Source organism: Pseudonaja textilis, chromosome 3 (assembly GCF_049901715.1).
Source record: "Pseudonaja textilis isolate UNSWEBS1 chromosome 3, rPseTex1.2, whole genome shotgun sequence".
In the NCBI taxonomy this organism is placed as follows: Eukaryota; Metazoa; Chordata; class Lepidosauria; order Squamata; family Elapidae; genus Pseudonaja; species Pseudonaja textilis.
This window is the reverse complement of record NC_141992.1, coordinates 179966228-180038316: the sequence shown is the minus strand read 5'-3', so window position 1 is coordinate 180038316 and position 72089 is coordinate 179966228. Positions and strand designations below refer to the sequence as shown.

General features: G+C 34.6%; 1 protein-coding gene across 1 annotated transcript; it reads right to left on the bottom strand.

The window, feature by feature from the left end:
- Positions 1 to 24964: 24964 nt before the first annotated feature.
- EMC2 (ER membrane protein complex subunit 2) lies at positions 24965 to 61075 on the bottom strand. The gene is made up of 11 exons (XM_026703563.2): positions 61023 to 61075; positions 53577 to 53690; positions 51314 to 51378; positions 48493 to 48578; positions 46612 to 46669; positions 37722 to 37807; positions 37510 to 37569; positions 34891 to 34972; positions 34118 to 34228; positions 33007 to 33111; positions 24965 to 25905 (listed from the first exon to the last, which is right to left on the bottom strand). The coding sequence occupies exons 1-11, from the start codon at positions 61060 to 61062 to the stop codon at positions 25819 to 25821; spliced, it is 894 nt and encodes a 297-aa protein (XP_026559348.1). The 5' UTR covers positions 61063 to 61075; the 3' UTR covers positions 24965 to 25818.
- Between the last annotated feature and the right edge of the window lie 11014 nt (positions 61076 to 72089).

Sequence of the window (72089 nt, the reverse complement as noted above, 5' to 3'; positions counted from 1 at the left end):
ATATTATGCAGTTTTGTAAAGCACTGGATTGTTGAATTATTGTTATCAATTTAAATCCTTTCTCACGTAGCCCAAGGAATAAACAAGGAGTTTGGTAGCCAAACTCTACAGAAGAAAATGAGGAAGAAAAGAAAGTGAAAGGACAACTTGTGTGATCCAAATGCCATGTAATCAACACAGTGGGTTAAAAAGATGGTATCTGAATAGCTTCTGATTCCTAACAAATACGTAGCTATGATTGCATTGTATATTGTATATGAGAATGGGAACTGGGTTTAAATAGTTAGAGTAAAATATGTTTGACTTCTCTATGACTGAGTATATTATGTGAACACAATCAGTGTGGTTACTTTATGGCAGGGGTCCCCAATGTGTTGGCTGAGAATTCTGGGAGTTGAAGTCCACAAGTCTTAAAGTTGCAAAGTTTGGGGACCTCTGCTTTATGGTTAAGTATGATAGATTGATTGTATCAACGAGCTTCCTAGTTTTGTCATGCATTAACTACTGTCTCTCATTTGAAATGTTTGATTTGCTGTTTGGCTACCTATGAAATTGCATACACCTAAAATGATTTTATTGTTTCATAAATTAGGATTTTTTAATGAGACTGTTGTGCTCAAAAATTACACAACAGTTAATTTTGTAGTCTATATTTTTTTAATTATCATTTGAATTGATTGGTGGTTATTATAGACTATCCGAAGAACAAGACTGTTTATTTCTGGATCACAATTATAATAACTATATGTTGTTGTCTTATAAATTCTTGTTGTTTTTCCTTTCTTGATTATGAGACTAAGAATTGTCAGGTCAGAAACCCAGAGTAGCCAAACCAATCATTCCTGTCTTTTTTATTAAATCTTAGTGAACATTTGCTTTTACTAAAATTTTTATTTTCTCGTGCATACTTTGAAACCAACGGAGTCATATAGGCTTGACTAGAAAGAACGTAAGCTGCTTTTTCTAAAACTATCCAGAAGAGGGTGATATTGAAACATTTCTCTATCACAAGAAAAAAAAAATCTCTTTCCTCTCCCATCTGAAATAAGAAATGTCCTGAATCAATTAAATTGTTTTCCACATTAATCAACTAGCTGTACAATACTATTCTACCAGCTGGCGTGGAAATAATAATTCTGCCCTACTGTTTGCTAAAAGCATTGCCATATCTTGTGCCCTAAACTTCTTATACTGTTCCAAAAAACATACCATTCTGTTTCCAAGTTAAAATATTATAATACCCAGATAGGAAGTAATTTTCCATCTTATTTTTCAATTTCATTTTCAGAACCATTATTTGATGGAAACATTTCAAAGAAGGGATTTAATAAAGCAAAACAGAATGACATTATCCATCTGGGAAAGGACTACTTGTGCCAACTTTATTTTTGTTTCTTTGCATCATCTTGACCATTTCTGAATTTCCTCCATGTTATTTCTTCAGTTTTTATCCCTGTTGAACATTGGATTTTCAATTTAGAAAAATGTAAAGGTTTCCTGTCAGTCATATCTGAGTTTAGGGCACTGTGCTCATCTCCATCTCATGGCTGAGGAAGCCAACGTTGTCCAAAGAGATTTTTTTGTGGTCATGTGACATGGCTGTATCCCAAAGGTGCATAGAAAGCTGTTACCTTCCCACCAAAGTGGTACTTATTAATCTACTTATATTTGCATGCTTTCGAATTGCTAGGCGGGCAGGAGTTGAGGCAAGTAATGGGAGCTCACCCTGTTGCAAGGAACTTGGGTCTCATATCCAGACTATCAGCTCTCTATCTGACAAGCTCAGCATCTCTCACCACTGAGCCATCATACCCCATTTTCAATAAGTTAACCTTCAAACTAACATCACAAACTGAGGAAATTCCATCAAGAAGAAAACTGCTTTCCTTAAGTTTGACAAATTGCTTTCTTTTTTTAATTTTGTAAATCAGTGTGGGAAATGTTCATTCGTTGTAACTGAGAGATTCTAATCTTCACACCCGTTAACAGCCATCTGCTGATTTCAATTGGAAACAAAACTAGAATCCATTGCATGAATGTTCACCATTTCTCAGCTACATTTCTCAGCCCAATCTGCCACATAAAGTTGTGTTTTTATAGAAGATAGCATTGACCTCACCCCTTTCCTAAGAGGTCTGTTGGGGGCATGCATAAGCCCACCAATGTGCCTACTATTCCTGTCCTATTGTTTCTTTTTTTATTCGTATCTATTTCATGTATTCATAACCATGTTTATACTTATACCTGTTATCTAATACTTGCTTGACAAATAAATAAATAAATATAAATAAACAAACAAATAAATAATATAATAAATAAGTAAATAAATAAATAAAAAAATAGAACAGATTTCAGTGTATCCTGCTGTAAAAAGGTATGGTTTAAAAAGCAACTATTGTAGTTGACCGGAATTTTCAGAATGCTTTGAATTACATCAAGTAGACCCATCCACTTTTTAAAAACCAGTACAGAGTATGTCAGGTTTCTTCAGCCTGTGCTAATCCAGATGTGTTCACCTACAACTCTCCAAATTCCAAGTCAATCTTTAAATTGGATTCATATGGGCTCACTACGGTTGATGAACACATAATAAAGCAGATCAATGCTATGCGTACCCCAAAAAACTAATTCATCTTTATTGAAAGCATCCAAATTGTGGATTTCTCCAGACTTAGATTCTCTGAAGTATTGCTGAAATGCATTCTGATTAATGTGAGTGTTGGATTTTCCTGTTGACATTTTTATTTGCATTTTAGGGGACAATGGGAGAAAGTGATAATAACCATAGCTTTATAGGCCTGAATCATGCGGGCTGTATGATGTACTGAGTTGATAATTTGTACTGGCAGATGGTTTCTGAATTTGCTTTTGCTGTATGCTGATGGATGATATGACCAAGACAGAATAAATCAGCTGCAGCCACATGAGCGTGATCCTTATCCTTGTTAGCTATGTAATGTTGGTTTCCATATTAATTGACAGAGCAATGGGTGAGGAACGTTTTAACTGATATGTTTTATTCACATCTGGTTTTATTCATGTTGTAGTCTTATTTACTCACAATCTCTCACTGTCTGAATCCCATAAAGTCATGCAAAGCATGTGGGATTGAGACTTTTTAAAGGTTGTTTTTCCCCATCTTTTTTTTGGGGGGGGGGGGAATAACTGGCATTTCTTTTTTGCTGAAATTATTTCATTTTGTACTGAATTTATTTTAGGCCATATGCAACAGTTTTCCCCTGTGTTTTCGTTCAAAATGGCAGGATAACAACTACAGTTTAGCAATAGCACTTAGATTTATATACTGCTTCTCAGTGCTTTGCAGACCTCTCTTAGTCGTTTACAGAGTCAGCATATTGTCCCCAACAATCTGGGTCTTCATTTTACTGACCTCGGAAGGATGGAAGGCTGAGTCTACCTTGAGTCAGTGAGGATTGAACTGCTGAACTGCTGGAAGCCAGCCGTCAGCAGAAGTAGCCTGCAGTACTGCATTCTAACCACCGTGGCTCTTACCACTTCATAATGCCATAGTAAGACCCCACTTGGAATACTGCATCCACTTTTGGTCACCATGATGTAAAAAAGATGTTGAGACTCTGGAAATAATGCAGAGAAGAGCAAAAGAGGGTTAGGGGACTGGACGCTAAAACATATGAAGAACAATTCCTGGAATTGGGTATGTCTAGTTTAATGAAAAGAACTGGGGTGACATGATAACAGTGCTCCAACATTATAAATTTTAAAAGAAGAGATTGGACAACTGTTTGTCTGAAAGGGAATAATGTTTCCTGCCTGAGAAGGGGACTAGAAAACTTCCAAGGTCCCTGCCAACTGTGTTACTCTATTCTATTCTAATTAGCTTTTGCTGCTTATAATTCCATAGATTTACTTTGCTTTTTTCTTTTTAAAAAAATCTCTATTATAAAATGCAGAAAGAAAATAAAGAAATGTGCACATCACTGGTTAAAAATTAAAATGATCAGGAAAAAAAAAATTAATTGTGCAGAGTTTGTTCAATGACCATTAAGCAACCATTTATGGGTTGGTTCAGGTGTTGACTGATACTAATGGGTTTGAGAATTCCTCAGGGGTCAAAGGAAGAAAAAGAAGGACGTGGTGACAAAAAATGGATTAGGTGACTCATGGACAGATTGTATATAAAACAGTTGTAAAATAAAATACTGGACATTCATTATTCAGCACTGCTATTTAAAAAAAGGAAGGAAGGAAGGAAGGAAAGTTTTCATGTTGCTTTCATACTTAGAATATCACAGTTCATCTCATTGTTCATTTTCAACATTTTTGTTCTGTGCATATTGCCTTCAATTATTATTGTAAGACACTCCATGAGGATTATAACCAAAAGGAGAGATACAAATATGTAATAACTAAAATAATAAACAGGCAAATGGGGTGACCGGGGACATGCCTCAGTACTTGACCCCCAGGTGAGGAAGAAGTCATCAAGGGCATCCTGTTCCCACAAGAATTTGTGCCTTATTTCATCATTATCATTATTAACAATAGCAACATTATCTAATGTTTCTTTCTGAATGTTCCTGTTTCCAAGAGAATTAAAACATGGATAATATAAAAGAAAAGATGTTTCCTACAACGGTATCCAGGATCTAGGCCAAATACTATTCAAACCATTGCTGCTGGTTTTCTGATGACAATAACAAAAAAAAAATACTTCATTTCTTTAGGAATTCTGTTTATTGTTAATTGCTTGAAGAGGCTTTCAGTTGAAATGTGCTTACTTTAATAAAGGATATCTCAACTTTCTTCCCTTCCTATCTCCTGTGGGTCTATCCTCATCTACCTCGTTTTTTATTCTTTCAAAACAAGCCAAAAAACATCAGGTGCATGACTGGATTTTAATAAGCAGCAAAGTTGAATTTTCATTTGAATGCTTAATATTGTGGACCCCCCCCCCCTTTTTTTTTTGCTTTGTTGATGCTTTCCCTTTTTTAAATGAGAGAAGTGGTGAGATAGGTAGTTTCAGGTCTCTCTGTTACCCCAATATTGTTTTCTTTCAAAATACCGAACTTGAAAGCAGAAATAAAGTTGAAAGGGTTCTATCTGCATTGATAATCTTGAAGGTGCATGCCCTGTTTTCACAGATTTTGAGATCAAACCCCTTTTTGAAATATGGAATTATGAAGCTTATAAATCAGGTTCACTTCATTTTTTATATATGTTGCGGCTGCCATCAACTTGACATTTCTGGTGTTAATGGTTTTGCGGGAATGTTGAGAGTTCTTCAGAAGGTCTAGAGGAGCAATAGTGAAGCCTTGAAAAGATTCTTATCTTTAAGGGGTGATGGTTTGCCACTTTATAAATAAAATATTTCAGCTCTACCTTTTAATTGAGTCCAATTCAAGGGGTGGCCAAGCCAAACATGTCATATCTGAATAAATTTTGGCATAGTCTTGACTTCTTTATTTATAAATCACATACATGTCACATATCTATATAGGTTTGCATCTTTATTAAAATACTTTTACTCCAGTATGAGCATAAATTGTAAAAAAACAGATATTCATGGCATAGTAGCCAGTAAAAGAAACACACCAAAGCAAGCTAATAGAATGGAAATCCAACAGAATTAAATAAAATTAACAATGACAGAGACACAGACAAACACATATTTTATTGAGTGGCAAGTGCAGAAGAGTTTTGAACTTTAAAAGAAATATAATAGAAAGCAACTTAAATACCAGGGAAAATGGTGGTCTTCAGAAGTATCACCACCAAAACATTTCTGGGACATCTGAGATAGCAATCAGAAGGACATATTCTCTACAATTGTAGTCGCTTTCATATGCAATGATAGATTATTTTAATCTTGGTTTTCTGAATGAACCCAATCACAACACTTTGAAACATAATCTAACCAATCTCTGACCTCCCCAAAAATCTAACTAGATTAAAGATTTAATCTAGATTAAATTTTAAAGATCAGATTCAAGAAAGAAGAATTTAGAAATGTGACTAAATGTTTTTTTTTAAATTATACAGTCCCTTCATTAAGGAAGACTGAAAAAAAATTCCAGCTATCTGATGCATCTAATAAAAATACTATTACATTTTACATGAATTTTATTTAAGGAACAAGGGCAAATAAGGATAAGCACCATCATTGAAACTGCGGTGGACAGAAATTAACATATTATTCTAAACTCCCTTTCTCACACAAAATTTTAGGTGCATATAAAAAGAGCTGCATTAGGAAATGTGGCAAGTCTAACTGTTTATTGATATTGTTCTAAGATCATATATAACATTTAAACCTGCCCTCTGAAATAGCAGATCTATTGAGAGATCTAAACATCGGAAGTATCAGTTTTCCACACAGGAAAATTGTGAACATATGGTCTTCTACTGCATTTCTAGGGTAACCATGTGTGCACCTTTATAGAAGTCAAACCTTGGTTTGAAGGAATCTTCTCTTGATGTTTGAAGCTCAAGAACAATATTGTTGGCAGGCAGAACATGGGAGGTACTGTGAATCAACAATAGATGGTCAGTGGAAGAAAAGAAGAGTACAGTGAAGTACATGGGACCCCAACAGTAATCTTTACCATCTCACCGAGACATGTTAGATTTCTATTTAGGCCATAGTTGTTATTTCCAAATTCATATTCGAAGACAGTGCAGAAACTGCAGCTGGTAAAAAATATGGCTGCCAGTTTGGGAAGTGGGAAAACTCCATGTACATTGATGCAACTTGAATTGCCAAGGTTTTGCATATTTCAGAGAGTATTGGTCCAAATATCAACCTATGCTGAGAACATCTTGTGGATGCAACCTAAAGAGCCCTTAATTAAGTGGGGCCTTAGAGGTCTAAAGTGAGTACCCCAACTCCTCCTACTCCTCCTCCTCCCCCCTCTCCTTCTCCTTCTTCTTCTCTTTTTTGTTGTAATGGCAACTTAAATCATATTTCAAGATATTTCCTTAGGGTCAAAATTAAAATTGACTCTATGTGCGTGAAAAGAGAGGACAGAATGAGTTTTAACTGTTCTAAAGTTAAGTCTGATATACTTTACTTCCTGTGTTATTTCTACATTTTTTCATTTTTATTGTTTTATGTATGATGCCAGACTTTTTTTTAGAAAAATGAGTGTTATGACAAGAGCAACAATAAGTATACTGAGTTATTGTTTATTTAATGATTATGTATTGAATAAACTACAATTAGCTGAGCTTGTAGAATTAGCTTAAGTGTAAGGCAACGTTTATACCCCACAGTAGCTGAGATTATGCAACATTACATCAAACCCAAACAAATTGTGTTCCTCTGGCACAAAATGTGAGCTTGTGTTTAGTGAATCAAGTTGATTAAATCAGTCAATTATCTGTTAACAAAGAAAAATAAATAAATTTCTTTTACACACATACTCATACACACACCCATATCACATATATAACATGCAAGATAAAAAAAATATTATTGTGCTTTTAAACCAATGAAAATTTTCAATATAAAAAAGTCATATTTCATCACTAAAAAAAGTAAAATGTAATGTGTGTACAATTTCTTCTTTCAAAATTAATCTGATTTGTTGACTAAAGGAAAGCAACTGAAAGTCAGTTTAAAATGCTTAGGCTATTTTCTTTAGAGAAAATATAGAACTTCCTTAAGAAAAGTAAGATCAAACAAGCTATTGCATCAAATCCTAATTCAGGGAAAGGAAAAGGGGGAAAAAATAGTTCCAGGAACAAAGGAATGTCCAGGCAAAATATCCAGACTTTGAAGACTTAATTATTTTTGACAACTGTTGCTGCAATGAAAGCTCCAAATGTTCATAAGCATAAACAGAACTTGTCATCAGATTAAATACAAAGAGAACCCAAGTAAGAAACCACCATAAAAACCAGGAACACAAATAAAAATGTGTCCTTATAATTGTAAAGGGTTCAAGGGAACCTGGAGTTTTTATAAAGATACAATCAACAAGAGAGGATTGTGTTACTTACAGAAGCTGTAGATAACATAAAATATGGCAGTAATATTGCTAACCAACATGTGATATTAGACCATGTTAGAAACATCTATAGTGTTTGCTGGTTTATTTTTAGATACAATATAAAGTATTGATTTGAACCTCTAACAATGTTGCTATAAAGGCTTTGCTTCATTTCCATTGGTTGAAGCTCTTATGGATATAGAGGACATACAGGATATATAGAAAAGTTCATTCCTTGAATGAAAAGCATCTCTGCATCCAATTCGCTACCGTATAAATATCTAGAATGGGGAAAAAGCTATACTTGCAATAAGAAAATGGATTAAGTTTCATGGCACATTCCTATGTACTAATAGCTCAATATGTGTTAACAACTGCCGTAAGATGTAATCAGTGGGGTCCTTTAAAATAGTCCTTGATGATGGATGTTTGACACAACTGTAATTCACACATAAGGAGAGAATGAATCTTGATGGGTAGCTTATTATTCAGCATGCACCCAGAATTTATAATGCAGAATGCTAGACCAGAAAATAATGAAATTTAATTTGCTTCTACATCATATAAGAACTCTTCAATTTAATATGATTCAGAGGGAGTAATAGTCCAATAAGCACAGGTGAATTGAATAAGTCAAAAGAAAGGCTTGTAAGACTGGAAGAACATGGTGATTTTGCTCCTGAAAATAAGACAGGATCTTTTTTTTTGGACCAAAAGACCCCATTAGGTCTTATTTTGGGGAGATGTCTTATTTTGCAGCCACTTGCCCACTCCCTCACACCATCTGCTTGTCCACGACCCCAACAGCTTACAGGGCTTTCCAGGGCAGACACACTTTTTGCCTGGATGGAAAAATGACAGAGATTGGAAGCTGCATCTGCTTGCAAATGGGGCACTTTGAAATGGAGTGATTAGCTCCCCATTGTCAAGCAGACAAAACTTCATCACCCTTTGGGTAAAAAGTGTTTGGACACCTATGGGGTACATGGAATTGAAGCTCGCTGCCTCCTGTGTTGGCCACACCCATCCCCCCAGCTTTTGTTTGGGTTAGGGCTTATATTAGGTCCACCCCCAAAAACTCAGAATAGGGCTTATTTGGGGGGATGGGTCTTATTTGGGGGAAAACACGGCATCTACAAATCATCTTCAATGTATTGAAATGGTTTAACAAGTCCAGATTTCCATTATATATTTTTACCATGCAAATATATATATCCTTAGAACAAATGAATTGCATTTGCAGAAACAGATGGACTTAAATCAGAGGCTGAGCAGGATCTTGTCAGAAAACTCAAAATATTGAACAATGGAGCTTGGAACGTCTTGTAGGCAGGAAGAGGGCTAAGTTGCTTCCCACCACCTCAACAGTTCACAGAGTACAGTGGAACGTCAAGTTGCAAACTATTTGCAACCAAATAGGGTGGCGAACAAAAAATCCACCCAATTTTTGAATCGGGTCACAAGTCAAAAATCGGGTGGCAAACAAAATCACTACGGAAAGATTCCTTTTCCGCGCTGATTTCCCCTTCGGCACCTTTTTTAAAAATGTGCGTATGCTCAGTCAGTCGTGCTTCTGGATACAACCATATTGGGTCGCGACCAGATTACGGTCATGACTCAAGGCTCCACTGTATATCTATAATTATGCAGATCGTTGCTTCAGTCTGTCTCTATTAGTAGGTTATTTACTATTATTTACTACTCAGAAATAACTCAGATTAACAGATTTGAAAGGGACCTTGTAAATCATCTAATCCAATCCCCCACCCCACCCAAGCAGGAGACCTTAACCATTTCTGACAGATGGCAGCCCAGTCTCTTCTTGAAAGCTTCCAGTGATGAAGCTCCCACAACTTCTGAAGGCAAGCTATTCAATTGATTGATTGTTCCACATATCATTCTTAATTCTTGGGGCCTGACACATAGTATCCATTTGAATGATTAGGACTGACTGGGAATACTGGTAAATATATTTTAAATCTTCTTGAAGACTGCCAGGTTGAATAAAAACTGAGTGAAGGATCCCATCATCTCATTCCATAGAATATGTAGAATTAGATTTAAAAAAAAAAATAGTTTAAAGATTTCAGCCAGCCACACAAATGTTGAAATGTTCATCTACTATCCAAATGAAAATGTTTCTCTCCGTGACACATTGCACCATCCTATGTACTATAAATTCAGACATCTTCCTGAACTCATGTTTGAATCAAGGAAAGATATTTTAGCTTGTTTCAGATTGGAATCGGACCAAAAATGAGGGTCAAAATGTATCATTATCAGGAGGCCTAAAACCAAAGTATATAATTATGCCAATGTTTTAAAGGCTTAAAAAAAAAAAAGCTGGCCCACTTCCAGCTAGCACATATCACTGTCAGTTCCCTTCCACCGTTTACCTTTTCGCAAAGAGATTTTCTTCTTTATCATCTTGGCAGATCTAACATGCAAGCTCTCCAGTTACTGATCTTAAGTACAAGCCACATTACATACACTTTACACCTCATTTTTATCTCCCATTTGGGGATGTGAAATGAAGCAAACCTGTCCTTTCTTTCTTTCTTTTTTTAATAGCGAAGGAGAAATTGGCTCAAGAGCAGCGATCAAATTCCAAATAGCTTTCGATCAGACCGGGATTTCCTAAGGAGTCTTGACCCAACCCATCTGACAGAAGATTTTTAAGTTTCAAAACTAAACTAAAGCAAAGATCCTGATGTTTAACAATCCTATAACAATTCCTTACAGAGCCATGGTGACAAGACAAAGACTTGGGTTCAAGACACCGGTCAGGATGAAATTAACATATTTCAGTTTAGCCAACCATATAAAATTGTAGAAAGATTTTTTTTTTAAAGCCCAGAACATATAGTCCTCAACATCTTGAAATGAAGAAAGGCAGAATATTGACTATTTGTTTCTTTTAGAACATACATATTTTCTTTCTGTGTTTGTTGAAGTAGGGTACTAGGACCTTGTAAGTTGGAAGTAAATAAATAACAGAGTATTGTTCATATTTATTTATTCATTTATATCATGCCATTATTTTTATATGTGTAAGTAACTTAAGGCAGAGAACTTACCTAATACTCCTTCCTGTTCTTGTTTCTCCACAGCAACCATACTAGATGGGTTGAGCTGAGAGTGATTAGCTTCACCTAGCAACCAACACATTTTTGTCCTAATGTGCATTTAAGGAGTGTCAGTACATATGTGAAAGTGTGCAGGTTGTTTATTCATAATTAATAGGATTTATTCAATTAACCCATTGCTTAGATTCACACAGCATTTTGAACCGTACACTAATTCCACAGACTAGACTTTTTAAAAGTCTTTGAGTCAGTTTTTGACTCCTGCGGATTGCCTGGATTAGTCTCTTTTCTTGTTGAGATTGTTCAAACATGTTTTGCCAATGTCTGTTTCCTAGGACTGGAAAAAAAAGTGACTGGCCCAAGGTCACCCAGCTTTATGGAAAGGAGTATAATTCAGTCTCCCAGTTGCTAGCTTGATCCCTTAACAACCACAGCAAACTGACTCTCTTGTACAACTTAGTGAACCATAAACCGGGCAACCAATTTTAAATTTAATATGAGACAAATAAGTAGAGCATACAGTTAGTTCCATTTGTTAGTTTAAAAAAAAGCTTCTCTATATAGATATTCCATGTGGTAGTTGTTACTAGGAAACAGCAAATAACTCTTCACAGAGTTGCAGCCAGCCACTTCTCCCAGATACTCTATTCCACCATCACCACTAAATTTTTAGTAAGACTCTGCTTACTTCAAGATTCCACCATGCTCTCCTCCCAGTCAGTGAGTCCATTGTTACTTCATTTCCTCCAGAGTTCAGTACTACAACATTCTTGAATAGACTTCTATCTCTTGGACTTCCTGATAAGGAAATACTTTAGATCATTCCCAATTATTTATGGAACAGTTCTCATAACCTGTTATGCATTTATAGGAGAAAGAAAGAGAAATGTATTCACACGAGCTTCATTTGCAATAAGCTCTGGAGCTCCATTGGCTTCAGGCAAACTTACAAAATTCATTCATTTTAAGGGTTGTGGCTACCACTAAATCCCACCCAAAACAATATTTCAGGCAAACTTGACAGTTCCTACTTTGTCAAAATACCCAAGGCATTTCTAGGGGAGCCAAGAACATTTTGACTAAACTAGCCAAAATTCTCAAAGAAATATGCAAATATCTAAGTTTTACTTTATGTGAATATTTTAAATACATTTGGAGATTTCTATGGGAAAAAGGACTATAGCTATCTCTACACAGATTGAAAATATATGTCAAGAAAGTGTGTACATTTTTTAGAGCCTCATCCCATAAGCACTATCTAATAAAGGGCAGATGACCTGATGATATCCAGATATGGGATTTTAAAAGGCCCCAAAGTAAGAGATTATGAATGCTTTCATACAAACTATCTGAAATACATCTCAATACATCAGTCTCAAATGATGATTTGCAGAAGTTGAGTAACCTTCACTACCAATTATTTCAACCTCTCCTCTTACAGTTGTTTTTCATTTAGATCTACTAAACATCTAATTCCCACAGCACTGTCAAACTACCTAGTAGGGCTGTATTACTATTATCCTTCTTATCTTTCCTATTACCTACTTCCTTATCTTCTTATGACTATAACTTTGTTCTTGTATCTTATGATTTATATTGTTTTATTTAGCATCTTAATATGATTTATGTTGATTGCTTATTTAGTATCCTATGCAGTGGTGGGATTCAAATATTGTTGTCACTGGTTCAGTGGGCGTGGCTTGGGTGAGCTTTGCATGCATGCACACACTTTGCGTGCATGTGTGCACCAAATGCGCACTTTGCATAGGCTCAGAGGCGTTTGTACAGGCGCAGAGGCATTCTGACTCACCTCCTGCAAGCCTGCATGATCCCGGTCGCTTCAGTAGCTGCCGTGTGGCACTATTCTGTGCCATGCAAAGCAGCTACGCTTCAAATTCAGTGGATAAAAGTGACTATGGGAGCCTGGGCAGGTGGGTGCACCCAACAGCAGAATGGCGGAGAGAACCGATTCCGTCTCTGCTGCTCATCGCTGCTACTGGCTCACCAGAACCAGGCCGAACCGGTAGAATACCACCTCTGATCCTATGGCTATCACTGAGTGTTGTATCTTACGTTTTATGATTAATGTATTTTATGATTATTATGATCATGATTTAACACTTGTTGCTTGTATGTACACTGAGAACTTATGCACCTTGTGTGTCCAATCACACTTGACCAATAAAGAATTCTATTCTATTCTATTCTATTCTATTCTATTCTATTCTATTCTATTCTATTCTATTCTATTCTATTCCATTCCATTCCATTCCATTCCATTCTATTCCATTCTCAACCCAGGAATCATAGCAATCACTGGCTCAATTGCACAGTGAAATAGCATTTTTTTTTCATTTTTTAAAGACTGGTTAACTTGCTTTCCTTACTCTTCTCCATCAAACAAAGATACAGATTCATGGTGGAGTTCTTTCCAGCAAGGTTACAAAGGTCATGGCCTTTTGTGGGAAATTTGCCGAAAGGTTATGTTTTGCATCACCCAAGTCACAACTAGACTGAGAGAACCCTTGTTCATGGATTCCTTCCATCCTCTCATTGAAGTGCCTTTACAGAACAATCTTTAGCTTGTAACGTTAATCACTGATTGGAAGTTTACATCAATTTTAGAAGCAGTAATCTAAAACCTACCCTAAATTAGAAAAATGTGACAGGGAAGTAATTAAGGTGAAATCAGATTTTTCCCCTCCTGATTACCCTATTTATGAGGTAAAATTTCAAACCATTCAGCAGAACTGTGAGAAGACTCAGCAGACAAGACGGTGGCTGAGTTTGGTTTAGTACTACATCTCAAAGTAGGACTTTAAAGCCCACATCTGCAAGAAGATTAACAGTGAGACAAAGAGGATCATACTTGACCAGTGAGACATTTTGAGAAAGAAGTCTAATTTGAAATGTGTCTTGGTAACTTTGAAATGAAAATGATACATATCTGACCAAGGGTCATGGTAAGCATTAGCAGAAAGTTAACTCCACATTAATTGGATAGACAGGGACTTTATATCAGATGTAGAAAAAGCTTTTCTGGAAATTGTTCAAAGCTCTTGGCTGCACTTACAATCATTTCTTTTATATCGGGTACGTTTTAGTAACACTGAAGAATAAATACAGAGATGTAAATTTGGATAGCAGTTTCTTAGGGCTGCCAGCCATCAAGCATTGTCCACTTGCATCCATATCAGTATTTACCATTTACCATTGCACAATTCTCTGCTAACTTCAGTGGCAAATAAATATGGGATCATAAAACTCATTATCGTTTTGGATTCTTTTTTTGACCTCAGTTTAATAAGAACTTGAGTAGGAGGGACTACAGTTTAATAATAGAAAGCTTCTCAATTTGAAGGATATTAAGTAGATGGGAGGATAGATATTAAAATTGGGGAATAAGTAAAGTATCAACAATCAGTGGAGAACAAAAACAGAATCCTGACCTAAAACTCTGCAATGAAAGGCTGATGATGGAATATTTTACCCCATTGCATTTAATTGGCTAGGTCTGTGATGGCGAAGCTATGGCACATGTGCCAGAAGTGTCACACAGAGCCATTTCTGCCGGCACATGGGCTGTCGCCTGTAATAGATCCACTGAGCATGCACGTGCACTTTCCGCCAGCCAGCTTATTGTCAAATATCTGCCATGCATGTGGAGGGGCAGGGGTGTACAGGAGATGCGTGTACATGTGCAGGGGGTGGGGGTGCATGGGGGGGTTGTGCATGTATGCACAGAGGCATGCAGTGCATGGGGGGGCATGCATGCACGCACAGAGATGCATGTCATGGGGTGGTCTCACACACATGTACAGGGGGCAGGGATTGTCATGCATGCATTGTATTATGGGTGCAGGCAGGCATGCACTTTCGGCACGCAACAACAAAAGGTTAGCCATCACTGGGCTAGGTCAATTAATATATATTTGGTGTTTCCATGATATCCTAATTTCCACATCTCACCCAATTGATTTTTTAAAAAATTATTTACGGAAACGGAGCTGTTATTTTAGATGAAAAATTTATTAACTAGATTAAGCAATGTGATATAATTTGGGTGATATAAATTATAGCATGAAAACAAACAATGAACATATGAGCAAAACTACTTCAAATTACATAACACTAAAACATGTAGGATATATAAAATCCAAAATATAACATGAAGAAACAAACAGGTAACTCCACTCATCTGACCCCCTATTATTATTCAGCATATGATGAGAACATGATAGAAGAAAGGTAAATAGATACACACAACCCACATAATTTTATACAAAAAGTTTTACAGGGTATAGCAGTGGTCTCATAACTCATAATTCAGCTATCCAAACAATTTCCTCTGGTGTTGCTTTGTGCTGATCTTCTAGGGAACCAGAGAATTGTGGGCAATCTTGCACAATATAGTTTGCATAGCAGGTTCACAATCACATGGGGAATCTTTCCACCCAATGGTGGGATTCTACTCCCGGTTCTGTGAGTGTGGCTTGGTGGGTGTGGTGTGGATTGGTAGGGGTGACAGGGGAAGGATACTGTAAAATCTCCATTCCCTCCCCACCCCACTAACCTGGTTTCCAGCTCCGTTCTCCTGTGTAGGGCAAAAGAAGACCCAGCTGATCAGCTGGGACTTGGGATGCAGAGAATAGATGGGGGTGGGACCAGTCAGAGGTGGCATTTGCTGGTTCTCTGAACTACTCCAAATTTTTGCTACCGATTCTCCAGAACTGGTCAAAACCTGCTGAATACCTGTTTCCATCCCCACTGATAGAGCACAGGCACTTTTTCCAGCATCACACCTAATTCTGTTCAGTTTTGATCAAAGTGAGGCAGTTTAATAAATACCAGGTGACTTGGTACAGGGCTCACTAATGGTCAGGCCACAGGAAGGTACCTTGGACCACTGCTCTCTCCAAGCATTTTTGGGTTAAAGTTAGTAGATGTTAAGTCAATAGCTGTTCTCCATGCTGGCCGGCAGGATTTGTGATAGACTGTGCATTATCCTGGTGAATAGGGTGGGCCTTGTTATTTAGCATCCTTGACCATACTGGATGAGAGCTTGTTGTCTTCTAACGTGGGGCGATATGATATTGCTAAGTACTAGTAACCAGTGCACAGAATTGTGGGATGTAATGTGCCAGTGGTGTTATGCACTGTCTGGTGGACCTGGACATCGACCATTTGGTGCTGTTAAGTCACACAATGGCACAATATTCTGATCCCTAATGCTATGAAAAAAGCCAGATCTTAATGGCTTTTAATCTCTATGTCAATAATAGTCTTTATTTCAGTAACCAGGTCATACATAGTTACCATACCATATAGATTTCTATGACTTAGGTTGCCTACTCCAGTCTTCAAAGGAAGAAATTTTTACTGATTGCTGAAATCAATTTGAACTTTTAAAGGCTGCAAAATAGGCTGAAATATTCTCAGAAAATACAAAGTGCCTAGAGGGGCAACTAACATTATAAAACTGTTTTTATTCCTTCACTGCAAACATTTCTAGATAGAAAAATAAGGAGGTGTGTGCCCCCAGCAAGAGACAGAATCTTTAATGTCTTGTTTTAATGTCTTGTTTTATGGATATATATTGTTGTTGCTCTTGGTGGTTACATTAAAACTAACAGAAATCTAACTCTGTGGTTATGTTGTTACTCCCCCCCTCCCATTTTCCTATAGGGTGGGAATATGAGACAGAAATTGACTGAAGAGTCAGACTCCAGATGAGAGTGGCTGATCTCACTCTTAAGAGCTCTTGAAAAATCCTTTTAAAAATGGGCATTGAAAGTGGAAACAACATATCCCTTGTGAGGAATGCATGACAGACAGTTAACTTATTTATTTCTAGTTAACACACTTCAGGCTTTCTGATTTTACAGCATTACATGTACTGAACCTCTTTAGTAAAATGGGGGTTTCTCATTTCAGCCTAACTGCTGTTAATTTGTTCCAAATGTTAACATTGCAAATAAGGGTCTGGTTACCATCTCAACATCAAGTCGATAATAAGGACAGAACTGATCAGCATCTGGTTTAGTTCAGAGTTAAAACATACTGCCGAACACTACAAAATTTGGACTGGAAGAACCTGGCCATTTCAGGGCCACCAAGCTCTCCCCCGAAGAACAGATCTCTCCCTAAACAGCATGTGTCATTATTTATTGCTTGATATGTTCACTAAAAATGGACTATCACATTACTAATTTTGCCAAATTCCAAACTATGTAAACAGGCCAAAACCTCTTAGCATAAAATATGGAAGAGCGGCCTTAATGATAATTTTAAGAAATTCATGGCTCTTGTTCTCTGGATTTGGAAAACCATTTTTTTTAAAAAAAAAGCACCATGAGAGAAAAATTTGAAGTTTATAATTTCATCTCTGCAGGCAGCTCCTACCATAAATATTACATAGCATGCTGGACACTTGCCCCTTTGTGAATGACCTTGAAAATAAGTTTAATATATGAATCCAAATTTAACCCCAAGATGAGATTGCTGACCCTCCAAAGAGGAAAAGGGAAAGGGGGAGGAGACAGAAAAAGAGAGATGCTAAGGTTTAATCAAAGTGGTAACAATGTTTAAAGTGGCTAAGTATAAAGCTTTTCAAGTGTTCCTGCATTAAAATTTTATTTCTGGTAGATTTATATTTTAGAGATTTCCTTGAGATTTCCTTGCTTGGTGAATTGCTCTATTCATTACATGAGTAATAGCAAGGAAGAAGAGAATGAAAGTGTGATAAATCTAAATAATATAAGCTGGAGAATTTCAATGAGAGCGAGATATTAACGATGCTCACTTATCTGAAGACAACTGCAAGATGTGCCATTCTTTGCAAGCCCCCTTGGATAGATGTCACTTTACTTACAAGATATATTTTTGTTTGATCAGAATCATGACATTTGATTTGTGAAGAAAGAAGAGCCCTACTTTATCCTTATATTGTACATAATGATTTAGGAACATATTGCAAATCCTGATTTACTTACCTGGAATTATTGAGTTGCTGAGCTTCACACAACAATTAAGAACCAACCAACCAACCAACCAACCAACCAACCAGCCAACCAACCAACCAACCATGCTTCACAATGGAAAAACTTAGCTGCAGTTGTAAAGTACTTTAGCTGGAAGGGTCATTCTATTCAATCTGCTACAAATCGGGATACATTTCCCTTTTTGAGTAAGTGGCAAAAAATTCACCACCACACAAAGACACAGACCTTGCAATAGAAAGTTTCTTCATAGAAGTAATCTCTCTATATAAAAGCGAAATACCACTCACGCATCGTCATGTAATCTCCAGAACTGTAAAGCCTACAAACTTGAAATTTGGCACGTTATGTTCCTCTTGGCATCTAGGTGCTCACTAAGAAAGGATTTTTTTGAAATGACCATCACAGAATTAGTATTTCATATATTATTATTAACACGCTCTGATGCTAAGGAGTTCTACTTCTCCCCATCTGAAAAGAAATCTGTTCCAAATGCAAAACACAAGCAGAGGAGTTTGTTTTACTTTCACAGTACTGAACAGCTTTAGTACAGAACAGTTGAGCAAAGCCATGCCCTTGCTCACACAGCGAATACTTTCAATTTCCAAACAGCCCTCAACTCTCTCACACACTGACAGCCAGATGACTACCGAGGTATGCTGGTAGGCAGAAGCAGAAATTTTCCTTTTTTTCTTCCCAAAAACTAAACCAGACCATATAGTTTCGTAGTATGTGGGTATCCAGCTAGTATTCTTATAAATGATGGCAATTGGGCTTTAATAATACCTGGATATTCATTTATTGCCAACTCCACATTCGGTGGTTAATGAGTGCATTCAGCACTGTGTTATTTTAGTTGGAAGGAAATATTAAAAGGCCAGGACTGATAGGAGATGGAGCTAAACAATAATTGGATGAATTGCTGCTGAATTCTGTGACTTCACAAACTGCAGGACTGGGGAGACCTGGCTTGGCAGTAAGATGTGTTAAATATTCAGGATGTTTCTGTTGAGCACAAGGCAAACATGCGCCAACAGCGTGTTGGAAGAAATATCCATCTGGATTCAGCTCCAAGTTGGGCGAAAGACACTGGAAACATAGCTGTTTGGAAAGATGGTTTAATGGTAGACAGTATCACATGGTTTGAGGTCCTGGACAATTGAGCACATGGGTGAGAGGGAGAGAATGTATTCTGATTGGTTGTCAGACTCCCATGGGGCCACGCAGGGGTAACTTTGTAGGTTGTCTTGGTTGAATCTTGCTGGGTGATGATGTAATGAAGAGGGTTGTGTTCTGAAAGGGTGTTGGACAATTCCTATTATGGCTTAATGGCTTTGTCCTGGTTTGGATCTTGAGTGAGGGCTAATCCTATCACCCTGGAGCTGAAAGCCTTTTGTCTTGTAGATAGGATGGACCAGTCTTTCTGAGGCTATTAACAAAGATGGGGATTACTTTTCAAGAGCATGTTTCTCCTTTTCTCATCCAGGGAGGTGTAATATTCTGCCTTTTTAATATTTCCTAGAATATTTCATTCTTCTAGGAGAGGGGTGGGTGCTAACTTTCTACAAGTGCAATGCAGCTGGTAAAAAATCAATTGTTCTTTAGAGGTTCATTAGCAGGAGTACAGAGCCCATATTTCTACACAAAATACATGCAATTTTGGTTCTACTAAGTAGTGCATCTCTTGCACAAATGGTATTATTGTACTGCCATTGCTAACTTGCAATTTCTGAGTTGTGAAGTTTATTACTACGAAATTTTCTCTTACAGTATAAACCACTTTATGGCAAAGGACAGAGTGATATTTTTGGGTGGATGGAAAATAAAAGCAATGGAATTCTCGCTAGGAAAGAAAATGTAGTTCGGGGTTTTGGTCCTTCCGTTGTAAAATGTCTGAAGCCCATGTAACTTTATAATACAACATGCAGCAAGCATGAATGCGGTCACAAAAACAAATGTGCCAAGGGAAAACTAAAATGAAATGTCTACGGCTGTAGCAATATGAAATAATAGAAGCAAAATCAAATTAACCTACCACTGAAAAAATAGATTGTGCAAATGATGGAACACTATTTAAGTGAATTCTTCCTTCATTATATCCTTATCAGAACCCAAAACCTCAGCTAAGTACTTCTAGGAACATAGAAAATATTTCAAGAGTTTTATTTAACATATTACTTTTGTACACTCAGCCTACTTATAAAGTATATTAATGAACTGGAAGCTTTTTATCTTGATGTATGCAGGGAATTGGACTATAGTTTGTGAGGTATTCATTCACATAGTTTTTCCACATATTTTATAAATGGGCAGAAGTTTATTGAAGGAGAAAACAAAAGTCTGATTTTTTTATCTAGTTTAGTCTATTTAGTTTTCTTCAGTTCAGCTCCTTTACATTAAGAGTCAGGTCTGATGAATCAATAATATACAAACAATAATTTTTAAAACTTGGTCACTAATAAGTTAAATTATATGTTTTGTAATTTATGTTTCTACAATTTTTCCAAACAAAATATTTTATTTATGCAATTGAAGCAAACTAATGAATGCTTAACCAATGAGAGCTTTATCCAAAAATCTGAGTGTAAAAGGCAGATCATACAGAATGCCAATGTCCTTCCGGTTTGAAGTTTCTTTGGCGATAGACAGAAATCCGCGACTGTGCACGGTTTCGGTCTGGGCTCGCTGCTGGAGCACCCCAAGCTGGCTGGTTTCAGGGCTAAAGGGTGGTGAAGAGGGGGGAGACCGCCAGCAGGGTTGAGGAGAGCCGCCTCTCTCCTCCTCAGCTGGCCATTACTCCCTTTCCCGAAGGCAGTTGCAGCGGTGGTCAGAAATGGCCACCACAAAGAAGAACTCAACTGGAAAAGAATGTACAGGAGGAAGATAAGAAGTGAAAGTTTTTTTTGCTGACCGAGTTAAATTGTAAAAGCAACAACTAAGGTATCTTGGAATTTAAACTTACAAAAAAAATAACATCGCTCCCAAAGAAGAGTCAGAAGCAGCGAAGGAAAGTGAAAAGAGAAAGGTTTGGCTTTTTTTTTCTTCTGTCCTTCCCTATACTGACAACTAAGAGACTTAAATAAGAAATCGGAAAAATCCGCTTTGACATCAATAGGCAATTAAGCTGAAAATAAAATAAAATGCCAAAGGGATAATAAAGATTTCTGGACACTAATTTTTTTTTTTTTATAAGCAGGAAGGGAGAGAAAAATAAGGGCAGGATCTGGAAGACGGAGGAGACTGCCTGGAATTAAAAAGAATCTACAGTAAAACTTCAACAAGACTTCTAAAAGATACATTTTAACTGAAAATTTTTAACTAAACAGTAACCCCAAGAGAAAGTGAAAAAAAAGAGCAAAAAGAAACAGCTTGCGTGTATTTGGATTATTTGGTGATCTTTGGATTCTTGGTTATTACATTTGAATGACTAAAATTAATCAGGTGGTTGTTTAAAAATTTATACAATGGCACTTCTGAATGAATTGAAAATGGAACTTAAAAAGTACAAAGAAGATGCATAAGAAGGGAAGGGTTCTTTTGGCTTCGTTTTTCAATTCTTAGAAATGGAGATTTGGAACTATGAGAAATAACAAGAACCGTCTGCAAAACAAGAAGACTGGGACAAAGAAGAAGCCATCTTTAATGAACAAGTAATTTTATGTGGGGAGAAAAAGGAAAGGGGGGAAAGAGAATGTAGAATTTAAGATTTAAAAAAACAACCAAAGCAGAGAAAAATAATTTGAAAAATAAGTATAATACTGGAAAGCAACAGAAAGGGGGAATATAGAAGAGAGAAATAGAGGTAGAGAGACAAGGGGGTAAAAAGGGGAGAGAGAAGAAGAGAGGGAAGAAGGAAAGAAAAAGAAGTTACAAAGGACCAGAGCAAGATATAGAGAAACAGGACCTATTTAGAGATAATGGGTGAAAGTCTAACTGAAAAAGGGATTCTGTAAAGGTACATAATAAGATTGTACTGTTACATTAGTAACAGAAATAACTTTAGAAAATTGGAAACAATGTATGACTAAAATGAGGGATAAAATAGTTAGTGTAATTTAGTGAAATGTTTGTTAATAAAATAAGTGAAATAAAATAAATGAGAAAATTGAATTAGGAAGGAACGGGAACATTTTAATTAGTTAATGTTTTATAAAATATAAGTGAAGAGGGGGGGAATTAATTATGGAAAGCTTATAATTGTTCCCATAGAAGTATGATATTTAATTGAAAAGTAATGTTAAAGAAGTTAAGACTTTAATGAATATTAATATTAATGGTAGAATTGAATTGGAATGGAATGTGTTGTTTTAATTACATACATTTATAATTTTTTCTTTTTTCAGGAATATAGTGTGTATTTTAAGAATGTACCAAGCAGAATCCGAATGGAAGTTATGTATTATATTGAATGTTATAACTTTAGGGTATATATCGAAGCCTAAATAAGAGTTAAATGGATAAACTTAAAAGATATAAAGGCGTCCTACTCCAATCAGTAACTACAGGAGACATTTTGTTTAATGAGAAAAGATAATAGATAATTGAAACAGGACAGACAAAAAATACAAATATAATGATTTGAATTGAGATGAGATAATTAAAATAAAATTGAGAAAATTAAGAGGGGAGAAGCTATGCAGAAAATGTAAAATAGTAATAAGATATGGAATAGAATATAAAAATGAGCATGAACTTGAATTTGTGTCTGTACGAAGAAATGTAACCTGGGATTACGCTACTTTCAAAAAAGATGTTTTATTTGTATTTATTTTTTTTGTGAAAACTCAAATAAAATTTACAAAAAAAAAAAGAATGCTAATGTCACCCCACATTGATTCAGTAATTTTTATTTATTAATATATACGTGCATTCAAGCTGCATACTGATTATGTGCAGGACAAATCTATTGGATAAAATTAACTCTGTAGACTTCTACCCAGCAAGAAAATCTGGCTTGCCCCTTATACTGCCAGAAAATACCTTTTTAAAAAATTATTTATGTCATAACTTAAAATCTTGCCAATGCATCATTACAGTCCTCTCCCTTCCTTAGTTAGCCCTCATCATGAAGTCAGGGCCAAATGAAACATGCTTCAAAAAGCAAAATGCTCAAAACTATGTGATTTAAATAGGAAAAGAGATGGGGAGTGGAATATAGAATGCACTTATTTAACTGGTGATTAGTTTTCTGAAGCAGTTTTCCTATCCCCCTACATGTGCCAAAATCTGATGTGATAACAACCTCAGCTCAACACAGAGAATTTAGAAAGGGTGTCATGAGACAAATCATTTAACAAGGAACAGTCTTAATGCACTTTTGCAGTTAAAATCTGCCATTAATAGCACATCACTTATATTGTATTAATTAATCCTGGAAAAGTACATTTGAAGAACAAATGTTTGCCCTTATTTAGCAAGCACAATTGGAACCGTCAACTAAGGGAAGTGCTCTCTAAGTAAAGCCACACCTGTACTTATCATTTGATTTCAGTTTGCTTTTAGACCTGCGGAAGTCATATTTTTTTCAATTTATATTTCATACTTCTTAACTGCCCATCTCCCTCAGAGGGTATGTGCAAGAACTTGTCTCAGAGTTACTTTGTCATTATTACTGGAAATCATCATTAAATGAGTCAGTCACTAAACAAGGACTACTTGTAATTAATTAAAATTAATGTGTTTTAATGTAAATATCAAATTGATTTCTAATCCATTTTTTTTTAAAGAAACAACCCATATCATTTGTTCTCAAAGAAATATGGATACAGTAAAAGTTTAAAATGCATACTCTAATACCTATTATTAATCTAAGCTTTGTTTACATCTAAAGCTGGAAAAAAATTAAAATATACTATAATTTAAACACAACTTTTGACCCTTCAATTTGAATACAGCTTGGAAGATGAACTTCATCTGACATAGATAAAGAAACTGTTGTCCTTTAACATACTTGGAAATGTCAATAACCTTGACAATAATTCACCTCCAGACCCTGGGATATGTTGAATATTTTTTATGACTTAATGGCCCTATGAAACAATAATCCTTTTTTAAAAAATTGTATTTCGAGATGAGTTCCAATTCCAGCCTTTGAAATACATAGCTTGGAACTTTCAAGCAAGCATCCCATAATTACTTTTGATCAATTATGTTGTAATGAATACATGAATACACTGATTGAATGGAATAAAGACTTTGCCTAGATTCTCATATCACATGCTGGTATTCAGTATCAAACACTTCAATGCATCTTAGATTTATTCAATCAAAAATAGCATTTCATATTCACTGGATTTTCATAGGAAAGACTTGAGTGACAGAATCATCAAGTTAAGAGATGCAATGCAGCTATACCATTTAGACAGCTGCCTACCATGTCCCACAACAGATCCATTTTGGAATTTATTATGTGTATTAACTCAATTTTGAGATAACTCAATTTTGAGACGCTCTCAGATGCTCATTCTTTTGAACTACGTTCCTATTGCATGGAAATTGGCATTTGGACAAAGAATGTGGTGAAAGCAAAGGCATTTTTAAAAATGAAGTAAAGCTGTTTGCTGTGGAGAAATGGGCAAAAATTCCTGTGCAGCAAGCAAGTTATAAGAAAAGGGTGGTTGTAGTTATTGCAGCTAAATAGTTATGAATTTAAGGCAGTGATTACTTTTCCACACCAGCATATTGTATATAACTCCCTTTTTCTCCCTGCATAGAAAATATATTTAAGTTATGCACAAATTCAGAAAATCTGAAAGGAAACAAATGCTTTTTCACATTATTTCAAAAGTTCCAAATGAAAAGCAGCATTATTTATTCCCCCTAATGCCCTTATGCACTGCAAGGCCAGCAACAGAATCAATAATAAACACAATAGGTTGTAAAGTAGGAATCCATTAGTAAGGCCATGGAAGAAATTCAATGTCTGAGTTTATTTTTCTATATATTTTCAGAGAGAAGCATAATAAAATCTCTAGAACTGGTCAATTTTGAAGAGAATCAGCTGGCAAATTTCCTACTTAAGCCAGTTCAGCATAACTGAATTCTATTTTGTTCTTGCCATCTTTTATCTTTAATTAGTTTTAATAGCAATTTTTTTTTATTCTTGTGAGTTGGATGGCATGCAAGCTTAATAAATTATTTTTATATTTAAAAAATTGGAGGAGCTGTTTCAGGTAGATTAGAATCAGCAGCATGAAAGTAACTCCATCAATAAGGTTTCACTTAAAGGTGGTACTTAATACATAATGTTCAAAGCACTTACCATTTTTCTACCATTTTATAAATCAGTACTGCAGTCATACTAATGGTATTGTGCAAAACTAAATATCCAGGTAAATATTACTTGATCATTGTGGTGAACTTTTAAGTCTGATCCATAGTTCACGTTCCATAGGCAATTTCTATTTTGCACAAGTCTTGTAGACTTCCACAAGTGCAATAAATAATCCTGCATTATCACTTAATTTATTTTTACATCAAGTTATGGCTTAAACATTTGCTCTACAAGGTCTGAAGAGACTGAAGTTCAATAGAATTTACTATTTTTATTAACTGCGGTGACTTTTCATCATAGAAACAATAAATAGAAATCTTATATTTTTTTATAAAACATATCATTCAAGGTACTGTAGCAACTTTTACTGACATGAAACCACTGTTAACATAATGAGGCATTCAAAATAAACTTTTAAGTTTGTGAGGACAGAATTTCAGTTACAGAGCTCGGAGAAGAAGATCTATCACACTGGTCATCCCTCTTAAGCTTTATGACTGAGTGATCTGTAGGGCCTCCAACATGTCTTCTACAGCTTTCAATGAATACTTGTTTTCTTTCTTACTGCGGCCAGCATACTATGCAAAACAAAAGCAAAAAAGTATCTTTAAAAAAAATTGAAAATAAAGTACAACAGTCAAAGGTAGCCCTGGGTTGCATTAATTACAAACACTTATTAATGAATTCATTTGAAATACACTTCAGCAAAATTTGATTATAAAGGAATAAAATTTTAAGCTTTACATTTAAAAATGTTTGAACATTTTAAAAGGATTACAAAAGGTGAGGAGCGCGTCAGCAAAAAAAGAATCATAACATTCATACTTTACTCTCTCAATTTTCTGCGTATGAATGAATTTTATTTTGTCTGTCTGTCTGTCCGTGTGTATATGTGTATACAGTATGTATGTATGTATGTATGTATGTATGTATGTATGTATGTGAAGAAACAGACATCTTGTGATCTCCGGAACTAAAATTATATTTATTATACTTATTAAGCTTTTGTCAGCCTCTGCTGACATCATCAGAGTATTAAGTATATTTAATATATATACTTTTTCTCTTTAATTAATGTTGCCCTGAATAACAGACTGTCTGATTGGTATGTTTGTTTTCTCATAATTAATTTATTAAACTTCTCATGAACCATTGACAAAAGGTAATATTACATTTGAAACAAAATTAAACTATTAACCCGCTTTTGACCTTCTGAATATTTTTTAAACTTGAGAAATATTGATTCTATAGCCTAAGATTTCAAAGAAAATAAAAGGAAACCACAAGGTTACGTTGGAATAGCCCCCCCTACTCTCTTCAGAAATTGACTAGATCCTGTGCATTTCAGTTTTAGGGAAAATTAAGCTGATTGCTAAAATGCATTCAGAAATCTTGGATTTATTCTAACTTTAAATACATTAAAACAAATATGAAGTATTAAAAAGCTCCACTGATATGCATTGGCATGACTGAAACAATACACTACATTTTACTTTGGTGCTTTAAAACAGACACAGAGAGTATAAGTTACACAGATATATTTCAGTGTTGTTACACCAATGTAACTATACATTTTCTCTCATACAGTTCCACTGGTATATACGGCTGGTGAAGACATGCCTCTAAATTATATAAATTCTCTAATTTGCCATGCTCTTTAGGTGAGATGTTTGTGTGTGCTTTAAATCTATACCATATGGCTACAAAGACACATCTGAGAATGCTCTGACATCTCATTAAATTACAGGAAACATTGGCAAAACAGCCCATCATTATCAACTCTTCATGAGTGTAAGAGTAATCCTGTAAGAGCTGATCAAGGGTTATATAATCCAACATTCTACTATGCAATAACTAATAAAGTATTTTAAGAAGCCAACAAGCAAGATTTGAGGGTAAAGGGATACTGTCTGCTCACCTTACAGCAATTGGTACTGTAAGAAAGATTATATTGCCTTACCAAAGATAGTGGCTCATTTCAAACATTTGTCTGGTGACTATTTGCAGTTATGAGGTGCTGGAAAGAAGTGACTTAAAACTGGCCCTCACGCTTATGATCATTGCAGAATCCCCATGGTCACACTCAGTGCTTAGCCATCAGCCTGGATTATTGTCAATTGCAGTATCTATTGGTAATATGAACATCATTTCTGACCTTCCCAGAGAAGCTTCCAACAAGTCAATAAGGAAGCTGGAAGGAGGTAGAAGGTTGTAACTATATGATGTCTCACTTCATGACCAATTGAAAAAGATAGTAAAACTGAATATGGTCCCATGATGTGTCGCCCTGTGTCTGTACAGCTTACTGGTGAATTTTCCAGTCCCTATTCCGATTGCAAGCTGAAGACTCCCTATATCTTATAATGTACAGGTAGGTCTTGATTAGTGCAGTTAAGAAATCCTATGAAATGATCGGATTATTCAAACACGCACTGTTCAAAAATCATTATTTTTATGGAAAGATATGGTAATTGGTTCAACAGAAAAAGCAATGAAAAATTATAAACATAAATTTGTATGTATGTATTAATAAATTAATACAGTGAAGGATAAAAAAATGTTCTTATAATTAAAAACTGTAATAGACGAGTCTCATTAGAGCAAAACATTTATATAATTAAGTGACATTAATATTGTCATAGCACCACTAAAATAGGATGATATGTTGGAATACCTAAATCTATTTTATTATTTTTATTTTATGGTTAACAAAGTCACAAAGTAGTTATAGAAAGCAAAATAAAAATAAAAAAATAGATTTAGGTATTCCAACATCTCATCCTGTTTTAGTGGTGCTGAGACAATATTCAAGTCACTTAATTATATAAGTTTTGCTCTAATGTAATGATGAGACTCGTCTATTACAATTTTTTGTGCAATCAAGTTAATTTTTGAATCCTGGCAGCTGTATGGAAAAATCGCTGCAGTTTTGTTGGCAAGGTTTCTCAGAAGTGGTCTCCTTCCTACAGCTGATCACTGCTTACTGGTTACCTGGCTGTCCAAGACAGGAGCTTCCAACCTTGGCAACTTTAAGACTTTTGGACTCCAACAAGAATTCTGGGAGTTGAATCCACAAGTCTTGAAGTTGCCAAGGTTGCAGATCCCTGGTCTAAGGTGTGGCTAGAACTCATGGCCTCCCAGTTTCTATCTTGATGCTTTCACCAGTACACCGTTTTTCTGTGCATACACAAATGATTCAAGATATGACAAATCTAACCTATTAGATTTATTTCCTTCAAACTTCAGTTCTTGTTCTATCCCCCTTACTTAAAAAAGGGGGCGAACATGAATACTTCTTTGCTCTGCTCACAAGGTGGCAACCTTTAGCAACAGAGATGTTTCAAAGGAACAAGACCTACATTTTCAGTCCATTTGCTGGGTTTTTAGGTTTTTAGTAGCTTTAAATGCATATAGACAAGGCAAACCACATGGTGTACTCAGGTCAAGCAAAGTTTGGTATTTATTCAGCAGATTTTTAATGGCATCTTTTATAAGGGTAGGGTGTAAACTTGATATTCAGGCCAATTTCTCATTTATGTAATTTTATCCCACCTATTTAAATTCCCCTTGCAGTTTTTAGCTAGATATGGTATCTGTCATTTTTCAGTTAAAATACAGCTGAAGTATGCAATATATCAATAAATACATGAAGTCACAAAGAAATGCTGACATTTGTTTTAAGTATATTTTAGTTGAGTAACAATGCAACTATTCTGCTAAATATCAACTGAAAGAGGAATCAGTTAACAATAATTTTGATTCACTTCCAACATAACTTCCCAATAGTTTGGAACTGGACCATAAAGTTATAAAATATAAATTGCATTTTTATTGCTGAGTTAAAGGCACTCTTAGTAATCTAACTTTACAGAACTGAATTTTTGCAGCAGGTTTGCAAATTGCTGATATTATTTTAAAGTCAGTTCCATATAAATACCTTTTATCACTAAGAAAATTGCATATTATGAAATTGTGTGCTTAGCATTTAACCTTTATTAACATAAAATCGGAGCATCCATTGTCAATGATTAACAATGAACCAATTAGCCCAAAGCAAAATAGGCTATTTTATAAATGATGGCATTCTTATCTTTCTAACTAAACTGTAGCTATAGTACATGATATAACAATGCCAACCACTGAAGATATTTATAGCAATATAGCATTAGCAATAACACTTAGACTTATGTACTGCTTTACAGTGTGTTACAGCCCTCTCTAAGCAGTTTATAGAATCAGCATATTGGCCCAACAATTTTGGCTCCTCATTTTACCCACCTGAGAAAGATGGAAGGCTGAGTCAACCCTGAGCCTGGTGAGATTTGAACTGCCAAATTGCAGACAGCCGGCAGGCAGCAGAAGTAGCCTGCAGTACTGCACTCTAATCACTGGGCCACTGAGGCTCAGTATGAAGAAATACTGTGTACAGAGTGCAAAAATACTGGTGCTAAGGCTCTTAAAACAAAAAATGCTGGACTGTAATCTTTTTCAGTTGCTCAACAGCTTAGGTAGCATTACAAATCTATCAAACAAGCATTCCATGCATTATTCACAATTTATTATGTGCTAACAAGTTGTTGTCAATTGCCAATTACCATAAAGATTTTCTCCATGACAATCGGTCCCTGCATTCATTTATTTTGTTGCTTGTTCTCTTCTTCTCTGTCTTTACCCTTTCTCAGGATTAGAGTCTTCTCCAGAGAACTTTGTCTTCATATAATGCCTTTAAAGTATATAATTTGAGCCTGATCATTTGGGTCTGGAGTGAGACCTCTGGATTGATTTGTTCAATGAACCACTGATTTATTTATTTTTGTCTATCCACAGAATTCTTAGAAGTCTTTACCAACATGAAAATTCAAAGGCATCAATACTCTTCCTATCCTACTTCTTTAAAGTCCAATCTTCGCTTCCACTGAGTGTTATAGAAAATATCATAGCTCACACAATTCTGATCTTGGTAAATATAAACACATTACGTCATTGGAACATACTTTCCAAGTCTGAGGTCCCAAAGGTGCTTTTTCAAAAGGCAACGGGACTTTCTTTGTTTTTGCCTAAAGATATTTCATTTCTCACCCAAGAAGCTTCTTCAGTTTTGACTGAACTTGATGTAGATCACTGTTTCATTTTCCAATTATAAAACCATCATCATTGTTAGGAATGTAAGTCACCTAACAGTTAGTTGAGTTGGAAAATATATAAACCAGGATAGATATTTTAATACTGTCTCTTTAAGAGAATGCTAAAACTGTAATTGGGTATGGTTCCTCAAATGGCCTTAAGTTGGAGCCAGAAACCTGGGTTGTTCTGTTGTCTTTTTCTGGAGAGTGTTGCTGTTCCTTATTGACTATTGACTGATCATAGTTCTTCTTGGATTTGATGTAAGTCTGTTACTGAACTGTTTTTGATACTGGACTTTGTTATTTGGATTATCCTTGGACTGAAAACTGACTGCTTTAACTGTGAATGACTTGGACTGCTTGTTTGGACTTTGCTTAAACGTTTATTGGAAGTAAAAACCTACATTTTACTATACAGTATATCTGTGTCATGTGTGGGTGTTATTCTTCACCATTCCCACTATGTCTCCCTGTGTGCGCTCATTCTCCTAGCGGGGAATTACCTCAACAATCATCTTCTTCCAATCCAGTTTTTTTTTAATATACATTCAGAAAATAAACTGAATAAATAAGGGGGGAGTACACAAATTTTTTATATTCCTTTGCTAACCTGAAGCCAGACTGTTTCCCCATGTTCTGTCCTTACTATGGCTTACTGGCCTGTATATAAATTGCTCTTGATGACAATGAGATATTCTGGTATTCCCATTTTTGTGATCAATTTTTATAGACTGATTTACACAATTGAATGCCTTTTGATAATCAATGAAGCACACACAGTGACTTCTTTTTGGTGTCGTTGGGCTTTCTCAATCCAACCTGCAACAATTCCATGTTTTCCTCCAGCTTTTCTAAGATCAACTTGAATATCTTTTTCTATAATCTGCTGTAATCTGTGTTGGATGATACTAACCTAGCCTGTGAAGTTAAAAATATTGTACAATAGTTTGCACACCCCATTAAGTCTATTTTTTTGGCATTTGAATGTAAATTGACTTTCTTCAATTTATTGGCCAGTCTTTTGTTCTCCAGATTTGCTAACATAGCTTGTTTAAAACTTTTACTGGTTCTTCTGTTGATTGCCATATTTCTATGGGTAGTGGTAATAACTGCAGTGTTGATCTAACTTTAACTATTAGTACCAGAGATTCTTATAAGAATGGAACATCTTCTAATATATTTTGGATATTGACATATCTACTGTACAGTATTACAGTACATTGCTTTCACCTTTATTTAATCTCCTCTGAATTGCTTACTATCTATCCATTAGTGTGCTTTGCTATACCAATTCAAATTGCAAACCCCTTCTGAGTTCAGAGTTCTTTAGAAAGACTTTCCTTATTTCTAGGTCTGTTTCCATCTTCAAATATTTTTTTCTATCAGTATCATCAGTGCCTTTACAGATGTTGTTATAGTAACAGTTCTTGTCTCTTCTAAGAACTATTTGAAATTATTTAAGTCCTTTTCTGAGGTTTTTCTCTTTCTTGTCTACTCTTCTTTGCAATTTTCCACAGTTCGTTCTTATATCCAGTCAGCACCCCCCCCCCCCCCCCTTCCTTCCTTAATGGCAGTTTATTTTCACATTTATCCCATGCAGCTTTTTAAAGCTCATTCCATCATTCCTCCAATTTTCTATTAGTGAGTTTCAGGACTTCAAAGCAATTCCCAATGTTCTTCTTGAAAATGTGGGCATATGTTCAAGATCATATTGTGGAAACTGACTGGCTTTCTTCTTTAGCTTAACTTGGAAACTGCATCTAAACAGTTCGTAATCTGTTCCACAGTCAGCACCTGGCCATGCCTTTGATAATATAACTGAGTTCCTTTGTCTTCTTTTAACAATAATATAGGCAATTTGATTTTTATGTACTCCATCTGGTGGTTTCCATGTATAGAAGTGTCATTTTGAATGCTTGGATCCATTGTTAGGTATTTGTTCATAATATATGGTCTTAATAATTTTCCATTTACAAATAACCAAACCTAATTAATCAAAGATTCTAGTCAGGGTTCTAAGACAAAAATACATCACTGCAATGGACTGAACTGGGGAGCTCGCTGGATAAATTTTGGACCAGTTCATTGTCTCTCTGCCTACAGAATTGGTGTAAATAGGATTGGGATACACTCCCACGACAAAAGACCAAAGATAAATACAGTAAATACAGTAACAAATAAACTAGCAAAGCCTATTAGAAGCATTTAATAAAAGACACTAACAGTTAGCAGATAGCTTTGTGTCTCATAAAATGGGGAAAATGATTTCTAATGATGCAACGCTGGGATAAAAAACTTTAAAAATAGGTAGGATGGATATTTTGTACCTGTTCAGTATGTCCTTATGATAGCAAAATAACATTCACATATTCAAAAATTAAATAATTTCTATTGTGTATTCATGATTCCTCAAGAATGGTTTTTAAAAACTCTGCATTATATAGGTCATCACCTCAATATGCATGCAAGTGGTTTTTTATGATCATTTCCTTTTCTGGACCATCAAACTTTAAAAACTAATATAAAAAATATTATTGAGTTTAACAAAACACTCACCTGGTAAGCTCTATTGATTTGGTTTGCAGCCCAACTAGCATATTTCATATTATCCTTTTTAACTTTTGCACTGGCCTTGGAATTGGAGGCAATATGGCTGGCAGACTAGAAATACAACAGGAAACAAATTAGGAAGCAATCTTTGACAATTAAACTAAAATGTACTATACATATGGAAAATGGTTAACCATTACAGTGAAAATGTGTAACCAAATGTACCTTGTCCTATCAGCTATGATAAAAAACTAATACTTTTAAAATCAGAATTCAGAATAAATAAGTACTTTGATTCTGTTGAAAAAAAATCAGAAATATGGCAGATTTGTCCATCAAAATACAAAAAGCTAGTTTCTGAATTTCTTTGAATTTGTAGTTTGAAAACAACAGTCCCCTATATCATGGAAAAACCTGAAAGAAAGGTATTTATTTATTATACGGCTGCTCACTTGCCTATTGACTCTAGATGGTTCACAAGGGCTAAAAGCATCAACCACATTACTTTGGATCACATGAGTTCCTTGACTTATGACCATAATGAAAGATTTCTGGTTCCAATTATGATGGTAAGTCAAGAAGTACCTGTAAACAACATCACAAATATGAGCATCTGTTTCACTGTTTATATCCACAGTATTACTACAATGGAATAGGACAATGCAACAGTATTTATGTTTTTTTGAAGAGAAGACATATTCATGAGAAATAGGTTAGCTGTTTCGTAGCTGAAAAGACATGCTATTCAAAGTCATCTTTCCAACAGATTAGTTTAAGGCAAACTAATTTAAAGAAAATCTGCATAAACTGTATTGTAGAATAAATTAACAAATGTAACTCTTAAGAGTTCCACTTTAAATTTTATAGTGTGATTATGATATCACCACAATTCTATAGCAAAATGGATAGAAAATATAAATGCTGCTAATGCTACGTAAATTTACATATTAGTAGAGAAGAACTGAGCCAATCCAGGCTTTTTCACAGTAGACCTTGAAAATCTTTCTTCTTTTTTATTAGTAAGTTTGGAAAAGGTCAACTTTTCTACCTTCATTTTCAAAATTTAAATAACAAGGCGAATCATTTTTAACAAAAATACAGTGCTCTCTGGACTTACCATGTAAAGACCAAACAATGCTCTCATGTTTCGGTTATTCAGTTTTAATGCCTGTGCAAAATATTTTCGGGAGAGCTCAAGGTTCTCAAGGCCTCCTTGAGTATATTTAACCTGTAAATTAAATATTTATTTTAACAGACTTTCTAAAGATGTCAAATTTAAAAGAATATATAATTTATCTTGCATCACATACGTGGAAAAGTTAGACAATTTTCCTCCCTAAAAAGACATTTTTACCAGGTAAGATAGTTGAGACAACTGATGCTAGATATTTAATTCAGGTATTGTTGGAGATCCATCTAAAGATCTAGCTAGTAATTTTGACCTGTATTTACCAGTTTTCATTTTGCCGTTTATTTTTACCTTTAATTAAATAAACTCACTCCAGTTATTAGCAGTTTTATTGTACTGCATAACACATTTATATAAGATTAGTTTGGTTTAATATATAAGAAAAGGTATGTTTTCATGGGCTTTCCTTTTACAGATTATAACAAATTAAAAGATTAAAAACTTAATTAAAATTTAAGATTGAAAAAATATTTTAAATGTACTATTTAAAAAAAACTTTATAAAGATATCCTCATTAAAAAGGACTTCTGACCTAGGAAACAAGAGAGGGAGAAAAAGGATGGGAAATCATGGTAGGAAAAATTGAAAGGGTAACCCATAGGAGAAGATAAACAAACAGGTTATGAAGATAGTATATCTTGCCAACTGACCATTTCTTTTGGGACAAGTACTAGCTGCTCCTAATATTCTAAAATACTTACTTCTGCAAACTGTTGGCAATACAAGTGATTGTGAGGATTAGTCATCATGAGTTCCTCTAGGCAAAAGGCAGCCTTTGCATAACTGAAGGCAAAAGAGAGATAAAGAAAAGCAAGACAAATTCGGTGTTTATTATAATACCAGGGTGAAAACAATGTTAAAATTATTTGAACAAAAATAGATCATCTTTTTATAGAACAGGCAAAAGAAGAAAGTATTAAATGCAACTTAAGTGATAAAGAAATTTCTGTGAGTAAGATTTTTGCAAACTGGGTAAGACTGGATTGAATTGGTTTGGCTAAATCTTATCCATAAAAAAAGTATTGGAGCATCTACAGTTCAGAATATCATTGAAGATTTCAATTGTAAGTTCTGTTTAGCAAAAGGAACAGAAATTTTTCAGGATTGTATAGTACCATGTAAACTGAATATGATCAATAATGTCACTAAACTCATATATTTTGAAGATTAAAATAGGCATTTTTCAAACATATGCTTTTTGTAAAATATACCCAAATTCTAAAAGCTTTCAAAATCTGTGGCAACTGATTTCTAACATACGATAGCAAGAGAGAATGTCCATGTTTAGTTGCTTCACATTTACTACCAAACATGTGTTCCAAAACCACATTAAAAAAAACAAACAGAAAAGCCACAACTTTTATTACAAAATCAGACTTCAGTCTATCCTATAAAACCACACCTTAAAACAAATGCAAACAAAGGAACTGCCGTAATAATATAATAAACTCACCAAAAGCCTTGTTTGCTTGTTAAAGGCAACTTGATAACTATAAGCTACAATAATCAGAACTGAATTTCCTTTGTAGACCTTAATACATTCTTAGCCCCTTGTGTTGCATTTACTGAACCCTAAAAATTCACAAGTTTTTCTGTGCTATTTCCTGGAATCTGACTAGGGGAGGAGTCAGTGAAAAATGGAAAATACTGATTGCAGGGGTCTTTAGTGCTCGCTCAGCTTGGTTGCTTTCTTGTACACGTTTCACCATCCAAACTAGGCAACATCAACAGTGAACTACTGAAGTTCCCTAGTTTGGGTAGTGAAATGTCTGCAAAACAACCAAGTTCAGAGAGCACCAAAGACCCCTCATTTCAACCAAGCTACAAATATTTTCCCTCTGTTGAATACTAATTATTCTGAGAACCCAATTCCTCTACAAAATTCCACATGCATACCTTGTCTTTTACCTTTTTGGTTCACTTTATTTATAATTTAATATATGTAACCATTGTTTTCATGTAACTATAACTTTTATCATCTCTTTTACTAAACCTGATCTTATTTAACATTTTTACCAAAAAGGATATACATAGAAAATGCATTCTTCATGGATTCTGTGAAAATATTTGACTTCGGTTTCAAATTTTTGGACCTGTTTAATCTCTAATTTTATCAATATGCCAGTTTATGCCTGCTATTAAATTTACAGAAATATGTATTTTTAATTGTCATCTGCCAGTTTTATCCATGCTTCTGATAAAGTAGGACATAGTCCATATCAGAGTATATCATAATAAAGGTGATAATGAAATATACCACAAGAGGCTAATAATAAAACTATAACATTTTGTTTCTGAATCCCTTAATTTTATTTATATATATATATATATATATATACACACACACACACACACAGCACTTATATTGTTAATACACTGAGAAAGAACAATGTCTAAGTCACTTTGATAGTGAGATGGGCAGAGTATAAATTTAAATAAATAAATACATAAAATAAACAAAGAAATCAATCAATCTAAACTAAAATTACCCACTGAGGTCTATAGAATACTTAAGGCTATGTTCTTAAAAAAAAGAAATAAAGCTATTTTTGGTAACTCGATAAAAATAGTAGGTTTTCTCATTACTTTCTTATTCCTTGAAATATGCATGGAAAGCAACAACATCATAAGTTTTGGGCTAAAAAGTAATGCTGGACAGAAAAAAGAAACCCAATAATTTGCTTTTGGAATGAAGGTTAGAATTAATGCCATATATTTAAAAAAACTGAACTACAGCTGTACACTAATCTGCTCATGCTGGGATTTCCTCTTGTCACTAAAGCAATAAAAAAAGTGAACAACAACATTCAAGATGCAATAGAAAAGTGCCAACATTCTTAAGTGCAAGCTGTTATTTATCCAAGAGGCAAGATTCTTATTTTAATGACAATTTATTTATTGTTTAGAAAACATTCGTCTGTTGTAAATTTTATCTAGCCTGTCTTTTCAGAGAATGTTAAAATTGTAAATGCAGTTCATCCATGCTTTTTCTTGAATTTAGAAGATCAGTATTTACATCAGGCAAAAATAATTAAATGCCTGTAACCAAGCTACCAAAAATATGTCGGCTTAAATAGAATGTGCTTGACAAGTCCATAAAAATGCATTCTTATAAAAAACTTAAAACCTTCTTCCTATTTATAAAAAAAGGGGGAAGAATGCCCCCTGGGAAAAATAGTATGTGTGCTATTTATTTTACTGGAATAAAATCAGGAATCTTCCAATAATCGCTTTAAGAAAGCAAGCCTTTTTTGTATGCAAAAAAAAGAAAAGAAAAACCTTCTTAGCCCTTTATGAATTAGGTTTTGCAAGCAACTTACTCGTGTTCATTGATGTAGAGCTCTGCCAGCTCATGCCAGGCTTCCTGGTCCCCAACAAATCTGAACAAAAGAAGGTGAAGAAAAGAGCTAAAAATAGATTCTACAAAATGAACAGCAAGGAGGCAAAGAAAGAAATCAAATGTAATGCCTTTTTAATTAAAAAAGAGATTAGGCTTAATGAAACACAAGGCATATTCTTATAAAACACTCACTGTTCCAAATACTCATTCAGCTCTCGGATGGCTTCAGTGTTTTTCCCCTGAGCTTTCCGAATGGCAATCTTACGTTTTCGGGCTGCCTATAGGTTAAATTTGACAGAGGATTATGTGCTTGTAGACACCATCTCTTGGGTTTTTGAGAAACAGGCAATTTGACTCTGCAAATTATTATTTTAATGATCAAAAAGCTGTATCGCTGAGCAACTGCATGACAGGAGTTTTCACACAGATTCATACATGATGACATCCTGTGGAGAGATTTAAACAGCTTTTCTTGCTTTGGCATTATGTTTTAATTTATATGTGCAAACTGTATGCATCACAAGTCCAGGTTCTATAATTACAATTATTGAAGAACCCCAAAGTTGTTCAGCCGACCATTTATGCATTTTGTCTCACACTGAGACAGTCACTGGAGATGACCAAATTGTACTTCCAGGTTTCCAAGATTTTTCTTTTTCTTTCTACGCTAAAGAACCTTTTAGAAGCAATGTTCCATAAATCTCAAAGCAGAAATCTGGATTTGCTGAAGCAGCCTCTGGATATTGCAATAATAGAAGGAAAAAGGTAGCCAATATTGTGCACACAATTCCTGGCAGTATAACAACTCTAAGAACATTTCAACTGTTATCTCAGCTACTTAAATTCTAAATTGTCTGGCAGCTGTTCCATTGAATTAACAGCTTCATAACAAGTAAACAAAAGGCATGCCCTAGCAATCTGGGGCACATGTCATTGCTGATTCTCTATCCCTACCCTATACCCCCTTTTAAAACAAACTACATCTGCAGCAGCTAAGAAGACAGTTCACTGCCATGAGAAAGGTTCTTTCTTTTTACCTCTGAATGCTCTTCCTTCAAAAATACACAAGTAGGGTCTTCTCAAATGATTTGGAATTAAGGCTTTCTAGTCACTCCTGCTATATTTGTAAACCATACTATTCCCACACAACAGAAGCCATTCAGACTCCTAAGCTTCCTACCAGTGGAAATATTATATGCTTTTCCAGCATGCGCATATAAACTGATCTTTATCTTGCACTACTAAAGACATTTGATCACATCAGAAGACGATGGAGTTGGTGAAGTATATGCGATATCTTGTTCTAAGATCGCCTGCATTAAACAGGGCATGAAATTCCTTGTGCTACAGGTAGCCAAACAACTTTCTTCAGTTGCAGACTTTCAAGTTCTCCCGAGTAGTGTAATCTTAAAAGAAAGCAATAATCTGGCAAATTTTACAACCACGACTATTTTATGTGAAATTGGAATTTTAAACTGACATCCCATTGCACTCTGGCCAATTTCTATCCAATCTTTTCTCCCATATACTGATTCACTGTCAGCTCAAAGAAAATCTAGAACCATAAGAGCAACACACTTATAAATCCTATGTTTTCCAAATATATGGCATCATTCTTTCAGCAAGCCTATAGAAGTCCCTACTTCCCAAACCCCAACAGATACGGTATAAAAACTGATTAGGCCCCAAACTATTACTAAAATATACATACTTCCTAGTTGAAAAAGCACTGGTATAAACAAGAATTTGCAACTTTAACCCATCAAGTCAATCCATTCATTGCAATATGTTCTATTTATCAAAATTGCTTTGGATAATGAGATGGGAAGAATATACAGTACATTTAATAATAAAAATAAATTTTTACTGGCAGGAAATTTTTCAAGCCAAGTGAATACAGTATTGCACTGACTACCTAGAAATAGACTTCAGAGACACTTGTGGAGTTAAACCTACAAATGTTCTTTTGGTCCCACTGCACAATTCTTCCATACTTGCCATATTAAACGCAAGGCAAGGAATACATCAGAGAAAGAATTTATCTCTCTTCAGCCAGCAATCAAGATGGTATAGGGATTAAGACGCTGACTTAGAAACTGGGAGACTGTGAGTTCTAGTCTCACATTAGGCATGAAAACCAGCCTGTTATGTCAAGGCAGTCAAAAGTCTCTTATCCCAACCTACCTCACATGGTTATTGTTATCGGGAAAATAGGAATAAGGAGCATTAGTTACGTTTTTCACCTTGAGTTTCTTTTAAAAATAAAGTTGGGATACTCATAAATAAATATACCAATTTGGGGTCTGTATATTGGTAGGCGTGAACATTATTCTAGAATGTATTTGAATAAGTATTTGCAATTCTCAAAAGAAAAACATCCTGAGAACTATCTTGAGATAATTTCTCCTCTCTTTTTCATTCAAAAAGTTTCATGATCTGATTAAAGCACTGTTTGTAAGTTGATCTACTTTGTGTTTGAATAGCACTGAACACATGATGGTTATGTCTGGTCCTCGGATTCTGGCCATCCCACCACCCCTGCGATCACGTGATCATAATCTAGGTACTTGGAAACTTGCTCAGAATTATGACCAGCCTGTGGCATCCAGCAATTACATGATTGCAATTTGCCAACATCTCTAGAAAGTCAATGGGGAAACCAGCAGGAAAAGTCACAAGTCTCTAGGTAGGTTTCGCTTATCTTTTCATTCTCCCTCAGCCCTTCTGGACTCGCACCATGTGCTCTCCTACCCACTTTCCCCAACCCTTTCTGTACTTCCCTCACAACTTCCTTTATCTATGTAATACTTTCAGGCATCCTTCCTGACCACCCTCATCCTTCCACACCCTTCCTGACTATCCCCACACACCCTCCAACTGTCCTGTGCACCCTGTGCTTCTTGTGGGCCCTTTGCACCTTCCCAATACATAGCAGTCCCTTAGCTGCTGGCCAGCCTGGGATTTGCAATTTCATCTGGCTTGCCTATACCTTCCAGTTTTGTGAAAGCACCAAAAGGCTTTCTGAAAATTACACATCCTGTCCATTGTCCAAATAGGTAGTCTTTGACTTATGACCATTTGTTTAACGATGGTTTGGAGTTACGGTTGCACTGGAAGTGTGACTTATGACTTGACCTTGAAGTTACAACCATTGTGCCACCCTTGATCACATGAACGCAATTTGGGTGCTTGGCAACCATCTCTCATTTACAACAGTTGCACCGTTCTTCAGTCATGTGCTTGCAATTTGCAACCTCCCCAGCCAGACTTCAATAAGCAATGGGGAGAACTGACTTTACTTAACAACCATGTGAATCATGTAAGTATCATGTGACAACCATAGCTTAAAAAGATCATAAAACTGCTTTGGTTGTGTGATGATTTGCTTAATGGCCGTATTGTTCAGCCATAAAAATTCCAGTCAAATTGTGGTTGTAAGTCCAGAATTACATGTAGTATATTTAAGATGATGGGACAAAAACTCACAATGGCACAACACTGGCATTTATGACAAATGCAATTATCATACATTCTCACTCACTTTCCCATGAGATGATTTACTTTCATACCCCAAATATATCTGCTTCCTTCCACAAATACAGAAATGTTTTTGGAGAATGCTCTAAAAGCAGTAAAGTTCCAGAATGGAAACCTATCAGACCCATCAGAAGTTGGAGAGAGAGATTAATTCCTACCCAAGGATTCCTTAGTTGAAGCTAATAGACTGTAACAAAACTTGGCCTTACCTATATTATATTGCTCAGAACTGTTTTTCAACTCTCATCAAGAAAATGCTTAAATAGCTCATGGATTAGGACTTTCATTTTTAGTATTAATATAGAAAATCTTATTTTAACACATCTTTTGAAACATTTAAATATTTGTTCCTATTCTAATTTCATAACTGCAATACAACAATGACTGACTTTGAGATGTACTTTTCCATTATGTAAGGTAAAGTTTACAACCCTCTATACTCTAATGGAAAAAACTGCAGGGTAGTAAAATTGTTTTTTATTCTTATGCAGCCCCTATCTTTCCTGTCTCAAACTGTCAGCTCCTGCAATGCGTGATCTTTACATGACTTATGTGAACGAAAGCTGATGTATCACTTGCCAAATAACAGAAAATGTTTAATATATCTAAGCAACTCCATGTGTCAGCACACCATAAGAGACTGCTTTAAGCTCAGGTTAGTGCCAAGACAAACTCAAGAATAGTTTCAGTTTAAAACCATGAAGCATTTCTTTTCCTACAGCAGCCATATGTGCACATGGAAATAATTAACAGGTAGATGACATATAAACAACTCCAATACCTGACAATTTATCAAAACTTTTTACTTAACCTTCATTCTTCAGCAAACAAAATCAAAGTACCTATACTTGACTAACTAAAAGGCATTTGCTCAATAGTCAAGTTTAATATATTTAAGTAAGAGAAGGTGCTCAAGACCAATATTTACAATATTATAGTCATATAATAAAACTAATAGTATAATTTTCATACTAATGATTTGGCAATTTTAAGATGCTTTGCTACAATGTTCTGATTTGGAAATAAGGGAAACTGGATTCCTGCACAACAAAAATGTTAACAGCATCAATATTGCAATTTTGAAAATGTCTTCCAGTTAATTTAATCTCTCATTATTTCATCAGGTCTAACAGTAAATCAAAATATAGTTTATATATTCCGGTGGCATTTCCGTCGAAGACTGACTGAAGACCGCGATCATGCGCTGCTTCGATCCTTGCTTATCCTGTTGGAGGAGCCCAACGGGACCGGATCCATCTCGTAACCACCTCGGAAGGGTGGGGGAAGAGGGGGAGACCGCCAGCCGGTTGAGGGAGCCGCATCTCCCCTCCTTTGCTAGGTATACTCCCCTTGAAGACAGGAGGTAGTGGCAGTCTTAATGGCTACCCTGAAGATGGGAAGCTTCTGGGACTTAAGTGCGTGCTGGAGCGGTGAAGTGGTGAGCGGTATGTAACCAGACAAAGGATTTTGGATTCTTTTTTGACAACCCTGAGAAACAGAAGGAAAGAGCCCTCCTTTAAGAGTGTGGTAGCGGCGAATGGAAAATAAGAGGAAATTATAAGGTAAATAAAAAATTGGAACATAAAATAAATTTGGAATAGGATATAGAAATTGGCATTAATTAGGCATTGGACAGAATGCTGGACTTGCCTGGAACTGACTATATTTAAAAAAGCTAATGGATGAAAATTAGCGGAATACAATTGAAAGGACAAAAAAGAACTATGAAAAGTGGAAAGCAATGTAGAGTGCCACATAATGGTTAAAGGCATTTTTTCTCTTATGATTTCATGGAAAATTATTGGTCTTACAAATGTGTGAATGAGAAATGAAATGAAATAAAAGACTATATTACAACAATAACCCTGGAAGCACCAAAAGGGGGGGGGGGCGGTTTGCAGCAAAAGACAAGCAAAGATAATATCTTGGGACTGTTTGGTTTTGATTGTGACAAGGAAACAGAAGGATTAGTAAAAGGAATTGAGATAAACAGATATTTTTGGCAAGGATTAAAATACAAGATTTTGACTTTTAATAAAATAGAGAATAACTCAGCTAAATAAAATGGAAGAAGCATGCAGAGAAGTCAAGTCGGAACTGCAAACTGTGAGAGGAATGTTAAAAGAAAGATTGGAACTATTGGACATATTGGCAGAAAAATTAATGGCGATGCAGTTCACAGAAGAACAAAGAAAGTTCAAAAAGGAAGAGTCAAAAGAAGAGGAAAGCAGCCTAGAAGAGCACAAAGAACAAAGGACATTGCAAAAGGACATGAAAGGAATTAAAATTAAGACACTGATGATAGATGTAATAAATAAAAGGGAAAATATTCCCAAGATCAAACAAAAGGAGAAGCTGTATAAGAAGAAATTGCAAACGAGAGAACAGGAAAGGGTGGGGTTGGGAATAAGTGATTGGCAGATGAAAATAAAAACAATACTAAAGGAAAAAAAGAGGAGTTAAGAGGAAAGACCAGAAAAACTTAGAAAAGGGAAAGCTGGTTAAAATTACAAGAAACTATCAGGCCGAGGGATTTAGAAATAAGGGTTAAAGATAATATAAAAGGGGGATACCACATGGAAATGTATTTTAGTATTTTTTATTTTTTTTTAGAAATATAGAATGGGGAGATTTGAAGTTTAAAACTTATTGGGAATTACCTTAGGATTATTATATAATCATATATGAGAAAAATGATGATAGAGTAAGAGAAATCAAGATGGTTTGATTGTTATTAAATCTATCTATCTGTCTATCTATCTATCTATCTATCTATCTATCTAAATGTAACTGATTATTCAAATGATATTAGAAAAACAAAGAATATGGTAAATAGAAAAAAATATGCTATTATGACCAAAAAGTGTGGAGTGAAAATTAAATATAATTTTATAGGTTAAACTTGATTAAATGAAAACAAAAAGGAAACTCAATTTTCTCTTTTATTTCTTTCTTTTTTATTGTATACATATTATATTAGACATGAAATAGAAAATGTAATTGATTGTATAAAGGATATAAAAAAACAGAATATGGTAAACCAGGATTATATTGTAAAGTGAAGTATTTGCAATGAAATTATTATTTTATGATTAAAAAGGAGGGGAATGAAAATTCAATAAAATCTCATAAGTAAACTTTGGCTAAGTGGAAACAAAGAGAAAATATGAAATGGTGATATGAATATCTCTGGAATTTACTGTAGATTAGGGGATATACCATGTGGATCCTGGGCATTTTAGTTTTATTTTTATTCTTTTTTGTTTATTATATATCAGCTTTGAGAAAGTTAATGAAGATAACAATGTAAAATAAAATAGGTGGTAAGCTGGTAAAGGAAATAATAGGGGATGAAGAGTGGAAAATATATGTGAGGACGAAAATGTTTTTGATATTGAATTAATGAATTGAAATATGAAGTGGGAACTTATTCAAAGATCGGTGGAATAGATAATGATTTGATATGAAATTAGATAAGAAAGTTGGAAATGTAACTGTGACTATGTATGAATGTTGTAACCTGGAACCACGTTGCTCACTTGAAGAGATATGTAAAAAATAAAAAAAATATATGGTTTATGCAACTTCAGTGCTTCCAACTGAATATTTCTTGTTTCATATTAATTTTAAAATCAGTTGTTTCAAAGCAACTGAAGTTATATACACTTTTAAATAAATTATCTGATCAGTTTATTCTTGTATCTGCTATTTATCTAAAAGGAAAAACAAATTAATACTTTTGATTCTCACTATTTTCAAGATAATTTTTTGAAAATATGATTACAAAAATATTGCAGAATAATCCCTTATTTTCAATTCTCAGAATTATTTGTGTATTATTCTTAGCAAAGCTTTTTGAATCAAATATTAAAAAAAACACCACACTAATCATTTTTCTTGCATGAAAGGAAAATAATAAGCATCAGCATATTAAAATGAAATGGGCACATGTATATCTTAGGTAAGACTTCCAAAGATGTGAAGTCTGATTTCTTCTACATATTAATATTCCCTTACTGTCAACAAGCAGGAATTCCACACTGAATGTACACTTGGACAGATTAATACTGCTGTAAATTATTCTTTACATAATCTCATGTTAAAACTGTTTCAGGTCTTGAAAACCACAACCAAAAATGTAGGCTGCTCTCTGAACTGATGTAACATGACACAAAACCTTAGCCTCTCCCACTGTTCCTGCAATTACATTACATACTGAGTGAAATTTATGAACAGTTCTTAAATTTGGCCCATAAAAAAATACACTGCAGTACACTATGGTGGTATTGTGGGAAGGTTGACTTTTCTTCAGTTGGACAACAGAGACATCAAAGTTTTTAACACAATTCCTGAAGTCCCTTGCTGTTCTTTTAAAAGTGCTGAAGCAACTCCAACTTGCTAACTTGATTCTTCAGAGGAAGAATAACTTGAAAATGGACGCATGCTTTCGTTAGATGAATGATTTTCCCAACCCAAAAGAATTCAGCCAATATTACATTTCTTATTTGTTTTTGTCTATAACAATCCTGGTTCCAGAAATTTTATTTATTATTTGATCATTGACCAATAAAAATACATTCAAGAGAACCCCCTCACAATAATAATTATCAGCAACCATTTGCAGACAAAGTTTATGCATAATGCAGCAGAATTTTGCTACTTTTAGAGAAATAAAGTTTATTGTGGTTGTTTAATGGATAATGCAAACAAAAATTATGAGAATTCCCTGGAAATTTAAATCCAAAAGGAATGATCAACTGATGACAAATATCCCTGGAAAGCTGACAATAGAGAAGGCCATGGTTTCTATGGCACCTGTGTTCCATGGCAGTATCAGGTTTCATTTGTGTTTTCCTATATTTCCCTTCCAGGACAATTATGGAGAAAGCATTAAATCAAACTAAAGATAAATTTCTCCTGATTTGGGGAATTGATATAAATATCAGGCTGATTTAGACAATAAATTTTGGTGTCAAAATCTGTTTAGAACATCCAATCTTCCATGATCAGCAGTAGACGTGGGTGAGCTGCAATATGAAATACATGTTGATATTTGCAGACCAATTTCCCAGTCAATATTAATATACTGCAAGGAAAAGGGACTATGTGGGTGTGACCTTGGCCTCCCCTACTGCCAATTCTCTTCAATTAATTCACTGGAGCCAGGATTTTTGAGATTTTAACCTTCACCATATGTGCAGCATTTATGATTTTAAATTGTCAGTATAAAATAAATAAATATTCAAACTTGCTGGTATTTTTCTCTCACAACTATTTAAAGTTATGGTCTGACTTTTACCAATGTCATTAAAATTTCAAAATATACCAAGCTATTATGCTGAAATCTATAGTATTTATCAGCATTCAAACATACCTATGTTCTATTACAACACAGGAAGAAGCCTCAGCTCCTCATCAAAGACATTTATTAAATCTGGTGATTTTTTTATGCTGGAATTTTAACTCAAAGTATTGACCAGAAGCAAAGTGTTACAATATAAAGACAAAGAAAAAAAGGCAATGCTTATTTTTCTATTTAACTTACAGTGTTTGTTGAGTCCTCTTGTAAAATCCTGTCATATAACTGTATTGCATCATCATAGCTGCAAATATGAACAGAAAACACCTTCAGGTAAATTTAACAGTGTTCTAACATCTCTATATACTAAAAGCCATTCATCCTAACCCAGTAAGATGTGCAAACCTGCTGGAAAATAACATCTGGATATGCACATAAATATGTATAATGTTGTTCATCTGACGTCATTGAAGTAGCTGGATTGTTTTGGCACATTTGAAGCCACTGTCCTCAGTGCAGATGCTACAGCATTTAAGTACAATTTTAATCGGACTTAACATCTTTGTTAACATGTCTGGGCAGACTTTTTATCTTGATTAATGAATTGTTGTATCTTGCCTTTTACTTAGTAAAAAGTTGATATATTTTATTACATTACAGATAGTCCTCAACTTAAGACCACAATTGAATCCAAAATTTACGTTGCTGAGAAATTTGTTGAGTTTTGCCCCATTTTAAAAATGTTCTTGCCACATTTGTTAAGTAAATCACTGCAGATGTTAAATTAGTAACATGGTTGTTAAGTGACTCTGGTTTCGTTATTGATTTTCCAGGTCAGGAGGATGCAAAAGTGAACACATGACCTAGGGCATTGCAACCATCATAAATGTGAGTCAGGCAGAAAGAGCACTGTGAAAATATGTAGACCCCTCACATCCTGGACATAAACTGCTTCAACTTCTTCCCACAAAATGACGCTATAGGGCAGGGGTGTCAAACTCCCAGCGTCATTGTGTCATCATATGACATATTGGGACTTTTTTTCCCTTCGTTAAACCGGGCGTGGGCATGGCCTGCGCATGACACATCCGGCCTGTGGGCCAGGAGCTTGACAGCGCTGCTATAGGGCATTGTACATTCAAACAACTAGACACAAGGACAATGATTTCCCCATGCCATCCCTCTGCTGAACCCATAACACTGTGAAAAACTACCAAGTAGGGCTGTATTACTATTATCCTTCTCATCTTTCCTATTATCTATCTCCTTATCTTCTTATGACTATAACTTTGTTGGTTGTATCTTATGATTTATATTAATTGTTTTATTTAGTGTTCCAGTATAATTTATATTGATTGCTTATTTAATATCCTATGACTATCACTAAGTGTTTATCTTATGATTTATGATTAATGTATTTTATGATTATAAATCATGATTTATCATTTGTTGCTTGTGTGTGCACTGAAAGCTTATGCACTGTAGACAAATTCCTTGTGTGTCCAATCACAATTGGCCAATAAAGAATTCTAATTCTAAAGATCACATGATCACTATGATGGTCAGAAATGTAATACTATCCCACTTCATTCTTTTCACCAGAAATGTTAAATAAATTTAATATTTAATGGGCTCACACCTCGTCAATTTATATTCAAAAAGTTTCCTTAAATAATTAGAAACAGAATATGAATGAGACCACTGTTCCATTTGTTTCAGATTTGAAAGATGTCAGAAAAAGAATTAAGATGTTCCTTCAGAACTAGTAGTATTTATTTTTCTTTAATGAAACAAATTGTGAACATTCCAGTTTATATAGTTAATTATGAGTGGAGCACAGAACTCTTGAACAAAGTGTTCTATAATACAGGACAATGTCAAACAAAATGGACCATGCTACTGTCACTAAAAGATTGTTAAATTTAAGAGGTTGCATAATCTTAATTTTTAATATATATTTCTATTACATTTTCCAATATGTTTCCATTCTAATTCATCTTTATTTATAATTTTCCTACTTTACTCTCAACTACATAATGTATTCCTTCATAGCTTTTATATTTATATATATTCTGGGAGACGTCTTTTAAAACTGCATCTGGAAAATATTCTTTAGAATTCAGTTACCTCTCCATGGCTTCAAATTTCATACCAGTTAACCGTTTAACTCTATGGCTCCCAGGGAATTGCCGTCTTAGTTCTTGAAGGCAATACTATAAATTCAAAACATGAAGAAAAATGAGTAGGTAAGGAACATAATTTTCAAAGGTTTGAGTGATGTTTATTTGAATGCAGTAATTAAGAGATTCATCTGGCAATAACCCATCCCAGCACAACCAAAATATCAAATTAACACTTCAGCAGTATTTGAAAGAAGCCAACATATAGATAGATCCAAGACGTCAAACATATTCAAAACAGAGTTTTTAAAAAAACTAAAAGAACATATAACTAATTAACAAGATCAGTTTTTCTGTCCTTTTCAAACCTACCATGCAACTTGTACTGCTAGCAGAATTCAGTAATGGGGAAGTGCATGCAAAAAGCTCTTTGTGCACAATTTTACATAAAAATACATTATATTTAATTTGGATTTACTGTAATAACTATATTATTTAAAATAAAAACAACTATTATTTCCCCTAAATCAGCAACAGCTATTAAATGCAAATCTAATATACCCTGTTAGACAGAAACAAATTCCAAATTCAACTACTACTATATTACCGTGCAAATGCTGATTATTTTAAGATGCAGTTGTCTGAACCATTCCTGAAAAAGACACTGATGCCAAGCATACTTAAGTCATAATGTATATCTTGGAGTGGGAGAAGAGAAACAATATTTGGTTCCGATTTTTATCTAGTTTAAATAACTGCCTGCAATGATTATGGATTCGACAGGACTAAATGTGGTAAAGTTCAATCAATATACAGAGGTTCTCAATAATGAACAAGTGGTGTTGAAAAATTAAGGTTTGCACTTTGGGGATACTATTATACCTGGCCTTGTGCCCAGTGGTTTGGCCTAATATAATCAGAGATCATTTAGCATGATTTTATTCCTTGTTTCTAATTATATAAAGTTTGCTTTGAACTTTGGAAATCTAGTTTATACAGCTGTTTTATTTTAACTAATTGGGGGTTTCAGTGAAAAATACTATTTTAATTACAAGCCATTCTGAATTCATCTTACAAATACATACATATAATTGCTGTCCTAGTTTATTTAAAAAAACTTTGAAAGAATTATCACAAGGCCAATAAAATGTGATTTAACAATGAGCAGTGTGTATAATCTTCCTTACTTTCACTGTATAAAATAGGCTTAATTTCTCTAAATACATTGATAGGTTTACTTTATTGACATTAAGCTTCACTTAAATGACAGTATAAGTACTATGATGGAACCAACTATTGAGAGAAACAACATATCCTCACTCAGTTCTTCAATCAGAGGTTTCATTGTACCTCTTATTAAAACATCAAGTATTTTAAAATATAATTTCTAAATCACAATAATTAGAAGATAATTATTAACATAATAGAAGGGTGGACAGTAAAGGTAATAAACTTAGCAAACATGGTGAGACTGTTTCAATCAAAGACAAGAATTTATCTAGCTTCATTTCTATTTGAAAAGCATATGGACTTCTTATTCAAAACTGGAAAAATGAAACTTTAACTTCAGATTTTGAAAATTATAATAATTTTGTAATTATAGAAATGGATTGAAATGTTGCAAAATGTAAAAGATTGAGGTTGCATTTTTTTATTTTACTGCACTGAAAAACATCAGAAGTCACCACTTTTTTTCTTTAGTTTCTCTTTTTCTCTTAGTTTTTTACCCTTTGTTTTTTCTGTATTTTTATTTTATAATGAAACAATAAAAAAATGTAACATTTAATGCAGTGCCCAAGACCAAGCTCACATAAATACATAAAATGAGTCTACTATTAAGCTATTCAAAATTATGGACTGAAAATACTGTGCATGTTTAATCTACACCTGCTCTTTCATCTCAAGAAACATATTAATTAATATTATAGCACTTTTTTTTGACCAAAAAGAGAAAAATATTTCCATGAGCACAAGCAACATTTCTATAGCAGTAAAACAAGAAAATGTACATGAAAAATATATCCTCTAGAGAAAAGAGACTAAACTTTAAAAAAGGCTCAATATATCCACTGAAGGTCAAAAACTGTTATCAAAAACAAATACATCATATGGGAGGGCCAACATAGGGAGAGTAGAACAAGCTATCATCTTGATACATTTTAAAACAAAACCTGAAGAAGCAATGTCCATAATGTTGAAAAAAAGAATAGCTTTGTAGGGACATACTATTAACCCATGTTTAAGCTATCGAACTAATATGCTTAGAGCACTGAGAGATCCCATCGATTTTTAAAACATGAAATCTTGGAAAGTCCAAAAAATAAAATGCATTTTCTTGTAATAAATTAACACAATATTCTACTTTAAATTTCAAATATTTCAATATAAAGTCCTTCATCAAAAATGGATGCCTGGTAAAATGTCAAAATAGTATCTTAAAAATTGAAAAGTTCATAGTTTTTAATCACTTCTTTTTTTCAGTGCAGCTTATTTGATATAATATGAATCACAGGATTCCTTCTTCCCATGGGAGTTTCAGGAAGCCATAGTGAATACATTCAAAACTCTTGCTTCTGGACACCTGAGAAATATGTCGTTGCACAGACACTTTCCAAATCAGTCATGTGAGTCTCAAAAAAGACATGGATGTTTCAAAGATTTAAAAGGGAAACTAGTGTATTTCAATGGATTTACATAGCTCTAAAAGTAGATTGCAGAAATATATTGCACTAATGGACTGCAGAAGAAAATAAGGAGAATGCCTACCTATTGTGTTAAAAAAGATTAGATTTACTGGAATTGCATAAGAAGTCTGTTGGAACACTTACCGATGCCAAGTCATCTCGGCTGCAATCCAATGCGGCGATCATCACTTGCTCATATATTATCCAAACTAGATAATACAAAATATCATGAAACATAATTTCCCTCCCCACAAACCTGTAAATCAGTTCATAGCAAATTGTAGGAAACCTTGCCTTTTATAACGTCAGTATACTTAATCCCACAGAAACCCATCGCACTAATGCTAAACCTGAATATTTAGACAAATTGTGTGTTTAATCACACTTGCCCAAATAAATAAAGTCTAATAAATAAATTTAAAATATAAGTATTTGCTAAACATGTTTTAACTTCATTGCTCATATATTTTTATACACTGGTTCATCTTAAAAGCTGAATTGGAAAAACAACATGGAATATCAAATCTACTACGGAATGATTCAGAGGTTACCAGCTTTAAAAAGTGGTTTTGGCAAATAATAGTTTTCAGAAAAAAATCTTTGCTGATATAGGTGCACTGTTCTCCTTTTGTTTTCTTTTAATTAATGTTTTTGTAAAATTCCAATATTGTTTATTTATTGAATTCAAAAATTCATCGAAGAAGTTCCAAGGAGAAATCTTATTCTAAAGAATTTAAAAATGCTATAAATCACATAATTATACATCCTTAGCTACAGAGTTAATGAAAATCCACATTAATATTGCATTTCTTCTTTTTTATATATTTACTATTCAGATTAACCCCTTGACTAAAAATAATCCAATCTGATCAACTCAACTCCTTTCAACTCAGGGTGTTCAGCTTCCATTAAGAAAAAAATGATCATAGGCAAGTGTGTAGATATCTGCAATAGCTTTTATGTTTGTCTTGTGTAAAACCTGAAAGGATTCTGAGATGAATTTCTTAAAGAAAATAAAAATGCCTTCTGAGTATTAAAATATAAACTATATGGTTAATACAGACCCTAAGGAGAGTAAATACATGATAGCAGGAAATGGCAGTTCATTTACTGCAGTCTTCTGGAACAATGACATACACTACAAATGGAACAAAATATTGTTGTTTGTAATCAAAGTTATGTTGTGTTATCTAAATTCATGAATGTTTTTAAACTGTTACTATAAATTCATAAAGTAATTCACCAAAAAGGTCAATGAATATATTCAATTGTTCCAATAAAGCAATCACTCTTTCCAACATAATTTACTTTGGTTCAAAATAGAAATCAGATCCACACAAGTTTACTATTCACTTATTCTTCTGAAAGAAAAGCAGTTTTCACTAGTCCTGGTTACTTCTTGCAATATCCTAGAGAGTAAACGTTTCTTGGTTTAGCATTTAATAAATCTGTTTCAGAAAAACTGTATTTTGTTGAATTTAAGTATTACTAAGATCAAAACTTCCTAAAATGAAATAAAGAATATTCTAGTTCAGATCTTTGAGACCTCTGCCAAAAATAAACTGTTCACACTGTATGAATTAGGTTAAGAGTTATAAAAATGAAGATAAAATAAACTAATTAAAATAAAATCTTTTTTTACTCTCTTCCTGCCTACATAGCAATCTTAATCACTCCTGTACATTCAGATACTTTACCTGCACAGCATACATTGCTCCTGTAAAACTTTTTCTTCAACGATTCCCTTCTGATATAAAATAGGGAATGCCAAGCTTCTTTCTGAGAAGAATTTGTATTATGAACCTATGAGTCCTCTCTTCCCAAATGATACTGCATCTAATGAAAATCCAGACATGCCCTGCACTCTCCTGCCCAACTGTATTTATAAAAGCAACCTTCTTACTGATTTCACATCACTGACTTCACTTTAATTTTTCAGGAATAAACTACCCTATTTCAATCCCTAAACTTTTGACTAGTTGAAATTTGTTTAAAGTTTTCTGAGAACAGTATCTCTATGAATAGAAAGTAACTTAATCTGTTGTAGCTATAAGCTCCCTAGCCACGCGCTATACTTGTAAAAATCAAAAGTCTAGGAATACTGGTCATTTTAAGCTTGCAAAGTTTATGGACATACTGTGCATCAGCATGGCACCAAAATATTAACTAAAATCGATGGCATGATGGAGAAATCAATTGTATACTAATTGTGACCCACCCAGATTGGATCCTGTATACTAATTATTTTATCTGATATTTTAATATAAATACATATGTCTGGCTTTGTTGGCCTTTATTACAAAATATGAAATTTTAACTATATACTAATACAATCTAGAATGTGACATATATCATAGCACATCAGAAGGGCTATCTAATAAAGAGAAGTAAAACAGTTTTGACCTACTGTCATCACCAAGCTTAGCTGCATATTCATTAATTAACTCTTCTCCAACTTCAACTATTTGCTCACTGTTCCGATAGTTCTCTTCCCTCCATTTTCTCATTTTGTCTCGCATCTCTGAAAGAAACAAAATGACAATTAAAATAGAATAACAATAGTATTCAATATTTCTAATCATATCCAATTTAAACAAATAATCCTTGTTGAGCTCATGGCTATTATATGAATACATGTGTATAACTGTCTTTCTCGTAGTACCCTCACACAGTCTTTCAACAAAATTTAAAATTGGAAACTTACTGCTGTAGTTCAGCATACTTCTACTTTTGGGGAATCACTAAACCTATTACAGAGTATAAAACTCCAAACTGATTTTGAAATACTATCCTCTTGGTGACAAAAATACATAGTAGTACAAAAACATCTTACAGAACTGAATCTGAAAATTTCTAAATATTACCTTACTGTTTAGAAACAATCTGATTGATATTTTAAGACAATTGTTCTTTGAACTCTCCAAGGAATATTTGTTGCAATTTATAATTATTCTGGGAACCATTTCATACTGCAAATGTAAAATGAGCTTATTCTGAATGCCAAACAGTTTTATTTTAAAATGACCATATCCAATTATAGATAAAAGATAATACTGTCACACATCCCATTTACAACTTCCTCTAAGAATTCTCATTTTCAGCAGTCTTTAAAGCACACATTATTAAATGGTTGATATAATTTTCTTATTTTAATAAACTTATTAAAATGTAATACTAACTTATGCAGATATATTTCTTACTATTTCCTAAATCAAAACAGAAGTATAGGAGAAAAATATTACTATTAAAATTAATGCAGCAACATATATATGTACACTTTCCATTTTTAAAATATTATTTTTTCTTAATAAAGTATCAACTAATGTAACAAATTAAAAAAAATTTTTAAAAAAGAGTAACAGGACTTCTTTCTATGATTCACTTATTTTTTGAAAGTATTATCATAGATGTGGCTATAACAAAAGTAAATGTCAAGAATAATATCACAGATGTCAAATATGCCGCTAAGTAATATTAAACTTTAAAGCTTAAAAACATATTAGATCATGAAATCTTTCCACAAGTTTTTAAAATCACAGCACACTGCAGTCTTCTGAAGATTTGTTTTCAGCTTAACAATTTTTATATGGTTAAAAAAATCAGTATTTACCAAATAAAACATTAAGTATTCATGAGTTTGCTTTATTATTGGTGCTGATATTAATAAATGCAAAAGGCTTGCAGAATACTTTTACCAGATATTTAATATGAAACACATACCTCTGAATTAGTTGGCTTTTCTTTTATTACAAGATGTGCAAATTTAACAAAACTGTCAATTTTAGATTCAATAAACCTCTTTCTACAATATGTTCCTATTCCACCCCTTCCTCCCCCACATAAAAAAAAATCTCAGTATCTTGGAAGCATACTGCATTCTATTCTGTAAGTCAACAAAACCACTGTATATTATGTTTCATGTGCCTGAGTAAAGCTAAATGGTTCCTGACTCAAGACGATCCCTGGAAATGAAAAAATGGATATAAACAACTTGAGTGAATATTGTATCTACTACTGAGACTAAGAGATTAAAACATTAAAATCTGTGTTTTTACTGTGACTTTATTTCACCACTAGTAGAACTTCTATGTAAAAAAAATGATTCTATGTCAGAGTACACTATAGGATTTAAAATACTGAAAAAGTTTTTGTCATCTGATAATTATTTTTTTAAAGAACACAAGTAACTACACTCTTCAAAGAACATTCTCAGCAGCATGACAAATATTGCAGCCTAAGATAAGTTGAAGTACCAAGTTTTAAGATATATAGAGGAGAGGAAGAAATGTTTTCCACTGTAGATGGCTCTCTATTACCAAATTAGATAAAATGTTCATTATTGTTTTGAGCCTTTCAAAATTACTGAAAATATTAAAAATTACCTTTAAAAGGAAGATTACAAGATAATAAACTTCATCAATTCATATAGCTAATTACATTTATACAAAAAATTATCAGGATAAAAGTTACGTTTTTTCACAGCTAGAATTAGTTTAATAAATTTAATTCTCTCAAAAATGTAAACAAGGACAGCTATAGCACCTGACTGTAAAAATTATACCTATTGATGTATCTCTCAAATTTGTAATAACCTGATGGAACAAACAGACCATGGCGGCTTGATTTATGATTATGGCCATTGTAAAACAATTATAAAATCAAGACAGGGCATATGGTGACCCACTTAATATCCACAATTGCTTACAACTAAAATTCTCAGCTCAACTGTGGTTGTGAGTCCAGGACCACCTGTATAGTTTTCTATACACATTTTTTCTGAGTATTTTTAGTTATGTTTTTGTATTCATTGTATATTTAAATAAGCTTTTAAAAAGAAAGATTATACTCTGAGCTTTATTCTAACATTTCCACTATGGTTCACTTGTTATTCAGCAATACACAATAAACATTCATGTTAGATGGCAACCAACCACCAAATTCAAGGTCATAATTTTATCTTCCTTACACAATTTCTCATTTACATCTATATTTATATTATACCTCTATTTTAAATGTATGAAGTATGAACACTGAGGCAAAAATGTAAAATTCCAGAAAAATGAAGGCTAAGGAAAGCTAAATATTCTTTATACCCAGCTACGCATGCATACTGGATACTCCCTTAAGGGTCATTGAAAAGGGTGGATATTATCATTATAAAAATTGTATTTGTGTAAATTTAATTTATGAAAAGCGCCTCCTTTTCTCTTTCAGACTTCCTGCAGCACTCGGAAAGGTCCTAATCCTAAACACAATATATATGTTTGAAAATTACCTTCACTTTCTCCTGATCTTAAAGATTGGGATAATCTAAAGCAACGGTATCAACTTCGCGGTCCACGGGCCAGATGCATCATGCTCACCCCTGGCTTAGCGAAGGAGAAAAAAAATCACAATACCTCATGTGATGCCACGTGCTTGACACCCCTGATCTAAAGTTTCTTAATTTTTTTTATTTAGAAGTATAATGTATGAGAGTTTAAGTTTAAGAGTTGTTTAAGACTTGTCCTTTATATAATAAGATTCACTTCAGGCAGTAGTTTGAACCAGGATCTAGTTCATCAGAAAAAGCTGCAGTCTTTGGATGTTCTCCCTACCTTCTTTATGAGGGTAAAGAAGTATATGCTTCTTCTCAAATTTTAAAATAACAGGACATTCTACTCTTATGTCCTCATTCATGAATTGAAATTAGTCACAACATAATTCAGAAGCAAGGGTGGTCTTGGTTTCTCCCAGTTAACTCAGTTGGATTAACACATTATGCTCTGCTATATTGTGTTCTAATTAAGGCTTAAGTCACATTAGCTGGATTCAGACAATATAGTCAAATGAGCTACATTATTTCAGTATTCCTTATTATTCTGTAACTCTATTATTATTCCCAATACTACAGATCTGATTCATACATCAAATCATATGGTATATAAATCCACCCACTTTCATTGTAAAACATGGTGTATGATTTGGCATGATATATGAACTTAGCAAATTGTTAATTTTAAGACATCCAAACAGTTCAAGGCTGAGGACAAGATTTCCTAAGATTATTTGAAGTGACGTATAAACTACCCCTTACACAATAACACACAACAATCAAATGAAACCACTCTCACTCCCCCCGCTTATGTGTATTCATTAATCCATGCCGTTCATTACTCTCATGACATTTTATTGTGTAAATATATGAATGAAAAATATTAGATTAATATTAAGCAGTGTCAGTCACAGTAAGTCCAAAAATGTCTCTATTTCTGAATATGCTTGATATAATTCTTACTAAATATAGCACTAAGTTTGAAAATGGTCAATCCTATCCAAAGCATTTTGTTGTTGGAATGCGAGGAGTGGTAAGTATAGTAATTTTATAATGTAATAAACCTTAATTTAATGGACTTGAGATACAAAATATAAAATCTACCTACACCCTATATCCTTTTGCACATGCATAAAATCTTATCTGCCATTTTACATATGGGAAAAATATGCTGGCCTAAAATCCTGTTTGAATTTAATGCTTAAACTGCTTCCCCTATTTTCCGTTAAACTGTGTCCTATAAACTCTGATCTCCCCCTAAATTTAAGCAAAAGTGGATAGGTAAAGGAAGGATTATCCTCTATACACAAGATAGGTTCAAACAAATGTTATTAATATGGGAAATCTATATGGAAATAACATTCTAATAAAGTTCAAGGACCATATAAGTTGGTGCTCTGTTTACTTATACATAATTGTTGGTTAATTTATCTTAATAGCAAAGATAGCCTTTCCTATCTTCTATGTTTTTATGGTTTTTGATGTATAAATTATATTTAAGCAGTAATAAATAATAGCTGTAGGAAATGACCAGGCTGAGCCCAAGGAAGGGGACAAATGCATCATCAGTCTTTCATCCTTTCATGCCCACAAGAGATGTAAGTCTAGTCTACCTTGAATTTCATTATCTCTTATCTACTGCCTATTTGCTTTGACTGTTAGTAGTTCAGATTTTTGTAGATAGCATGAGCTTGCAATAAACCTTTATACTGATTTTGAATTTTCCTGAGCTTCACAATACCTATACTTGTGCATGCACACACATGTATATGTGCACACACACACACACATTTTTCCCCTGTTCAATTGTGTCTGATTTTTGGAGACTGCTTGGATAAGTCCCTAAGATTTTTTTTTTGGCAAACTTCTTCAGAAATGATTTATCTTTATCTCCTTCCTGGGGCTAAGAGAAAGTCACTAGCCTAAAATAACCCACCTGGCTTTTATGGCTAAGGCGGGCTAGAAACAGTCTCCTGGTTTCTAGCCTGATGCCTTAACCATTATATCAACCAGCTCTAATATATACAAATATATAACTATAGGAATATATATTATACAAATCATAAAAGATATAGAAATCTTAAAATAATATTTACACATCCCTAACTCAGATGAATGGATCTGACAAATATTCAAATTTGCTTTATTACTTGAAGAAAACATAAGAAATTGAATAAGCGGAATAGAATATACCTCAAGCAGACCTGACAAGAAACACAACCACATGAGCTAATTTTACATTATTGTAAGGCTACATTAACACAATCTTGCAAGTCTGAAAATACAAATCTCACACTGTCTCTTTTTACCTCCTGATACAAGGGCAGATTATTACTATTATTATCTTTCTTTGCAAATTATTCAGATGCAGGCTCCCACTGCTTACTCTCAGGGCAGCATCTCATCTCTTCCCTTCATCCTTCAAGGTTATTCCCACATACCATTACAAATATAAAGTAGAACAATCTTGTTAATTTGTGATCAGCTCAAAATTATTAGCTCATATCAAATTTGTTTTATCCTGTCTGCATTATTTTTACATATAACCCAAGACAGTGAATATGCCTAATATTCCTTCCTCTTTCTCTTTTCCTCACAACAGCAAACCTGTGAAAAAAGTGAGGTTAAGAGAGACAGTGACTGGCCCAAAGTCACCCACCCAACTTTCATTCCAAAGGCAGGATTAGAACCCAGTCTCCTGGTTTCTAACCTGACAGACCAATCTGGTTTAATATAATAATGAAATTTAACTTAATAATTACAGTTAAAACACCTATCTACTGCACCTATTTTTATTAATTATCGCAGAACAAACTCTCATAATTCATGATCCTAAGCCAAAGCAAGCCCAAAATTACAATAAAAAGACAAAATAAATACACTAAATAGCAATAAGCACTTAGACTTTGTAAACAGCTTAAGAGGGGGCTGTAAAGCGGTATGAGTCAGCATATTCCCCCCAACAATTTGGGTCCTCATTTTACCCACTTCAGAAGAATGGAAGGCTTGAGCCTAAAGCTACGATGTCACATATTTTTAGAGGATAAACATGGTTTACCTCCACATAAATAGACAAAAGTGTTTTCCTATCAATGTCTTCCACTGTCTTGCAGGGCACAATTATGCAAATTGCATTTAATCATTTTCATTTAACTGACCTCAAAGAGCTGTTGCAAAGATAACAGGTGCTACCATGGACTCTTTGGAGAAATATGAAAGTCAACTGTTTCTTTAGTAAGTGCTGCGGCATTTCCATTATGAGTGGTGTAGAATTGTTTTACAGAGAATAGGAACTGAAACTATTTTTTTCACTTAGAGGCTAAGTAGCTTAGAATCAATACATCTATAATAAATAAGTTCACTTATTAACTCTCCTGAATTCAGAAGTGCCAAAACATCAACCCATCTCAAGTCTGCAGGCCTATGTTCAGTTCTGTATATATCCAGACTACTGAATAAATAAAAATCAGTATTGTTTGTATCCCAAAGCATAAGATTCAAGGCCTAAGTTTGAATATTATTTGAATAACCTGCCTACATTCATACTTCACAAAGTAGTTGTTCTGAAAACTTGGCAAGTGAAAGGATATCAACATTTCCATCATTTCAAATTTTCATGAGCTTCAGTATGCATATTAATATATAAAGAAGAAAAAAAGACAGGCAGACCCTATCCTCTTTAGCATTCATTCCCTGCACTTTAATTTTACACACTCAAGACCACACTTTATTATCTTATTACTGCTTATGCAGTAACTGAAAGCAGACAGACTCTGTTAAAAAAAAAATCCACTACATATTATAAGGGACGATGGATCATGGAACAGACTTTTGATTAGTACTACATTTTTACAATTAACTTTGATTCGTAAAAGGCTTGGTTTACACATCATACTAAGCAACAGTGTAGTTTGAACCAATGTGCCAAGCCAAGCAGGTGTCTGTCACTCAAGGAACCATGAAAAACTTGACAGCAGCTTTCTAGAAGGCGACAGCATTGAAAAGAAACCTGGAGGGTGAGAAAAATACTTCACCTTTACACTTGCAAGTCCCTCAGTATGTAATTTCTTCCCCTTGGATCTGAATTCGTGGGATGGGAGTCGCCAAGGGTCTCCGGAGAGGATCAAATTAGGGATTGTTATTTTATAACCTAACTTCCCAGTGGATTAGACTCCTCCACCACCATCCTTTCTCCTCTAAACAGAAGTGTGAAGGGTTTTATATATACCTTTGGACACACTACGCAAATGACAAGATGCGTAGGTAATTACGGGGTTAATTACTCCGGATTATGCGTAAGTTATCTTTGAGAATTGCACATAGGAAAAGCTTCCCAGCGCACTATTTTTTTTCTCCCTCGAGAGGAGCAAAGCGACGGAGACGCTTTCGGGGCTTCCTAGCGGCGACTACAAGCCTCCCCCTCAGTCGCACCTCCGGAGCTGCGAACAACTCCCTCACGCAACCAAAGACACGTCGGAAGCACCCCAGCCCTTAAGTCTGTTGCTTTCCCCTGCCTCCGCTCCACAGCTGCCGGTTTACCTTCCCAAGTCACGTCGTACATCTCCGAGACTTTCGCCATCTTGCCCGCCTCCCCCTCCCGTCGCCGAACTATCGGCTCACGTGATCCCGCTAGAGCCCCGCCCACAGACTTCCACCCCGTGCCGGCAGCTAGAGAACGCGATCTGATTGGCTGGGATTGCGGAGGGCGGGAAAGAAAGAGGTTAGGCGTTGTTGCGAAACGGGCCGGAGGAATCGTTCGCTCCGGTCGAGCAGAGGCGGAGGTGTTTCGCTTGTGTTGCTACCTATCAGTGGGTCTCGGTATAGCCGGGCTCCGCTGGGAGGTGTTGGGTCAGAAGCAGCAACGACGACTCATCTTCCTTCAAGAAAGGGGCATGTTGGGGTTGCTCACCTGCTTCGGTTCGCATTGCATCTGTGGGAAGACCTGACACACACACACACACACACACACACACACACACACACACACACACACACACACACACACACACACACACACACACACACACACACACACACACACACACACCCCGCCGCCTCCAGAAGAATGAAATATTTTGGGGAGTAGTGAAAAGGCAGTATAGAATATTTCCTCTAAAGGAGAAATGGGCGTGGGGAGGAAAATCCAACCCCAGTTTCCCTGCCCCAGGCAGAAATTGAGAAGGCCAGCGTGTAGAAATGCTAGAAAGACTGGGTCAGGCAGAAACATAAGTGAAGCAATGAGCAACACAATCAAGCCTAAGGTTGACAGAACTAGCTCAAACGCCTAGGATTTGCATTTCCCCATTTGCTCTTTCTCCAGAGCAAGCTGTGACTTCTGTATGACTCCATAGGAATCCAGAAGGTATTGTCGGAAGAATTCTCCTGGGTTCAGTTCCAAGTGGGGAAAAAGACACTGGAAACACGGAGGCTGTTTGGAAAGATGGTTTTATGGTGGACAGGACCACATGGCTTGGGGCTCCAAAGTGGAAAGGAAGACCACGTGCTTCAAGATATTGGGTGAAGGAAAAGAAGGGAAAAAAGGGCACAGATGCTGAGAGTTCCTTGGTTTTATGCCCTCTGTTGGGATTTGAATTTGAGCTGGTATTCTCATTGGTTGTCAGACTCCCATGGAGCCATGCAGGGGCAACTCTGTAGGCTGTCCTGAGTTCCAGGCTTGTCTGAGCCTTGCTGGATGATGCTGATGTAATGAAAGGGCTTTGGGCAATTCCTATTATAGCTCTACCTGGAGTAGATCTTTGTTATGTAAAATAGTCTGGCCCAGGCCAGAATAATGGTCCATTAGCAAAGGTGGGGGGCTGAGTTTCTGCCTCTGAGTTGGGTTTCTGCTTCTCTAGGGGAAATATTCTGCCTTTTTAATATTTCCTAGGATATTTCATTTTCCTAGGAGAGAGGTGGGTGCTAACTTCCTACAATATAAAACCCACCCACTCTAAACTCCATTTTGTCAGTTGTCCCAGAATCGCATGTGGTTGGTGGTTCTGCTTCATCAATAAAGGGAATCTTTCTTTCCAATCATCCAACCTCCATTTTATTTCCAATGCCTTTCTCCCGGCTTGGACGTGGACCTGGGATATTCATTCCAACACATCCCAACCAATTCATTTCCAGTCCTCAGAGGTTAGATTTGCACAATACTCTCCTCATTTCTTTCCAGGTCCATTAATCTTTTGGTGATGAGCATCCCATGTCTCCGTGCCTGCCCGAATGGGTTGTTGGGAGGGGGAGCTGTGTTGGTCTAGAGCAGTATGTTTATCAATCTGAGCCACTTTAGGTTGGCTGGATTTCAATTCCCAGAATTCCCTAGCCAGCATGACTGAAGTTGACAAACACTGCTCTACAGCAGCAAAAATTAGGCAGATTCTTGAGTTCTTTTATCTCTGCAGGATTTGAGTTTGGCCAGTCTAAAGAAAAGAAGAATTAGGGGTATTAACATGATAGCAGTATTCCAGTATTTGAGGGGCTGACACAAAGAAAAGGGGGTCAAATTATTGTCCAAAGCACCAGAAGGCAAGACACGAAACAATGGTTGGAAATGATCAAGAGAAAAGCAACCTGGAATTAAGAAGAAACTTACAGGGAAGGACAATTAACCAGTGGGACAGCTTGCCTTCAGAAATCGTGGGAGCTCCATCACTGGAGGTCTACTTGTCTGAGATGGTATAGTTCTCCTGCTTGAGCAGGGGGCTGGGCTAGAAGATCTCCAAGGTCCCTTCCAGATCTATTCTATTTTATTAAAAAGTATACACTTTTGCATGTTGTAACGGACTTCCTTGGATGCATACAGTGGTTAAGTTGAAACTGGATTTCAGGGAAAAAAGAGTAAGAGTTTTACCCACAACCTGAAATCTGTGCGACCAGATGCTGATAAAATGTCAGCAAAGGAGATACCCATCTCCTGACGTAGGATTTTTGGCAGACCCCAGGATGCTAGCACATGGAAGGATGACAGGGAAAGTGTCAACAAAGGGTGGGGAAGAGATCTGCTTATTTTCTTTAGCCAAAGAAGAGTTGCATGTCATTGGAAAAGGTTTTCTGGAGAAACATCTGCAGCAGAATTTTCCAACCTGGTTAAGTTCAAGATGTCAAGACATTCAGGGAGTTAAAGTTTACATACCTTAAAACTGCCACTTGTATACAACAGAGATGGCTGAACTTCAGGTCTGGGTGAATGCGTTATTTGGTATGAGTTCAAGAGTCTTCTGAAACACCTTAGGAATTAGGGCAGATTCCATTTTTCTAAATCAGAAGTGTAGTTTGCTTGGCTTGGGCTTAATGCAAAGTCTGAATTCAGCTACTGTGCTTATTTTAATCATGGTTAAGACACACTGTGACTTAACATGGTTCCTGTACCAGACCACTGTGCTTTGTGCTATGGGTGTCAAAATCTCATGCAAGTAGAGTTGTAAGTGGAAACATAACAAACCATGGAAACGCAATACTGTACAAGTATTTGCATTGCTTCTTCACTCCAAATACCACTCTACCAATAAAGTTTTGTTACATAATGCATAAAACTACGAAAGATGGATAAGTAAAGTTTAACAGTATACAACAAATCCTACTGCTTGGATTTAGATTATTTTGATAGTCATACTTGTTTATGCTGCAATAATAGTAATGCTTTGCCTACACACTCATTTTGTTCTTGGTGAAACTTTGATAAAGTTTTCAGAGTCCATTTTATAATTCTATAGTATGGGGCTAGGATATATATTTCTGTTCCAGGATTCTGAAATTAACTGCTTCTCTAAAGTATATCACTTTGTTAGTGAACCAATAGGCAGACCTTTGCATATAACATAACACAAAACTTTAGAATTTAGAAGCTGTATTTAGCAACACCTAGCAGATTACCACTTTAATAGAGAAAGGAACTGGGCTATAACTGAATTAACTAGCTTTCATTTCTTTTTTATCTCAGAGAATCCAAATGAAACCATAGAATTCATAACTCAAATTTCTGCATTCTTTTACTAATACTAAGGTAACAGTAAGTATGGCATCATTGATATTTTTGCCTTATTCATTAGCAAGAAGCAAAAGGAAAAGATGTATGAAGTCATAATTTGACTTACCTACTAGTTGAGTTTATTTCCTGAGCCATGGTTGAGTTAGCCATTTTAATTAGCTACAATTGCCTAGATTTATGTTTAGATGTAACCATGTCTTACCAACCACAATGGCAGCATGCCAATATAAAACCAGTCTGTTTGATTTATGGGATTAATGTAGGTTTTTTTTTTAACTTGGAATCACAGCTATTTTGTACTTCTGTGTATTTTCAATATGCATACATGTACCTTCCTAATTCAAAACAGCTTAAAGAGCGTGTGGCCTTTTGTATATTGGCTGCTTCCATCATAATTAAAGTCCCTCTTTTCCCTTGCATACACAAAGCCTAGTGAGACAATAGAGATAGAGTTTAGTTGGATTCTGCTGAGTGTCTAAAATGTGTCCAAAAGTCAAAGGAAATCCTCAGACATTTACAATTGTATAACTTCAAGGAAGCTCCTAGATCAGGGCTGTCAAACTGGTGGCCTGCGAGCCGGTTGCATCACTCACAGGCCACACCCACCCCAACTCCATGAATGGGGAAAATGTCCATGAAGTGAAATGTCATGTGACAGCAATGTGACACCACGAGATTGACACCCATATCCTAGCTCGTATAGGCAATATATGAAAATCCTATTAATTCCTAGTTAGAATGTTCTCTGGGAACTCCTTACAACTATTGAACATCTTGTTGAAAGTCCTTTGGAGTATACAGATAATCAATTTAAATAAGTAAATAAATAAATAAAAATAAATAAATCTTCAAGAATATGTGCCCTTCTGTAAAGAATCTTTGTTTTACTGTTACTCCTTAGTAACCATTTTTCCACATATGTTTTGCATTTGTTATCAATTGTGGAGAAAAAAAGCCAGTGATCTAGAGCAGATGTTTATAAACATGTCCACAGAAAATAAATAAACTACAACATTTGAATAAATCCATGATGAAATCACAGCATTAATCTTGGATGTGGATGCCTTACAGAGACCTGTTGTTGGACAATTTTGTTGATCAACAAATATTAATAGTTATTAGTATAAGTAATAGTACTGTTAATATAAACAACTATTTTGTTACTTTTTATAATGAAATGAATTTGTATTAAGCAATTTCCAAGGAACTAAAAATAAAAGATCAAATATACGTAGTTGATAAAAATATTTAAACATTATTAATCAATTCAAAGAGGAAGGCCTAGCTGAAAAGGAAGATTATGGGCATAGCTCCCTAAAGATGTCATTTCCCAGTTTGGGAGATTTTATATCTCCCCATTTATCTATATTATTACTTACAGCAGCTTTTTTCTATCACTTCACAGCAAAGGAACTCTTAAGAAAATTACTAGATATCATGGAAGCTCTGCATAAAAATAGCTATATATACATATATAAATATATACATGTATACATATATATATCATATGCATATACATATACATATCATACATACATACATACATACATACATACATCATATATATATATATATATATATATATATATATATACATATGCATATACATATATATACATACATACATATATATATATATATTTCACATCACCATTCACTTCTAACCTAAACAATCTATATTTCACAAAAGCAGAAATGAGGCAAGCTGATAACTGAACCATAATGCATAAAAAATCCTTCCATTGCAAATGCTCACATTTGCAAAAAATATCTTTTTTTGTGAAACTCTAGGGTTCTGCAAGATTGTTATTCTACAATCTTATAGGAACTTTATAAAGATGAAGTCATAATACTTTTCATATTTCCTTAAAAAAGAAGAATTCAGCTCATAAACTCATGTGAAATTTGGCTCAATTGACTGTTTCTGGATTGGATCCTAGTGTTGATAAAACTCCGGTTCTGATTTCTACTGGCATGTTTAATTGCAAGCAGAATGCTATTTTATTTAGGCTGCAAATTAAAAACAGAAAAGAGATTGTTGAAAACCATGTTTTGGGCTAGTTATGAGCATTCTTATTTTGTCTTGAGAAATATGTGATTATTTTTAACAGACATTCCCGGTGTGCTTAAGATATCAAGGCTTATTTAAATAGGCATAGAACAAAGTCTAACATCTCCAAGGAAAGGATGCTGTGTCTGGAAAACAGCAGATGTAGACTGAAATAATTCAGCCTCAAATGCTACATATGTTTTCTTGAATGATTTTAAGGCAATACTGTAGAAAATACTGCAAAATAACAAAACTACAGACCACACACGTACTCAAAATCCAGAATAGCAATATTATCTTTCTGAGTTGCCTAATATGCAACAAATAAACCATTGTTAGGAGAATAATATATGTGAATCTGGGGATCGTGGAATCTTTAGTTAAAATCCAAATGTACGTGTTTATGTCACCAACAGCTGAGAACGCTTAGTTCAGAGTTGTCATGTATATTAGAAGTGGCAGGAACCACTGGCATCATCTGGAAATATCCAGCACAAGTTCCAGTAACATATTTAACTAGGCCCTTTGGCAACAATATTATACCACGAAAAGCTGTTGCATTTGGAATAATTATTTAAAGACATTATTTTGAGCAAGTGGCCTTAGTAGAAGATGTTTTACCCATAAACAAAATTTTGTTAGTTTATTGGGCAATCTGCAAATAAAAAGGAAGCAAACAAAAAAAAATGAAAATAATCACATTTCAGTTGCAATCTGAGGTCTGATCTCTTTTCTTGTCTCTTTTAATACAGGAATAAAGATGCACACCGCACATTGTATGTTGTGACTTTGCTTTCAAGCCAGGAAAACATATTTTCTCTTTATAATGATCAGTGGTAAAACACAAGTCAGCAATATTTCCCAAGTAAGTTCTCTCCATTGAGTTCTTCATCTTACATATCCCTCCCCGTGCCAGTTGCAGTCTTGCATCTCACACAATATGTTCTGAACTCTTCTCCCTCCCTTACAGGATTTTAATTATTCATCTAATTTGCATTGCCACCTATATCTATCCAATAATCTCTATGTAGTAAACAAACAAAAATGAAGGATTACACTAAAACAAAAAGAAAAAAAAAGCTACACTGAGACTCAGTAGAAACCCAAATTGTCAGACATGAGGTTCAGACTCTCTTGGATCACATTACCAAATCAATTTCGTTCTCTTTCTTTCCAGTAGTTGGAAAGTGTAGCTCATCTCTTGCCAGGAGTCCCTCGTCTTGGATATATGTCCAAACTCTGATATCTTGGGTACCATCAAAATGCCCAGCTGGTGATATCCAATGTTCTCTGTCTTTCTGGACTATGTCCTTTGACAGAAAGGCATGAGGAAAACACCACTGTGCCCCTAGTTTTTTTTTTAAATCCTTCTGCCTGGTGTTCTAGTGTCCTTTTCAGTTTCTTCAGGGATGTGCCTGGTTTTGTCATTTGTTCCCACATGGTTCAGTGGAAACAGATATTTAACCGGGCTTAAAAAGAAAGTCTTTCTATTACCATCTCAATATGTGCCTTCCGTTCTTTTGAGATGCTGACTGACTGACATGACCTTGCTTTCTACAGAAATACTTCACCTGGAAACGTGATACCTAATATTCAGTCAATAAACTCAGAAGTAATTGGGCTCAATTAAGGCTTTTAGAGGGGGAAAGGGGGAAAAAATGGGGGGAAACTCACCAATCAGCAGAATCCCCTTTTTTCTCCCTTTTTAATGATCTGGCAAGCTTCTGCTCAGTTACCTCTCTGGGCCTCATCTTTTTTCCTTTTCAGCAGAGCTCCCCCCCCCCCCTTTTCATAGACAATTCCTGCAGATGGGATAAACTGGTAACTTTGTGTTCATTATTCTTTATACTTTTAATTAAACTGACTTGACCTCCAGCTTCAATGTGTTCATGGGCAAACCAAAAGTTCGAGAGATCCCCGGGCCCCAAATAAGGGTCATGGATGTTATTAAGTAATATCTGAAACCTCTACAAGATATTTAAGAGCTATTTAAATAGAGAATTGAAATTGAAGACTTTTTTTAATGAATACATTTTTGTAGAAACTCATGAAGTCAAGATTATATTAAATATGAATAGTACTGTTTTTCCTTCCCTTTTTTTTAAAAAAAGTGCAGTGATTACGATGGGAAAACAATGTTTATTGGCACCAGTGTGAAACAGAGAAGAATATTTTACACAGCTAATGTCCTGCTAGTTAGTAAAATGTATTTTCTCAACAATTAGATTTGCCTGAATTATTTTACTGGATCAAGGAAAAATATTTGAATTTGTTACTAGAAAGTCATTAACAATTAGTGTGGCTTGCGGTCCAGAATTAGGTTCTGAAATATGCACACAAGGAATATTTCTTTCAGTCCTTTAGCACACTTACAATCGTAATTCATTTTTAATATTTGTTATAGATCTAGAGTTTCTGTCTTAATGTAATTATGTTTTCTATAGTACTGTATTATACTACTGCTAATAAATCACCCAGAGCCTGTGTTTGCATAACTCACTTGTCCATGACCTTAGTGTTTAGAAAGTGGCATAACAAGCCAAATAAATGAATAAATGCAATATATTTATATTTTATAACAGTGTTATTAATTTAATAAATTTAATTATGATAAAAACAAAATAAATCAGGCAACTAAAAATGTTCAGAATATCTCCCTATAATTAAAAAGAAAAAGATTTGTTTGGGAAAGTGAAAGACTAGGTTATAATCTGAAGAGTATTTTTAGGTAGGGAAGGAGATTAACATGTAATCTTACCTTATAATGAAAATGTATGAGGCATGATTAATAAAGAGGGCTAAATGAGAATGTTTATCCCTAAAGGAATAAAGGTGCATAGTTACAAGTGTGCAATGGATAATTGCAAATGTCAAAATATTTTCAATTACAGTGGTGGTCTGTATGATATTTATTATAATCCTATCAAGCTGTGGTTAATGGACTTGCAATTATCTCTCCAGTAAATACATATTCTGTAATAATAGTTTAGTGTTCAGAACCAAAATGAAATAGCCACAGTTAAACCACAGTCTTTCTGGAAACCATGTAATATTTGGGTGTCCAGTAGGATATGGACCACCCAATCTGTAATTGACTGTTGTTTCTCCAAGTTAAACTCTACCAGTTTCCAATTGAATAAAACTCTGGATATCTTAAGTCTCAGGGCATAACATTATATATTTCATGTATAAAGTATAATATTATTTTAAGCAGAAAATTAGAAAATCCTGAATTTTCCATTTTATGATATATATGTATTATTCATTCTGGAATAGTAATATAGTTGGTCCAAAATTGCCTATTTAGCTTCAATTTCACATCTGATTTGTAAGGGGCAATATGTAAAAGACAGATAATTGATCATGTGAAGCCAAGGATTTTTGTATTTCTTTTATAATAAAGCATTTGTGAAGTTACATACCTAGGAAGATGGATGGAAAGAAACACCCTTTATAAAAATACAACCCAAGATCTTTTATGGAAGATGAGTGGTATCAGATGCAAAATAAATAAAAGAAATGACTCCTTCACAAACCATAATAATTTTCCCATGGAATTTATTACTGTAAAATCGGCTATCTCTGTCGACAGGTTTTAACAGGCAGAATTCAAGAATTCATAGCAGGTAACACTGTTTGTTTTTACATTATCATGGATGCATTTATTTTAAATATTCTGCCCTTAGAAGCAGAGATTTTCCATAGAGAGTTATAATACACTAATCACAATTATTATTAGTATTTTTATTAAACTCTAAAAACAATAATCATAGTATAATTTATTTTAAAAAAATCTATGTTCAAAATATAACAGCAGATGTAGAAGAAACAATACATATAAAAAAAAACACTGGGTTTGTCAACTGGAGCCATATTTTAGAGAAAAAGATGTTGATAATTTTGAAAATAAACACTTTGCCAGATATATTGACCAAATCCTTCATTTTATTATGATGTAATCATCATCATCATCCACCAACCATGTTGATAATATCAACATGTGCCTATCTTAGGTCTGTGGGAAAGACTTGATAGGCGGATAAAAATGTCAAATCCAATCTGAACATCTGGCTGACTGTGACAAAATCATAATAATTGCAACATCTGTAAGAAATACCAGCAAACAAGAACTGGTGGGGCCATAAAATAGAGAAAGTTGTAGAAAATGAAGAAGCTAAAGTGCTTTGTGGCTTTAGAATTCAAACACATAGGCACCTGCCACCTAACACCCTAAGCTTAACAATTGTCAATAAGAAAGACCAAAAAGTCTAGACAGTGGACGTGACAGTACCTGGAGACAGCAGAACAGAAGAGAAAGAACTGGAGAAGATAAATAGAAGTAGAATGATTGTGTCAAAAGGAAGCAAAGATAATATGATTGGTTACTAGGCATTGTGGATGCAATCCCAAAATACGGGGAGCATCACTTGAACATAATCAACATTGGCAAAATCATCATCATCAGTTGCAAAAGGCAATTTTACTTGGAACAGCTTACATTATGTGACAATAGTTTTAATATTAAACAACAACATCTGCCTTGGGAATAACTTAATAGGTAGATAAAAATGCTAAATTCGCCTTAAGTATTTGGCTATCTATGCAACAACTATAAATTATGGGCACTTTAAAAATAATTCTTCACATATCTGGAAAAAATATAAGGGCAAATATTGCAAAATAGAAAACTTTAACATAGTTACAAACATTTGAAGCAGTTAAAATGAATATCTGGTCAAGCCTTAATTTCCTAACTAAATTATTCCAATCATCATCATTATCATTGAACCATAATAATAATAACAAATAACAAATTATTTACTAAATTCATGTGCTGCTTAACTCTCAACTACTCTGGGAGATTAAAAAATTAAAAACAGTATATTAAGTACGTGTCAAGTAACAAAATATGTACAGTAAAAAAATGCCAGTAAAAAAATGAAGATTTACATATATTACAGGATTTGGTCTGGCAGCTCTGAATTTCAAACTTAATTATCAAACCTTTTTTTAACATGAATCACAGTTTGTATTGTATCACAGTTATGGAAGTTAGATTATCTCAACTGAGGGAACGGGATTCCCAGACAATCTGTGCAAATATCTGTACTAATAAAAATGGAAAGCTCATAATATAGTAATAAGTGGTGTATTAAAAGCTTCGGCTATTTCCATCAATTGTTGTATTGAGATTGGTGGTTCCTAATTGTTAGCATCATCTGTGCAACAGTTCGTCATGTATTCCTCTCTCTGAATTTTGATCTTACTGGTTTATATTTTCAGATCTTGGTGGCCAAGACTCAATTACAATTACAAATGCTACAGGGGACAGTAGACATCCTTGCTATGTTCCTTTGCTAATTGAAAAACTTGTGGAGAATGATCCATCTTTGCTACCATGTACCTGTCTTTTGCTCTCTCAGATTCATTTTGTCTCACCTCTTGTGAAATGTCCTTCCAAATTCTGAAGAGCTTTTTTCCATATCTATAAATATGTATCTTTTTCTTAATGTTGATGAATTCAAATGCATTTATAATATATCTGCTATGACCTCTCATCTTTTTT

Bases quoted from the DNA above. Each gene is read 5' to 3' on its own strand.
- EMC2 (XM_026703563.2), bottom strand. From the start codon at position 61,062: ATGGCGAAAGTCTCGGAGATGTACGACGTGACTTGGGAAG. The intron at 53,691-61,022 runs GTAAACCGGCAG...TGTTTCTTTCAG, and splicing joins GTACGACGTGACTTGGGAAG to AGATGCGAGACAAAATGAGA. The intron at 46,670-48,492 runs GTAACTGAATTC...TCATATTTGCAG, and splicing joins AAATTTGAAGCCATGGAGAG to CTATGATGATGCAATACAGT.